General features: G+C 43.7%; 3 protein-coding genes across 6 annotated transcripts; 1 reads left to right on the plus strand and 2 right to left on the minus strand.

Moving 5' to 3' along the window:
- The first annotated feature begins 22,585 nt into the window (after positions 1-22,585).
- LOC138808980 (uncharacterized) lies at positions 22,586-51,564 on the plus strand. 4 transcript variants are annotated; one of them, XM_069995368.1, is made up of 3 exons: positions 22,586-22,680; positions 46,881-46,977; positions 50,135-51,564. In XM_069995368.1, exons 2-3 carry the CDS (start codon positions 46,893-46,895, stop codon positions 50,776-50,778), a joined length of 729 nt encoding a protein of 242 aa, XP_069851469.1. In that variant the 5' UTR covers positions 22,586-22,680; positions 46,881-46,892; the 3' UTR covers positions 50,779-51,564. The 4 variants fall into 4 exon arrangements, 2 of the variants coding, with proteins under 2 accessions (XP_069851469.1, XP_069851475.1); XR_011366653.1 differs by lacking the exon at positions 22,586-22,680 and having other exon boundaries at positions 46,796-46,977; positions 50,115-50,296; positions 50,981-51,564; XM_069995374.1 differs by lacking the exon at positions 22,586-22,680 and having other exon boundaries at positions 46,796-46,977; positions 50,135-50,296; positions 51,057-51,564.
- On the minus strand, positions 35,912-42,030 carry LOC138807759 (acyl-CoA desaturase 1-like). Its single transcript, XM_069993526.1, has 5 exons — positions 41,946-42,030; positions 41,425-41,555; positions 39,535-39,740; positions 37,607-37,839; positions 35,912-35,997 (listed from the first exon to the last, which is right to left on the minus strand). The coding sequence occupies exons 1-5, from the start codon at positions 42,028-42,030 to the stop codon at positions 35,912-35,914; spliced, it is 741 nt and encodes a 246-aa protein (XP_069849627.1).
- Positions 42,329-58,786, minus strand: LOC138807772 (acyl-CoA desaturase 3-like). The gene is made up of 3 exons (XM_069993531.1): positions 58,676-58,786; positions 45,044-45,320; positions 42,329-42,501 (listed from the first exon to the last, which is right to left on the minus strand). The coding sequence occupies exons 1-3, from the start codon at positions 58,700-58,702 to the stop codon at positions 42,329-42,331; spliced, it is 477 nt and encodes a 158-aa protein (XP_069849632.1). The 5' UTR covers positions 58,703-58,786.
- Between the last annotated feature and the right edge of the window lie 7,136 nt (positions 58,787-65,922).

Raw genomic sequence — 65,922 nt, forward strand, 5'->3', positions numbered from 1 at the left:
TTTTTAGTGTCTGTCTGTAAGGAAAAGGAAGAAAAGCACCTTCATAGAATGGGTATATGGATAAGATGTTTGTTTTACAGTGTATTCATTCTAACCCTATTTAAATCACAGCCAACTTAATTACACACCAACTTTACTAACTTTACTCATAAGCTCTATCTTTCAAGACATACCATCTCAATTTACTTGGACCTTCTGAATTTGTCTTAACTTCTCTCTTTTTCCATTTTGGAAAGAATAAACATTTAGGATAATTCTTACTTTCCAATTGCTTTCTTATCCAAAGGAAACTGTTTTTTGTTTCCTCAATTTCCCTTTCCAAGGCTTTTTTAAAATTAACTCTTCTCTTTCTTTACATTTCCTAATTTTCCTAATTTCCTTATTGGCTCTACCTTAATAGATAATATGTTACAATTGTAGTCAAAAGGCCAATAATTTTAGGAAATATCAGTACCAGAAATATTACCATAAACAGGAGCCCTTTGGTTTGATAGGGAAGACTACTTCTTTCACATCATAATGAGTTTTCATGTATTAAAATATCAGACTGTGATGATCCTCCTCCAAAAAAGAATATAAAATGTGAAATTAGAAACAGAACAAAATGATTGCCTATTAAGAATAGTGCCAAACATGATAGGCAGGATTTCCCTGTAAAAAACAACAAACTCAAGGCTGGTAATTAAAAGGAAAAATTCTAAAGATAAAGGCTTGAAGTGAATTAGTGAGCTAAACACCAGGTTGCTGTAATTCAGTAAGTTGTAGTAAAACAATCAGGATCTGCCATAGGGACTCTCCAGGCCAGGGGCGACTCAGAAGGCACAGTGACCTGAATAACCAGAATCAAGCCTGAAAGACACAGAGAAGAATAGGCTGACACCGGCCCTGAGCCTCCAATGACAAATTAATGAACAGAAAGGAAGTCCTTGCTCTGACTCTGCTTTTAGGCCAGTGTGGGAGATAAGAGGGATTTGCCCCATGTCTGCCTTTGTGGTAGTGCTAGTCCTATTGGCTAAGACAGCTGCTTGCTGTCCTCCAGAGTCCTGAACCAGTGCCTTCCTTTCTCCCTCAGGTACAAGAAACTGATTAACCCATTCCTGCTCCCTCTGGTCATTCTTCTTTATTTTTTCCCTCCTTAGCTGCTTCCCCTCAATCTACCTTGCTACGACCTACAGCCCTCCCCCCTGTCCTACAGTTACCTCATGTGCACTGATATCACCCTTGCTTTGCACTGACATAAGTCTGTACTTGAAGGAGAAAATGTAAACGTAGGTAGAGTAACCCAGAGAAAGTAACCCAAAAGACCATGAGGACAGAAGTCAAGTAGAAGGAAAGATTTATTGGCAGCAAAGCTGACAAGGACAAGTTCTCAAGAGAAAAGGGAAAACATGGTCCCGTCTGGCTCCTTGAGACCTCTTTTATATCGGGGGCCGGAAGTGGGAGGTGCCTCACCTACTGCGCAGTCACTGCCATCGAGGTCGCAGATTAGGTCTGCAAGGTGGGCGTTTCCTTACATTTCCCCCCTTTTTGGTTTAATATGTACAATACTGAGCAGGGAATATAGGCAAAGGTCTTTCCTGCTGCTAAAGGGGACTGTAAGGGGAGAAGGGGTGCCAGGTATTGTACATGAAGTTGACCAAGGTCATGATGGTTATGAAGATGTTACTTGTCCAGAGCAGGGTCCTCTGGTTCCTCAATGACTGGAGGAAGACCAGGTCCAGTCTTTTTTATCCATAGAGATAGGGGTCCAGTTGGCTCAGACGTATATGAGAGTCCATCATGCACATGACGTTTAACATGCCAGATGTGAATCCAATGTGGACAGCCCTGTATCTGCATGGCTGTACAGAGAGAGTTACTGAGTAGGGTCCCTCCCACTTAGCAGAGAGCTTGGTGGAAGAGATGCCCATGGCATGTAATTTTTTGAAATGCACACTAGGTCCCTAGCCTTGATGGAAGGCTTGGAGAGCAGTGTGGAGGGCTTAGGTTCATATTGGTCCACATACTTCCAGAGGAAACTGTGCAGGTACTGAAGGAGAAGACAGCATTGGAGGGGGGGGAGGACAAAGGGGAGTCCAAGGTCTGAAATAGGGGAGGCAAAGGTGGGTGGCCATATATAACTTCAAATGGACTTAATCTTAAGGGGTCTTTTTGGCAAGACCCTTAAGTGGAAAAGAGCTAAAAATAAAAGCTTTAGCCAATCTAGATGTAGTTCAAGGGATAGCTTAGTCAGAGTTTGCTTAAGGGAGTGGTTGGCACATTCCACCTTTCCGGAGGATTAGGAGATATTTAGAGACTTAGCCAGTAGCTGGGTCACGGAGGAGGCAAATTCCAATCCATTGTCTGTCTGGATGGAAGCAGGCAGGCCAAAGTGGGGAATTATTTCCTGTAAGAGATGCTGAGACACAGAGGAGGCTTTCTTGTTGGTGGTGGGAAATGCCTCTATCCATCCCATGAAGGTGTCCACAAGCACCAGCAAGTATCTGTACCTGGCATACGGGTGAAATCAATTTGCCAATCTACTTCTGGGAGGTTACCTCGAGCCTAATGGGTTGGGAAGGAAGCTGGCTGCACATTGGTATTTGGATTTGTCTTTTGGCATACTTCACAGGTTTATGACAGCTGCATGAGGAATTGTGGATCAGCAGGGCTGGAAGGTTAGGGTGGGGTCCTCTACCAGCAACACCTGAAGGGAGAGAATACGGGAGGGAGACAGAGTTTGTAGCCCCTTATAGGTTAGTAAATCAGAGAGGAGATGGTGGGAGAGGATGGTAAGGTTTGCATCAAAGGTTAGTTTTTTCGACTCCATCAGGACAGAAGAGGCGGCTAGAACGTGAAGGCAAGGAGCCCAGCCCCTAGTGGTGGAGTCTAGGCATTTTACAAGTAAGCAACTGGTGCAAATGAAGGTCCAATCGGTTGACCTAAAACTCCCAATGCAGAAAGAAGAAGCATGAAAGTTCTGGCAGCCTGAGAGCCGGGGCCTGTAATAAGGCCCGTTGAAGTCTCCTGAAGGGAGGAATAAGAGAGGAGGAGGATAAAAGGGTGGTGGTCCTTTATCTGCTTCATATAAGGGGCGTGTTAGAAGGGAGTAGTTAGGAATCCAAGACCTGAGATAGCCACCTAGACCCAGGAAGGAGAGAAACTTCAACTTAGTGGAGGGAGTAGGGTAGTTAGTAATCAGGTATTTCCTGGGGACAGTGATGGCCTTGTGTGTGGGAGTGAGCTGAACACCCAGATAAGTCACAGACTGTTGAACAACATGTATCTTATTGGGTGAGACTCAATATCCCTGGGAGGCCAAAACATTAAGAAGTGTTACTGAATGATTGTAGCACAATTGTTTGGTGGGACTGCAGAGAAGAATATCATCCACATATTGGATAAGGGAGAATGGTTCTATATTTAGGTCTCTTAAGTCTCTTGCTAAAGCTTGGCCACGCAGATGGGGACTATCCCAGAACCCTTGAGGCAGCACAGTCCAGGTGAGCTGAGCTGAGGTTTGGGTAACTGGGTCAGTCCACGTAAAGGCAAAAAGGTCCTGGGAGGAGGGAGCTAATGGGATAGTAAAAAAGGCATCTTTTAAATCCAATCACTGGGATTGTGGAAAGCAGTGTATAGAGGTTGGGCACAACAGGGTGTAGGGGGATAACAGCAGCATTTATAAGGCAAAGGTCCTGTACCAGGTAGAATGAACCATTAGTTTTGGCTACTGCTAAGATGGGGGTATTAAAGGGAGAGTTAGCGGGACATAACAGCCCTTTTCTTAGTAAGTCTTATAACTGGTTGCAGTCCCAGAAGACTGCAGCGAGGAGAAGGTACTGGGGTTGTGAAGGGAAGCATTGGGGGTGCCTCAAAGAGATATGTATAGGAGGGTGGTGTTTAGCAATAGAGAGGTTGTGTGTATCCCACACCTTGGGGTCCACCTCAGAGGGTGGAAAATGGAAATCTGAGAGGGTCTCTAGGTGAGGCTACTGAAGCCATAACAAGGAGATTTCAGGGGAGGCTGAATCAATATCACATTGTGCCAATTGGGAAGAACATAGGGTAATAGAGGCTCCAAATTTGGCCAAAAGATCTCTGCCCAGCAGTGGAACTGGACACTGGGGAATAACAAGGAAGGAGTGATAGAAGGTCACTCCTGAAAAAAGACAAAATGACAGGGCAGGGGGTGGGGGGGGGACTGGGGGTTTGTAAGGTTTTCCCTCCATCCTGACTATGGAGGTATCAGCTAGGTAGGACTGGCCATGACTCTGTGAGCACCTGTGTCCATGAGGTCATCCTACCTGCAATCATGATTGTCACCCTTGGCTCTTGCTCGGTGATGGGAGTGGTGGGGCCAGGAGTCCAGGGCTGCCTCAGTCTTCTCCAGCAGCCAGTCCCAGAATGCCAGGAGGGGGCGATGGGGCCTTAGTGGATGGCCACCATCCCTGAGAGGATGATGGACAGTTCACAGCCCAATGCCCTGAAACTGCACTTGGGGCATGGTCAGGTTGGCTTACGTGGTTGTGGGCAGGCTGGGCCCCTATGGCCTGGCTGGCCATATCAGTAGCACAGCTTCTTCAGGGGGCAGGTTTCCATCCAGTGCCCCTTTTGACTATAGACATAGCAGGGCTCAGGTGGACCCCATCAGGAAGGGGTTGGTTGCAAGGCCGGAGGCTGGTAGATTTTGACTAGCATCTGGTACTTGAGATTTTTGGGCCTTTCCTCCCTGCTGTGATACACCTTACAGGCTGCCTCCATAGCCGGTGTTAGGAGCTCCCTGTCTAGTTTTTTTAATTTATCCCAGATATCTGGAGAGGATTGATTAATAAAATGAGTCATTAAACAACGTTTTCCATCCACAGACTCGGGGTCGGGGTCTAGGTTAGTATATTGAAGGAGCGTCTGATTCAGTCTGGCCCAAAAGGCAGACAGGTTTTCATTTTTGTCTTGTATGATGGTGGCCATTTTGTCAGTTGATGGCTTTGCAGCCCACCTGTTTGAGACCCTCCATTATACAGGCAATAAGTTGGTTTCACCCTTGGCGACCACCCGGGGAATTGTAATCCCAGTGAGGCTCCTGGTCAGGCACTGCCAGACCACCTGGTGGGTCTCATCTGCATGGTGGCCAGCCTTTTCCCAAACATCCCCCTGTGCCCCTGTAGAAGGGTATTACTCAAGATTACATATACATCACTGCCAGGTTACCTCATACTATAGGAATACATGCTGCAGCTCCTTGATGTAGGCAGTAGGACTGGCAGAGAAAGATCCCAGGTGCGTCTCCATCTGTGCTAGATCATTTAATGAGAACAGCATGTACACTGTGACTATACCACCAGCCCATGCCACCTCACGTAATGGGAGAATGTGGGCTGAGGTAGAACTCTGATCTGTAGCAGGCTCTTGGGCCTGGGTAAGGATGGTACTCAATGTTTCTGTAAGGCGCACAACAACCTCCAGGGCATCTTTCAGCTGAGACAGCTGGTTCACAGTGGCCAGGCACACTTTTGTCCTGTAGGGCAGGAGGGGGGCCAACAGAATGGGGCCTTGGCCTTGGATGGTGCAGGAGGGGAGGGTGTGGGAACGGGTGACCAGTGGGCTGGGAGCTGCTGCATCAATGGCAGGGGAGGGGACTTACACCTCTGGAAGAAGTCCCACCCCCTTCAGCAGGAGGAGCTGTTGCCCCAGGTGTTTGAAATGGCAGCAACTCATCCACTGGATCTAGAATAGAGTCTGGGTTATAGGCCTGTGGCCTTGGGGCCAGGAGTTGGGCAGGAGAATGTAAGGAATCAGGAAGAGATTTAGTTTGGAGGAAGGAGAGAAAGAAAGAGAAAGCATCTACATAACTAGCCTCCTTTCATTTGCCCAATTGCCTGCAGAAGTTAGATAGATTTTGTATAATATCAGGATCCAGTGTCCCATGAATGGGCCACATGGACTGATTTTCCAGTGGATATTCAGGCCAGATCTCAATACAGAAATGTATGAGCTCCAGTGAATCAGATTCAAGGTTAAGCATTTCTAGATTATTTAGGAGAAAACCCAAGGGAGAGTCCTGAGGGATGTCAGGAATATTAGATTGTGTCCTGCCCATGGCAAGTAATCTGGAACCAAAAGCTTCTGTGAAGCATCTTACACAGTGCAATTTAGCTCAAATAGTGGGAAACAACCAGTGGGAAATGTTGTCATGTTTCTCCACAGGATCCCTCGGCCATGGAGGCCCTCAGAAATGTGGCTTAGACACTTGGCCAAGTTTTTTTTTGCGGGGGTGGGGGGCCCTGAAGCTCCCTGAGAGTGGTACAGGCTCTGTGGCCTGAACAGTAAAATCTAAGCCTCTAGACACTTCACTTACTTTGATCAGCCGCTGGAGGACATGTAGGAGGCATTCGGTCAGTACGCAGGCTGGGTCCCAGGGACCCCCCTCTAGGTTCCCTCTCAAAGGCTAGCCATTGTAGGCTTGGTCTATTTGTTCAGGCTTTCTTTGCATTCTTTCAGAAATTCGCCATCTTGAATTCGCCATCTTGGCCACGTGGTGGGTTAAGGGTTTGGCCCCATCTGACCCTTAACCTTCCACTAAGTTTACTACTCCATCTATTCTAAGGTGCCTTGCTAACAAGTTGCTCTTTTCACAGGCCCTGGTAGCTGAGGCCCAACCATCTGATGTGCTTTGTTAGCAAAGATGTCTAAATGTTGTCAAAATTTTAGGTTTTGAGTTTTGCCTTTTTTGTTTTGTGTTGTGTATTCTACTACTGACTACATGGTTCTAAAATACTGGGCATATCTATGCTAAAATTTTCATCACATCTAATGAGTTTTGTCATTTCAGAATATTTGTTGGCAATTCTTGATAAGAACCAGGTAAGCTCTACTTATTCTACTTGATCTCCTTGTTGCTTTAATTGGAAATAATAAAGGGCTTTTGTGGCAAAGATTTCAGTTCAAAGCCAGCTCGGGCTGAAAAATCCCTAAGACTCCAGCTAAACTCTGCAAGTGGTACTATAACTCAAAGTGGTTCAGTGCTAGCCTTGAGCAGAAGTGCTCAGGGACAGTGCCCAGGCCTTGAGTTCAAATCTTGAATACCAACTGGGACAAGCCATCCCAGCAACGAGCACCTAGACTCAGCCAGTCTGGGGAACAAGGGAACATGGAAAGGAGTAAGAGGAGATGATGTTGCATCAGCTACTTTGTGCCTGCCCTTTCAAAATTAACCTGAGCCGGGAGGTCAGTAGAAGTAAGAAGCCTGCCCATCCAATGTCTATACCTGTCTACCTATTAACTGAACAGGAATTTATATTCTTTTTTTTTTTTTTTTTTTTTTTGGACGTGGGTCTTGAACTCTGGGCCTGGGCACTGTCCCTCAGCTCTTCAGCTCAAGGCTAGTGCTCTACCACTTGAGCCACAGCGCCACTTCCGGTTTTTTTCTTATGTGGTGCTGAGGAATTGAACCCAGGGCCTCTGGCATGCAAGGCAAGCGCTCTACCACTGAGCCACCTTCCCAGCCCTGGAATTTATATTCTTGACTTTGTCACCTGACATCTCTACCTAGTCGCCAGATGTCAGAAGTAGCTAGGGACATTTCTACCAACATTTTCAGCCCCAAGTCCTTCCTCTTGCCATTTATTTGCTCTCTAGTATTTTTTTTTTCCAGCCCCTCAATGCTCATGAGACTTCTCCTGACTTCATCTAAGGACTCACGCCACCAAGGGATGGCTGCTGCTCACTGCCTTCTCTGGGAGGAGACCAAATTCCAGCCTTTTATCCCTATTGTCGAAGCCCCTTGTCAGCAGGAAGTAGCCAGAGAGAATCCTAGCCCTATTTCATGATTATTAAAAGGCTGGAATGTAAGGTCCGCTCCTGGATGGCCAGCAGACTCCACCCTCCTCGCAGCAAAGTCTCCACCCAGTACCTGCATTACCTAGGCAACTGGGACACCTGGAAGAGGTCACATCTGAATTTGATGTGGCCACACCTTTCCCCGCCCATACCCTACATAAGGCCTAGCCCAGGCCCAGACGCTCCCTTTTTGTCTCTCTCTGTTCGTTTCTAGCTCTTGCTGCTCTTTTCTTGCTCTCTGTGTTCTATTCTAGCTCTCTCTCTGTTCGTTTCTAGCTCTCTGCCACCCTTGCCTGGTCTCAGCAGGTCTACTGAATAAACCTACCCCTTATCTGAATACCACGTGCGTGCTGGTGCAGTTCTTACTCGGTTACCTCTTTTTAAAAACCTAACAGAAACCAGCTCGGTGGACTTTTGGGTCTGCCTAGACTAGTGGGTTAGGTCCCAAGGTCTCTGGCAGGGCTCTCCCAGTTGTCGGGAGGAGCAAAACCACCAGGGAGCCTAAAATAAAGAAGAAAATGTAAACCTAGGTAGAAAATAACCCAAAAGACCATGCATACAGAAATCAGGTAGAAGGAAAGATTACCAGCAAAGCTGACAAGGCCAAGTTCTCATGTGGAAAGGGAGAAAATGGCCCCATCTGACTCCTTGGAGGCCCCTTTTATATTGGGGGCCAGAGTGGGAGGTGCCTCACCTACTGCTCAGGTGCTACCATCGAGGACGAAGATTAGGTCTGCGAGGTGGGTGTTTCCTTACAGTACTGACCACAGCATGGTTGCAAGATCCAGAGACAGATGGCCATGGCCTAAGAGTGTTTCCCAATCAGGAGTCCATGTCTCCCATCCAGTCCATCTGTGCCCACATGTCCCCCTGGGGATGGACACTGTCTCTGAGCTTTTTCCCTCTCAAGACTAGCAGTCTACGACTTCAGCCATAGCTCCACTTCCAGCTTTTTAGTAGTTAAATGGAGGTAAGAGTCTCATGGACTTTCCTGCCTAGGCTCACTTTGAACCATGAGCCTCAGATCTCAGCCTTCTGAGTAACTAGAATTGCAGACAGATCCTCCAATGCTTGGCCATTACATCAAATTTTAAATGAAGTATTAAAAGGTAAAAATATCAACATACGAATTCTCTTGTCATTCTGCTTCTGCTAGGGTAAGAAACTATGTTGTTTCTGCTTGGTGTCAAGGGTGGAAATAAAGTAATTTCCAATACATTTGCAGGCACTCTGGCCAACCACAGTAGTTAATAGCCTCAGAACTGGAGTTAGCCCAAAAGTTGTCAATTTGGCTTGTTGATTCATCGACTTGCTTCCTTTGTGGGTTAGCCAAACTAGCTGATAGACCTAAAACTCTTTTGATTTGTGAAATGGGAGTGATAACAGAACAAATATTGTAGAGCTATTTGAAGTAGTCCAATAAGATAACACAATATTATACATTTGAAAAAGTTTTCAATGGCTTAGTGGCTCATGCTTTTTTTGGGGTGGGGTTAATTGTGAGACTTAAAATATGGGCCTGGGCACTGTTTCAGAGCTCTTCAGTTCAAGGCTAATGCTGTACCACTTTGAGCCAAAGAGCCACTTTCACTCTTCTGGTGGTTAATTGGAGATAAGAGTCTCACAGACATTACTGCCTGGGCTGTCTTTGAACCATGATTCTCACATTTTACCCTCCTGAGTTGCTAGGATTTCAGGTGTGAGCCACCAGCACCAGGCATGGCTCATGTTTACAATCCCAGATACTTGGGATCCACAGATAGGAGGCCAGCCAAGTTAAAAAGTTGAGACTTTATGTCAATGAAAAAGATGTGCCTGATTGTGTGTGTGTGTGTGTGTGTGTGTGTGTGTGTGTGTGTGTGTGTGTGTGTTTGTAATTCCATATAGGAATACTTCCTCCAGTATTAAAATCCTATACTACTTGTTACACAATGGAGCTACACTGACACATCATTATCACCCAATGTCAATAGTACACAATAGGGTTTCCTCTTGGTTTTTTCCATATTCTATAGATTTCGACAAACATAAATTAACATACTTCTGTCATAATGGTATCATACACAGTACTTTCAATTCTTAAAATCTAGCTGGTTACTGGTGGCTCACACTTGTAATCCTAGCTACTCAGGAAACTGAGTTTTGATTATTGTGGTTCAAAGGCAACCTGGTTAGGAAAGACAATAAATTACCAAAAACAAAAAAAAACACTGGAAGTGGAATTGTGACTTAAATGTTAGAGCACTACCCTTAAACAAAAAGTTCAGGAACAGGACCCAGGCCCTGAGTTTGTACCCCAGGACTAGCCTCCCTCTCCCCATACCTCACACCCACAGAAAAGTCTTAAAATCTTCTGATCATCACCAGTTTATCATTTTCTCTGTTCAAACCTGCCAACCACTGACAATATTTACTATCTCCATTTCCACCACTGGAGTTTTGAAAGGAGAAATAATAGCTCACGAGGTTCAACATCTCATGGTTAAGGATTTTGCCTCGGATAGGCAACAGTAAACTATCACTGACATACATTCTGACTTGTTTCTTACTCATGCTTTATTCTAGGGACTTGGTAGGCCTAGAAACCAGGGCTATTTGGGACTCATTTGGCTAAAATAGAGCTACCATTTGTTTTAGGCAGATGATGTACAGGAATCGTCCAACTTCCCATAATAATATTGACTACAAAGCCCTTGAGGCCTATGATCTCCTTTGTTCCTGACAGTAGTACTGTAAGAGATAGATATTATTTATATCTTAGGACAATGTCACTATTATGATTACACAGGAATAATTATGTCCTCTACTTCCTTCTTCCCCTTCCCCTCCCTTTCCCCCTGCCATCATGATCTTTATGAAAGCCTTCTGGCCCCAGTACTCTTGGAGGACTTGTTAAAGAACTTGCTCTCCCCTCTTGGTCCCATCATTTTATGTAGCTAAAGATGGAATATGAAGGATTGACCCCCACCCTATTGTCCCAGGCCCATACAGACACCAGGCAAATTCCCAGGGATGTGTGGGGTTGTTTGAAGTGCAGGCAGGGCAATCCACCTAAACCCAGCTGTAAACATCCCATTGTGGGTCCAACTGAAAGGCCCCCACCTGCCTTGACCTAGTGGCATTTTCATTAATCTCTGCCGCCTTGCTCAGACCTCTTATAAAAACCCAGCTCCTGTCCCAATTCTCTGGCACAACCTTCAAACCTCCAGGAAGGTCTGTGTCCCTCACTGTTTCTCAATAAACAGTCCTCGCCTGTTGATGATCAAGTCCGGCCTATTCCTTTTCCATTCTCCTCCATTTTCCTAACACTGGTTGTGGCCTTTTGTTGCTGGAGGAAACATTGAAGGTCATTGTATAGAAACAATGGCTGTTTGTTTTAGGAGATATTATTGTTATCTCAAAGGTGCACCTGGGACTGGGCCTGTGTAAGAGATGCTGTGAGCCATGACCAGGCTGGATCTGGTCACCATGGAGTCAGGTGGGACAGTAGGGACCCTCAGCCTTTGATGACTCCTCTTGCCCATAAATGAAAAGCAATTGGGTAATCTTTGTCTATCTCTGGCTGTAAACAAAAAATGCCTACCCCTATTCACTCTGGTTTCTTTTAATGGATTTCAGGGTTTGGTCACAGTTTGGCAGGATCTTATATCATCAGAAGAGAATGAATGAGCTTGGAGATTAGGAATAAATTGTCTTTTCTGACAGATCTAGATCTTATAAGGGAAGGAACAGAATGTGTATTAGAGGTCCAGGTGACTGAGCCCCTATGTGTCTGTAAAGATGAATGAAGGTGACTGGTCACATAAAACCATGATGTTAATGAAGGCACAGTGGTAGAACAGAAAGCACATGATGCCTGGAAGAAGGCCACCAGTTATGTGTGAGGCATTTTTGGTGAAGATACTTAAGTCCCCTGAAGATACTTGAAATTTGTTAGATCAGTAGAAAAACAGAAGATACTTAGTGGCTCTCAGTAAGTACCTATTGCCATTCTACATGAAAATACAAATAAGAGAAGTTCTGAAAAATCATCATGCTCTGGCCTGGCTGGTGTAAGTGGACAGAGAAGAGAAGGTAGCTTATTTTATATAGCACCAATCTGAGTACTGGCTCTGCCTCTCACCAGCTGAATGGACCTGAGCAGATCATAGAAACTGAACTTGACTCATGGAGAACTTTGCTCTGGGCAAGGTCAAATCAGCAGACATGTCTGACAGGGTGAATGGAGATAGTTTCAGGAAAAAGCCTTGAAAATTATGGAATGTGGTACACTGATAATAATGTTTCTGTGTTACAGATCATGGTGGGAACAGGTTTAAAATTTTTGTAATTAATTTACTTTACTGTTATTATATAGGTGATCTACAGGAGGACTGCAATTACTTGAGTCAGGTAATGATTGCATTTCTTTTCATATAGTGTCTTCTTTATTTTTTGCTAGTCCTGGGGCTTGAACTCAGGGTCTGGGCACTGTCCCTGAGTTTCTTTTCCTCAAGGCTAGCACTCTACCACTGCAGCCATAGCACCACTTCTGGATTTTTTGGTTTATGTGCTACTGAGGAACCAAACTCAGGGCTTCATGCATGCTAGGCAGCAGTCTGCTACTAAGCCACAATCCCAGACCTCATACAGTGTCTTCTGTTCCCTCCATTTCTCCCAGTCCCTCCCTTCTATCTCTACCTACAACTTGTATAGTTCGTTGTCATCAATGTCCAGTGAGCACTACTGTTACACTTTTTTACCCTTTTACCCTTGAGTTCTATGCCCTCCCTCAACCTTCCCAAAGATACACATGAATACACCATACATAAGATAAAGAAGACAGAACCATCAAAAACTAAAAACTAAAAAAGAAAGAAAAAAAGTTTTGTTTTCATATCTTGGCATTTGTTTCAGTACATATATTATTTTACATGAGGCACTTAGGCTTATGAAGCCCCTGACCCATAAGTCTACACCAGGGTCTACCTCCTAAACCTCGTAGATTATAAAAGGTCACTGTTAGCAAAATTAATCCCTTCCCATAGCTTAGTCTACTCCTTCCCTTCTCCTCAGCTTAGCATGCTCTCTTCCTAGGCAGCACTAGGCCCATGTAGTAAAGGCAGTAAATAATCAACCTCCAACCCCCATTACCTTGGAATGGCACTCCTCTGGGGCAGCTTCCACCATATAAGGCAACAGCCCCTTAGAGTGAGCTTCAGGTCTGGGCAGTTGCAGGACCCTTATCTACTATTTGGATAGCAGCCATAAATCCTAGTCCCACATGATGAAGCCCCTGGTCCTCATGTCCACACCAGGGTCTCCACCTCCGAGCCCCTTCTAGCCCCTCCTAAACCTCCTAGGTTATATAGATCACCCCAGACAATAGCCGGTGCTGCTTCTCATTCCTCCCTTGTGAGAAGGAGTATTGCTAGCCCCCTTTCCCCAGCAATAAACCTTTCTTTTGAAGTAGGCCTTGAGAGGACACTTGAGCTGGTACAGCTTCTTTCCAGGCATTGCCTTTGTTTTAGGGATTATAGAAGAAAAAACTTTTAAACAAGGTTAACTAGACCTTGGCTCCAACCAGCCCAGTTCCTGGAATGGAAAGAATGCCTCTAGGCCCCCCTCCCCTTAACAACCTAACCAACCTTGTTGTTCAGTTAAGGATTGACTGATAAAACAGATAGGTTGTAATCTGGCTCAAACTGTAAACTTCACCCTTTTCACTTGCTTATGTAAACACTAACTTCCTCTTTTATGCATGCTTACCATAAGCTCCGCCTTACCTGCTGAATTTGTGAGTCATTTAAACCAAAAGTGATAGGCTCATTTAAACAGCCATTATGTGACAAACTGCCACCTGTGTGTGGTCTGGTACCACTGTGCAATCTTTTGTGTGTGTGACAATCTCATTGGTCACCTGCATGACCAGGCTTGACCTCATGAATTTTGCCTTTAAAAACCAAAGTATGTGGGCCTCTCCGGGTCACAGTATCAGCTCCCGAGCCTGTGCTGTGGCCCTGACTGGTCAGTGTAGGAACCTTCTCCATAAAGTTGCTTCTTTGTTAAAAACTTCATTGTGGTGGGCTCTTGCCTGCCTGAGTAGGGGTCTTCCTACTACATTTAATGGGGGCTCATCCGGGATAGAGGTCTTAGTCCCTCCAACCTGAGGGGGAATTGTAGTCCCTGGCCTCGAGGACAGTGTGTGGGCACTCAGATGTTGGAGAGAAGTTCTGAGAAAAGCCTCGAGGTAAGCACGGTTGATCTCGGTAAAGAAGGCACCAGAGTGAGACCAAAAGTAGGGTGAGGCTGGACACAGCAGAGTCTCCTATAGCTGAGGAGGTCCAGGGGTGCCTGGACCCCTCAATTCCACCAGTCCTAGCAGTCCTAGTTGGATGGGGGCTTGCTTGTGGAGAAAATAGGTTGAGAGAAAAAGTAACTTTTGGTTTTGGGATCCCTCCTCATTCTGTGTATAATCCTGTCTCAGTGTCTCATTATGCTTTTGCTTTTGCTTACCATGTTCGTAATTATATTTACTTTACAGGAAAAATATGGGACAAAGTGAGTCCACTCCTGGGACACCTCTAGACCTTGCCCTACTTCATTTTAAAGATTTCAAAACAAAACAAAACAAAACCTGCTGGTTCTGCTTTTGTAACTTGCTTCTTTGTCAGTTATGAAACTGTCACTGACCACCTGCAAGTGGCCCCAGGTGGTCTGAGCATGGGGGTGAACCTGCCAGTCTGAGGGAACGGCCGCTAAGGACTTCTTTCACTTGCCCCAAGATGATTGGGAATTCGCCTCTGCTTTGGAAGGCCCCTCGGTCAACATTTGCAGAAATCTAAAAGAAAAATCCTCCGGCGGTGAGTAGATGGGGTTTGAGTCACCTGCTAAGTGAATGGTGGTGAGATGTTGCCCCATTTACTGAGACCTGATTTTGTCTTTGTGGCCACATGTCTGTCTTGTTTACTTTGGTGTGTTTTCTGTTCTATGTTTTCTGAGGTAGGGAAGTTCTGGGTGAGAGTGGCAGGTTCACTCAGCAGACTCTAGATTTAGCTTGCTGAGTGGGAGCAGCACAGAGTTATGGTAAGGATGAGCTGGGGGCCCATTATTCCCCAACTCAGCCTTTGGTCCTTGTCTTGTCCTGTTTTATAATTGGTAACCATTTTAAATGTGGATCCTTGGTTTTTGTATTTATTTGTGTTTTTGTTATTTATTTGAACATCTCTGGGGGAATAAAAGTTCCAGCCTCCAGCTAGGCTCAGTCACAGACCTGCTATGTCCCCCTCCCTTAAGGTCTGCAAGGTTGCAGGACTGCCACTATAACACTTTCCTTCACTCCGAATGTAGTGGGGAGGAGCAGTGAGACCACTCAGTTCCCAGTGAAAATGTAAAAGATTTTATTGAGTGATAAGGACTGAGGTGCCAGGACTGTACCTGGAGTTGGGATCCCAGGAAACGGCCCTGAGGGCCAGCCCACATCGGCTTTTAGCATTTTGGGCTAGGGCAGGGAAAAGAGGAGGCTGGGTAGATACTGATTGTTTGACTACTATTACTGAATTCCAGTAATTCAGTGTTTAACTCACTCATTTACTTCAAGCCTTTATCTTTGGAATTTTTCCTTTAAATGACTAGCCTGGAGTTTTATTGTTTTCTACAGGGAAATCCTGCCTTTCAAGTTTGCCCCTATTCTTAATAATCAATCATTTTGTTTGGTTTCTGAATTCAGATTTTATATTCTTTTTTGTGGGGGTCATCACACACTTGGGCTGTTTGGTTACAGAGGAGGGAAGTGTGAAAAGGAAACACCACCATGGAGAGAAGCCTAATTATTATATAATCCAAGGAGCAGTTGCAACAACTAGAACAACTCAAGGTCACACTTGTTTCTTGATGACACCTAATAACATACTCTTTGAATCTCCTGCATATCTTCAAGAGCCTTTTTCCCTGTAAAGTTATCTCTTTGGAGATGCCTATAGACACAGCTTTTCAGTCGCTTTCTCTCCTGCCAAGAAGTGAAAAAGCAATCCAGCTAGGTCCTCCTCTATTCAAGTAGAGGTCTTCAGAGCTAAATATTCTGAAATACCCTTTTCAAGATCCAAGTATAGTATATATATATTTTCTATCTGTATTCTGATTGACCCAACTCTACCTTTGGAAACCTTTGTTGGACTGGCTGTTTAGAAGTGTCATAGCTGTCTTATTTCTATAAGAGGATCACTTGATATGCTGAAGATGGTAGTACAGGCTGATGATAGAAGTTGAATGACCAACTCATACATTGTTGCTTCTTCATGTGGCTGTGCACATGAATTCTAGCTATGCCCTATCTGAAGACTTCTTGAATTATGCTATAAGAAATCTGCTTGCTATGAACAAAGAATAAAATCCTTCCTAGCAGAAACTATTTTTCATATTTAAGGATTAGACTATTTTTTATATTAAGTACATGCTCCTTTTATATTCTTACTTCAAGCTATATTTAGACATTAAGATTTGCTGTTGTATTTGACCCATTGCCTGCTCAGCCAGGAAAGAATGAAAACAAATTGTGCAGAGGGGCTCCATTTCTTTGTTACATAGACTACCAGGTCTGATCTCAGAAAGGACACTCTTTTGGTTTATTTCCTTCTAAAGATTATCCTGACTTCAGAATTATAACTGCATACTGACTGTCTTCCCTGGGACTTTACCTGCTTTGCAAGCTCTTTGCCACAAGAAGTTACTTTTTGCTCTCATTTGACAAAACTCGGGCTAATGATAATGAACCAAGTTCATTATCTCAGAAGTTGTCATATTTCAAGCATGCGCCACCTTCTGGACCAGTACAGCTCTAAGAGAGAGATTTAGACTTTAAAAAGGCAGCCAAGCATACTTATTCTCAACCAAGCTAGCTCACAGCTGCTTGGCTGGGAGGCAGGTAGAGAGAAAGGAGAGAGAGGAAATAAGGACCAAGCAACAAGAAGGCAAATGAACTTAAAAGAAGAAACAAATATTTGTATAGCATCATAAAGGAGAACTGTTGCTTTTCAAAATGAGTAGTTTACAAGAAAACTAGAATGGCTTAAGGTCATTGCCTTTAGCATTGCTCAGTAGTTTATTAATAAAGCATTAATCAGTAGTTAATAATCAGAGCATCAATCAAATAAATAAGCCAAGTATCTTACAACGAGAGAGAGGAAGCAATCAGAAGTCTTCCAAAAAGGAAAAGCCCAAGACCAGATGGATTCACAACAGAATTCTATAAGACCTTTAAAGAAGAACTAATACCCATACTCCTCAAGCTCTTCAGAGAAGTAGAAAAGGAGGGAGCTATCCCAAACTCATTCTACGATGCCAATATCACACTCATCCCCAAACCAGGCAAAGACCCAACAAAAAAAAGAGAACTACAGACCAATCTCCTTGATGAACACAGATGCAAAGATCCTTAATAAAATTCTAGCTAACAGAATCCAGAAACACACACAAAAAAATCATACACTACGACAAGGTAGACTTCATCCCAGAGATGCAGGGATGGTTTAACATACATAAATCAATAAATGTAATCCAACACATCAACAGATCCAAGGTCAAGAACCACATGATTATCTCCACTGATGCAGAAAAGGCATTCATGTTAAAAGCTATAGAGAAACTAGGAATAGAAGGAACATTCCTTAAAACAATAAAAGCCATATATGACAGACCAATAGTCAATATTATACATAATGGGGAAAAACTACAACCAATTCTCCTAAAATCAGGAACAAGGCAAGGATGCCCACTGTCTCCACTCCTCTTCAATATAGTCCTGGAACCATTAGCCAGGGCAATAAGGCAAGAAAAAGACATTAAAGGGATTCCAAAAACTCCATCCCAAAACTCTTAAAAATTATAAATCACTTCGGCAAAGTAGCAGGATACAATATCAACCCACAAAAGTCAGTCGCATTCCTGTACACCAACAATGTACAAGCAGAGAGGGAAATAAAGGAAGCAGCCCAATTCACAATACCCCCACCAGCCCTCCCCCCAATGAAATATTTGGGAATTAACCTAACCAAAGATGTAAAGAACTATTCAATGAAAACTATAAAAACTTAAAGAAAAAAATTACAGAAGATACCAGGAAATGGAAAGACCTTCCATGCTCTTGGATAGGCAGACTTAATATAGTGAAAGTGGCAATACTGCAAAAATTAATATACAAATTCAATGCAATTCCTATTAAAACCCCAATGATGTACATTTCTGAAACATAGAAAATAGTCCAAAAATTCATATGGAACAACAAAAGACCTAGAATAGCCAAAACAATTCTAGGCAAAAAAGACAACATGGGAGGGCTCTCGATGCCCTTCAAACTCTACTATAGATCCATAATAACAAAGACAGCATGGTACTGGCACAAAAACAGACCCATAGACCAATAAAATAGAATAGAAGATCCAGAAATAAAACCACATGCCTACAGTCAGCTGATATTTGGCAAAGGAGCCAAAGATTTCAACTACTGGTGCTGAGAAAACTGGGAGGCCACATGCATAAGACTAAAAGTGGACCCCAGCCTATCACCATGCACCAACATCAACTCAAAATGGGTTAAAGACCTTAACATCAAACCTGAATCTCTGAAACTACTGCACGGCAGAGTAGGAGAGACACTTGAACTTATAGGCACAAGCAGGAACTTCCTGAACAGAGTCCCAGGGTCACAACAAATTGGAGAGAGACTCAACAAATAGGACTATCTTAAAATAAACACTTTCTGCACAGCTAAAGCTATAGCAACCAAGCTAGAAAGACAACCAACTAACTGGTTAAAAAATATCAGACAAGGGGTTAATATCCAGTATATATAGAAACTAATCCCTCCCAAACCCAACAAACCAATTACTAAATGGACAAGGTAACTAAAGAGAGACCTCTAAGAAGAAGAGATAAAAATGGCAAAGAAACACATGGGGAAATGTTCACCATCCCTGGTTGTAAAGGAAATGCAAATAAAGACAACCCTGAGATACCGCCTTACACTAGTCAGAATGGCCCACATCCTAAAGTCAGCCAACAACAAATGCTGGAAGGGATGCAGAGAAAAAGGAAACCTATTACACTGCTGGTGGGAATGTACACTTATACAACCACTTTGGAAAGCAGTCTGGAGGGTCCTCAGAAAACTAAATATTGACCTCCCTTATGACCCAGTCATACCACTTTTAGGCATCTATCCTGAACAACAGGAACCAGTATACAAGGACACATGCACCTCCATGTTTATGGCAGCATTGTTCACAATAGCCAGGATATGGAAACAACCCAGATGTCCCACCACAGATGAATGGATCCAAACAATGTGGTATCTATACACAGTGGAATATTATGCAGCCATTAGAAAAGACAAAATAATGGCATTTGCAGGGAAATGGATGGAGCTAGAAGAAATCATGTTGAGTGAGGTAAACTAAGAGCAAAGAGACAAACGGCACATGGTCTCCTTGATAAGTGGATGTTAAATCCAAAACGTAAGGTGATACAACAAAATTGACAAGACTTAAGAAACAAAGAACTTCCACTCATCTGGCTGAATCACTACTAAATAACCCTATGCTGCTGATCACATATATAGCATATATGTGCAGACCAGAGGGATACTAGGAAGACGACACAGAACTAGAGGGAATCAGGGAAAAACGTACAACAGCAGGACCCATCAGCTGCACTGGACATTGATCAAAATGAACTAAGCAACTCAATGGCAGCAATGGGAGGGAGGGAACTGAAAGATTAAAAATTAGAGTTACATTTTACAAATTGCTAACTGCTGGTTTTGCTTCTGTAAACTTGCTTGCGCTAGTACTGACCCTTCCCCTCCCTGGAAATAAATAAAAAGTTTCGGAGTCTAGATGTCAGCCCTGGGACAAGCTCTGTAGTGGTAAATAAAGAGCAAACAAGTAAATTCCCCAAGTGGCCAAAATGGGACCCAAGATAAGAACCACCTGCAAGTCCAGCAAACTAGGCCAAATGTTAATCAATCACAAGCCTGTAACTATGTAAACTCCCCTCCAGGGTGACCGCTCCCCCTAGACTTGCCCTGAGCCAACTGTTTTACAAAGAGTGTTATAAAATTCCCTACGTGGTAAAAATGATTGCTGGAGTGTATAGTGACTTTTAAATGGGTCAATCCTGGGGACACCTGGTGTTATATGCTAATCTTGTGGTTTTTGCTTTTAAGAATGCCTGTAACCACTGTTTGGGGCTCTCTGACTGACGGGGGCAGAGAGTCCATTTGTGCAAACGTCAAATAAACTCCTCTTGCTTATTGCATCTCCAGGCCTGGAGTCTGAGTTTTCTGGGGCGCCCTCCCATTGACGAAAGTATCCCAGGAGTCTGAGGTCTTTCAGGAACAAGTGGGAAAGAGGGAACAGCTGATGCTATGCAAAACAAAAGAAATGTACATATCACCAATATGGAAAAATAACTGTATTGCAAAGCTCATAGAACTCATAAATGTTATAGACCACGATAGACAATTTGCCCCATGAAAGTTAGAATGTGTTTGTAACTTTAACTAAGCATCTCTATCCCACAATACTGTGAAATTTGGGAAATTATGTAATCACTTAATCACAATAAAGAATTTGAAAAAAATAATCAGAGCATCTCATCAGATGGCTTTTGGAAAAGAAGCCTGGAACAACCACCTCAGCCACTCTTATAGCTTCCATCTCCAGTTCTCTTAATCCTGGCCAAGATGGAGGCCTTGGGTACTTTCTTCAGGTCATAAGCCAACCCAATGGCAGCCATGCAGTCAATGAAGAATGTGGTGAAGTTGAAGCTCCAGCGGTGCTCACTGGCAGAGTAATCATAGGGGAAGGTATGGTGGTAGTTATGGAAGCCTTCACCTGGAAGAGAAGCAAGGAGAGCAGTTAGGGAACTCAGCAGATGCTGATTGGTCATCTTTGAGCATTTCTTACCTAGTAGGTCCTCTGTACCTTGGAGAATTTTGCTATTATTGAGTGAATGGCAAACCCAGTGTCTTCTACTCTAAAGTGAACAGATGCTCTCTGAGGCATCCTTAGCAGTGAACTAAGATAGTCTACAAAAATTCCCAGGACTGGGAGTAGTTTTGGGGAAAAACTTTTCTCTTAAAGGATCAAGAAAGAAGCAAGTTCTTCTGAGAAAATACAAGAAATATACCCTGTACAATGTTAGAAATTTGGTAGTACTGGCCTGAGATCTCACAGGCTGTGTGCATATGTGCATGTAATTTGATGGGAAAGGGAGGGACCTAGGGAGCATAGTGACTGTGCTTCTTACAGTGGTGAGTAAGCAACACACCAACCCCACTGAGATCATGCTCTCTGTAAGGGCATGGGGAATAGGGGCATGGGAACAGCAGGCAGAAGTCAGAGAAAAGGAGGTCCGGAAAAAGATTAGAAATTCCTCACCCATTGCTGGTTCACAGTGTGCTGTTCTTGCTTCTATTTTTCTGACCTTTGAGACTGGAATTGTTAGTATTATCCCCACCATTGGTCCTCAGCTCCACCCAGAGCTGAGTTCCTCCTATTCCTAGAGTTCCCGCCATACAGCTGGCCTCTCTCTCTCTGGGCACAGATCCACCTGAGCTCATTCCACCTGAAGTCATACCTACCTCACGTCCTACCCCCAGACTCCCCTGCTACCTGGATAAGGACAAGTGCCATGTGCTCCCTCTTGGGGGAAATATGGCTCCTCTAACAAACCTTGTAATAATCTTTCTCCTGTGCCTGCCAGCCTCTGCGTGGTCCCCTGGGATGGATGTGATGGGTCCTTTCAGGGATAAGAGGTGTTGATATATCAGAACCCCATGAAAACACTTAGAGATTTCCTTTATCCTCAGAGGTTCTGGAAACTCTTGGGATGAACATTTTGTAAGAAACATCTTAAGTGATGATTTTGTTCCATGCTGGTGGCTCATGCCAGTAATCCTAGCTACTCAAGAGGAAGAGACTCAACGATCAAGGTTCAAAGCCTGTGTTTATTAGACTCTAATCTCCAAGAACAATCTAAAATCCAAAAGTAGAACTGTGTTTCAAAGTGGTAGAGTGAAAGATTAAAAAATTAGAGTTACATTTTACAATTGCTAACTGCTGGTTTTGCTTTTGTAAAGTTGCTCGCCCTAGCACTAACCCCTCTCCCTACTGGAAATTAGTAATGGAGTAAAAAGTCTCTTGGAGCCCAGATGCCGGCCCCTGGGACAAGGTTTGTGGTCATAGATAAAGAACAAACAGGTATGTTTTTCTGGTTCCTGTTTGAAAATTCCCTAAGTGGCCAAATGGAACCCAGGATAGGGACCCAAGATAGGGACCCAAGATAAAGAACAAAGAGTATGTTCCTCTGCATCCCTGTGTGTAAAAATTCTCGGTATAGGGGGGCTCAAGATAAGGACCATCAGGTGAGCCCAGCAAACTAGGCCAAATGTTAATCAATCACAAACCTGTAATTATGTAAACTCCCTGACCCTTATCTCCCAGAGTGACTATCTCTGTTTGAGCATCCGTGCCAATTGTTTCATTACAAAGAGTGTTATAAACTTCCCCGTGTAGTAAAAAATGATTGCTAGAGAGTATGGTGACCTCTAATTACCAGACCCTGGTGTAATATGCTAATCTTGTGGTTTTTGCCTTTAAAAATGCCTGTAACCTCGGTTTGGGGCTCCCTCCCTTGCCGGGGCAGAGAGGCTGTTTGCGCAAACGTCAAATAAACTCCTCTTGCTTATTGCATCTCCCGGCCTGGAGTCTGAGTTTTCTGGGGCGCCCTCCCGTTGACGAAAGTATCCCAGAAGTCTGGGGTCTTTCATTTGGTGCATTGGCCGGGAAACAGGCGCCCTCAGACCCCAAATTCCAGGACCGGTAGGAGGTAAGATAGAGCTCTTGCGTCTCGCGTCTTCTATGTTTGTTATCTCTGTTCTGTATTCTGCACTCTGGGATCCAAAGAAAAGTGCCTGTACAGGTCTGTCTCGGGCCAACGGGCTCTTGAGGTTTTCTCGGGTCGACGGGCTCTTGAGGTTTTGTCGGGCCGACGGGTTCTTGAGGTTTTCTCGGGCCGACGGGCTCTTGAGGTTTGGGGGGGAAGAGGGAACGTGGAGTCTCTCTCCTTCCCATGTAGAAGGAGGGGACGCGGAGTCTCTCTCCTTCCCGTGTAGAAGGAGGGAACATGGAATCTCTCTCCTTCCCGGGGAGTTTAGCCGTGGTCGGCCACTCCCATCTGAAGTTGCTTTTTCTGTTTGCAGTCCTTCGACTGCCGCGCAGCGCCTGTCTGGTTTCCTGTTTCTGTTTAGTGTTAATTGTCTCTGTTGTCTGTTTTGTTGTCCTTAAAGGGATGGGACAACAACTAACCACGCCCTTAAGTCTGACTTTAGATCACTGGAAAAAATTACAGCTCGAGCCCAGATTGTCAGGTTTTAGGAACTTGCTTGTTTGTCAATTATGAAACTGCCACTGACCACCTGCAAGTGGCCCCAGTTAGATCTCAGCCTCGGGCCTTGGCTCAGGGGGTCTGAGCGTGGGGGAGAACCTGTCAGTCTGAGGGGACGGCCGCTAGGGACTTTTGTCCCTTGCCCCAAGATGACTGGGAATTCTCCTCCGCCTTGGAAAGCCCCTGGGTCAACGTCTGCAGGAATCTAAGAGAAAAATCCTCTGGAGGTGAGTAGGGGGGGTTGAGTCCCCTGGTAAGTGAATGGTGGTGAGATGTCACCCCATTCACTGAGTCTTGATTTTGTCTTTGTGGCCACTTGTTTGTCTTGTTAACTTTAGTGTGTGTGTTTGTTTTATGTTTTCTGGGGTAGGGAAGTTCTGGGTGAGTGTGGCAGGCTCACTCAGCAGACTCTGGATTCAGCTTGCTGAGTGGGAGCAGCACAGAGTTCCGGTAGGGATAAACTGGGGCCCATTAGTCCCCAACTCAGCCTTCAGTTCTTGTCTAGTTCTGTTTTAGAATTGGTACCAGTTTTAAATGTGGATCCTTGGTTTTTGTGTTTATCTGTGTTTTTGTTATTTATTTAAACATCTCTGGGGGAATAAAAGTTCCAGCCCCCCACTGGGCTTGGTCACAGCCCTGCTAAGCCCCCCACCTTTTGTGTTACAGCAGCCAAGAGGCAGGGCATGGACAAGCCTCAGGCTGCAACTTCTCCCAGTGGAGGCTGTTGGAGGAGAGGCGAGGGTGTAGAAAGTTGTGAGCCTGGTCTGGACTTTCAGCTACTCCAGACAGCTTAACAATTTGTAAAGTGCTCTTGTCAAAATTGGGTAAAAATCAGGCCAGTTTAGTTTTAGGTGGCCCCCTCCCCCAGCCCTCCTCCAACAGACGGGATTCAAAAGACTAATTAGTGAATTGCCTTGCTAGATAAGCAAGCTCTGGGAAAATGAAGCCCAACAAAGGTACCTAGTTTAAAAGAAATACTGTCTTCAATTTTTGTTTAAAAACTTTAAAAGGTGTACATACAACTGATTTTGATTTTTGCGCGCTTTAAGATCTGTGTGAGTGTTTTGTGTGTGTTTGTGAACATGTTCAAAGATAAAAATTGTCAGCATGCTGTAACAATTGGGTGAGTTTAAATTTAAAAATTCAAAAGGTTATGAGGTTTGGACATTACCAAAGATTTTTTAAAAATCTTCATATTGTTTTAAATGGCTTTGTAAAGATTCTTTAACTTGCAAATTAGAAAATCTGGTATTTTAAAAGACTAATGTTTTAAAATGCATAAGGCTGTTTATATTGTAATCAAGTTATCTGGCTTAACAAAAATGCATTGGCAGTTTGGGATCTAATTCCCTTGGCTAAAATTTGGGGATAAATTAGGAATTTAAATGTAAAAGTTAGTTTAACACTGTCAAAGATGTTACCTGTTCTGTTTGTCTAAAACTGTGTATTTCATTCAAGAACCAAGAGAAGAGACGGGGGAAAAACTTAGAAGCCAACAGAAGACCTATCTTTAGGGGTAAGGGGTGAACAAGCAGAAGTTCAGTTCAGCTGGTCATGCATGGTGGGACAGGCCCTGGGAGGAGTCCACGCATGGTAAAAGAGGGCAAGCTAGCACAAATGCAGTTCATCTAACCCTAAAGAGTCGGATTGGGTGTGTGCCCATTCCATAGAAGGGGCCAAGTGGCCCATCTTTGTTCTCTCTTTTCCCTACAGATAGACACTGAAAACATGATGGTTAAAATGAGTGATGTGATGATCTGATTAGTATTGCTAAAACTTCCCCTTGGATGTGTTAACATTAAAATTAGGAAGGCCTTAAAAAAGAGGGTTAAAAAGTTATTTGTATAATGTGACTTGCTATTAATGTTTTACAATTAGGATGTTTTTAAAAGTCATAAAGATGCTAAGTCTAGTTTTTTGGTTCAGTTATGATGATTGTTATTTTCGCATTAAGGAAAAATTGTCATTTGAGTTTAAAATTTTTAATGTGTGTCTGTTTTAAAACAAGCAGCCAAGAGACAATGAGTGACACTTGGCCTCAATATTTTAAGAGGTTTTTTTTTTAAATGCAAATAAAAACTAAAGTATATTAAGAAGAAGATTAGTGGGAGACTTTAAAAAAATTAGAAAATGGATTTTGGATATAAAGTTTAAATGCAAAATTGATCTTGACATTGGCCTCAATGTAAACAGAGGAAAAATTAGTATTACCAAAATAATTGCTATTCCAGTTTGCTCTTATAGGTTGTTTTTTGAGTTTCCAGCAAAGTCCAGAGCAAAGCACAGAGGATTCTTACAAGTTGTCAGATGTAACTTTGACTCTTAATAAGTTCAGGTAAGAGCATGCTTAAAAGCTACTTCTATGTTGACACCTTGTTGCTTTTAATTGGAGTAAAATGGCCTTTTATAAGACTCACTGATCTGCAAACTGGTTCAAAGCCAGTCCGGGCAAAAAAAAAAAAAAAAAAAAAAAAAAAGGTCCCTGTGAGACTGTCACCTCTATTCAGCCAGCAGAGTACTAGCCCTGGACTAAAGAGTCAGGGGACAGTACTCAAGCCCTAAGCTCGAGACTCACAGTGGCAGAGTGCTAGCCCTGGACTGAAGAGTCAGGGGACAGCATTCAAGCCCGAGTCTGGGACTCAAAGTGGCAGAGTGCTAGCCTTAAGCTGTAGAGCTGAGGGACAGTGCTCAGGCCCCGAGTTCAAGTCCAGCAACCAGCTGAAGGGAAGTGCCAATGAGGCATTTATCCAATGTGGAGATGACACCCCTGGGACAAAAGCAATGGAGGAGCATCCAGAGGCAGTAAGCCACTGCTTGGATGGCAGAAATGTCAGATCCTAGAGTCATTTGTGCGTGGCCCTTCAAAACTGGTCAGAGCCGGGAGGTCATGGGAAGAATTTGTAAGCATGCCTAATGTCCATGACTATTTACCTTGTAAGGGACAGGAACTTGCCAGTCCTCTGTGATAGTAAAAAGCTAATGTTATAAAATGTGGGGTATAGTTTAAATCTCAACCTCTTTATGTGCCAGAAGCTCTAATTGGCAGCTCTAATTGAGCTGACACTAGTTACATGAAGTTCATCTGCTCAGGAAAAAAATTTGTAAACCTGAGAGTGTGTTTCTATTGATATCTGTCTTAGGCATTGTTGGGATCATTAGAGATCACATTCCTAAGCCATCTAGGAAGATGCTTTTGCAAACCAGAGTACTAAACAAGCTAAACTGCTGTAGCCGGAGAAAAGGTCTGTGCAGTTGTCAAAAGTTAAATATTGTTCTTAATGACATCTAACCCTGATGGCCTCTTTGTAAAATAGGCTAAAGTTATAGGTTCCTGGCTAGGTAAAATCAACGCCCCTGAAGTCAGCTTGAAGAAGTTACAGAACATGGACCTTCGCCCTTCTACCCTCCTTTTTTTTTTTTTTTTTTTTTTTAAGATCAAGGGTCCAGAGTCAGTTTTGGAAAAATGAGGCAAAATAGATCAGATAATTTTTTTTAAAAAGGCATAAAAAATAGTGTTAACTGTTGTAGGTGTGCAAGGTGTGGAGACTGCATCTGTCAGAGATGGTTACAAGACTAAGCCTTCTGAGCCTTCTGTGTCTGTTTACAAAAATATCTGGTTAGTGTAAGGTCCGCTCCTGGATGGCGAGCAGACTCCACCTTCCTCGCAGCAAAGTCTCCACCCAGTACCTGCGTTACCTAGGCAACTGGGACACCTGGAAGAGGTCACATCTGCATCCACTGAGGTCACATCTGAATTTGATGTGGCCACACCTTTCCCCACCCATACCCTACATAAGGGCTAGCCCAGGCCCAGACTCTCCCTTTTTTTCTCTCTCTGTTCGTTTCTAGCTCTTGCTGCTCTTTTCTTGCTCTCTTGCTCTCTCTCTTTCCCAGCCACGTGGAGTGCCAACCTTGCCTGGTCCCAGCAGGTCTACCCCTTACCTGAATACCACGTGAGTGCTACTGTTCTTACCCCTCTCTCTGCTCTTTTCTCTCTCTTTCCTCTCTTCCCAGCTCTCATTCCCAGGCCTTTCCCAGCCACGTGGAGTGCCAACCTTGCCTGGTCCCAGCAGGTCTACTGAATAAACCCCTTACCTAAATACCACGTGCGTGGTGCTGTTCTTACTCGGCCCACCTCTTTTTAAAAAACCTAACATAAATGGTGCCGTGACTCGGATAAAGGCTTAAAGTCAGGATAGCTGGGATTTCTCTGTTTTTTTCCTTTTTTTTCTTTTTTTTTTTGTTCTTCCCTTTTTGCTCTGAGGAATACCCGCAGTTCTGACGGCCTTTTGCGAACCAGTCTGTCTGCGGCGGAATCAACTCATCGATACCATTGCTGCCTTCACATCCACGTCCACACTTCTCTACTCTGGTGAGTGAAACTACTCTACGGCTCTCTGTCACTCAGTCTCTGTCCAGATGTGGCGCCACACCAGAGAGCTCCTACGGCCTTTAGCTGAAAGGCGGTCACCTCTGAAGCCGAGGACGCTTGGCTTTGGGGGCTTGGCCATTTCTCTCTAGAGGGCTCTGGGGGAAGTCGGGATGCCGCTTCTGCCTGGTCAGCTCTCCTTCACTCACCAGACTGACTCTCCTACTCATTTAATGGGGTGCTACGAATCACGCCTGAGCCATGAAACCCCTTTGAAATGTCTCCCGCGCTCCCTGGAAAGCCAGAGAGCCTCATTTTTATGCCATTCTCAGAAGCACAGTTTTTGCTATTGCAATGGTAAATGGTCAGAAGTTTAATTTCAGGCTTTTTGCTCTCTCTCTGCCATTCATGGGCAACTTTCTACCCTTTTTTTCTACAACTTTTTGGCTTGTGCCTTGAAGAGTGTGACGCAGGCTGGGTCCCAGGGACCCCCCTCTAGGTTCCCTCTCAAAGGCTAGCCAATGTAGGGTTAATCTATTCAGGCTTTCTTTGCATTCTTTCAGAAATTCGCCATCTTGAATCCGCCATCTTGGCCACGTGGTGGGTTAAGGGATTAGCCCCATCTGACCCTTAACCTTCCACTAAGTTTACTACTCCATCTATTCTAAGGTGCCTTGCTAACAAGTTGCTGTTTTCACAGGCCCTAGTAACTGAGGCCCAACCATCTGATGTGCTTTGTTAGCAAAGATGTCTAAATGTTGTCAAAATTTTAGGTTTTGAGTTTTGCCTTTTTTGTTTTGTGTTGTGTATTCTACTACTGACTACATGGTTCTAAAATACTGGGCATATCTATGCTAAAATTTTCATCACATCTAATGAGTTTTGTCATTTCAGAATATTTGTTGGCAATTCTTGGTAAGAACCAGGTAAGCTCTACTTATTCTACTTGATCTCCTTGTTGCTTTAATTGGAAATAATAAAGGGCTTTTGTGGCAAAGATTTCAGTTCAAAGCCAGCTCGGGCTAAAAAATCCCTAAGACTCCGTCTCCCAGCTAAACTCTGGAAGTGGTACTATAACTCAGTGTGGTAGAGTGCTAGCCTTGAGCAGAAGTGCTCAGGGACAGTGCCCAGGCCTTGAGTTCAAACCTCCTTAAATACTAGTGGTACTATAACTCAAAGTGTTTCAGTGCTGGCCTTGAGCAGAAGTGCTCAGGGACAGTGCCCAGGCCTTGAGTTCAAATCTTGAATACCAACTGGGACAAGCCTTCCCAGCAACGAGCACCTAGACTCAGCCAGTCTAGGGAACAAGGGAACGTGGAAAGGAGTAAGAGGAGATGATGTCACATCAGCTACTTTGTGCCTGCCCTTTCAAAATTAACCTGAGCCGGGAGGTCAGTAGAAGTAAGAAGCCTACCCAGCCAATGTCTATACCTGTCTACCTATTAACTGAACAGGAATTTATATTCTTGCCTTTGTCACCTGAATTCTCTACTTAGTTGCCAGATGTCAGAAGTAACTAGGGAAATTTCTACCAACATTTTCAGCCCCAAGTCCTTCCTCTTGCCATTTATTTGCTCTCTAGTATTTTTTTTCCAGCCCCTCAATGCTCATGAGACTTCTCCAGATTTCATCTAAGGACTCACACAACCAAGGGACAGCTGCTGTTCACTGCCTTCTCTGGGAGGAGACCAAATTCCAGCCTTTTACCCCTATTGTCGACGCCCCTTGTCAGCAGCAAGTAGCCAGAGAGAATTCTCTCCCTATTTCATGATTATTAAAAGGCTGGAATGTAAGGTCCGCTCCTGGATGGCGAGCAGACTCCACCTTCCTCGCAGCAAAGTCTCCACCCAGTACCTGCGTTACCTAGGCAACTGGGACACCTGGAAGAGGTCACATCTGCATCCACTGAGGTCACATCTGAATTTGATGTGGCCACACCTTTCCCCACCCATACCCTACATAAGGGCTAGCCCAGGCCCAGACTCTCCCTTTTTTTCTCTCTCTGTTCGTTTCTAGCTCTTGCTGCTCTTTTCTTGCTCTCTTGCTCTCTCTCTTTCCCAGCCACGTGGAGTGCCAACCTTGCCTGGTCCCAGCAGGTCTACCCCTTACCTGAATACCACGTGAGTGCTACTGTTCTTACCCCTCTCTCTGCTCTTTTCTCTCTCTTTCCTCTCTTCCCAGCTCTCATTCCCAGGCCTTTCCCAGCCACGTGGAGTGCCAACCTTGCCTGGTCCCAGCAGGTCTACTAAATAAACCTACCCCTTACCTGAATACTACGTGCGTGCTGGTGCGGTTCTTACTCACCTACCTCTTTTTAAAAACCTAACAGTTAGTAAAATGTTGTGATTTGGGTAAATTGTCCTGGGCTATTGTTTGAAGATCTTAAAAAGACCAGGATCAAAGCCTGCCTAGCCTATGCAATGTATCTTTAACCAGTCTGTGTAGGAATTTACAGCCCAGCATGAGGTGTGACAGTCCCTTGGAGCCACTGAGAGACCCTGCTGCTACTGCTGCTGCTGCTGCTGCATACCCTAATGGATATAGTTCAAAGATGGCCTGACAGCCACCTGGAGAAACTCCTGTCTGATTCCATCACCTGAGTCTGCTTCCTGGTTGACTGCTGCTAAATCTAAGATCTTGTGGGACATTCTTTTGGGTGATATCTAGAAACCCTCTCTTCCCACAGTGGATACTGTGGACAAGAATATCACTGGCTTGCTTGCCTTAGGCACTTCAGTGCATAGTGACTGGAAATCCTCTCTATGGTCACAGCCTAGTTTGGCTCTAGTATGGTAATAACCTGAGTGTGTTATCAATGGAAGTAATAAACTGAAAAGGAGGGAGGGGTAGTAAAGAAAGCCTTGGAAAAGGAATTGGGGAAAAATTGGTATCCCCTTTGGATAAGAAAGGATTTGAAGAGTAAGGATTGTCTTTAAGACAAACCTCAGAAAGTTTAAGTATGTAGCAAATGGTATGAGTATGTCTTGCACCTCTACCCCCAGGTTATATACCATGACTCCCGATCCTTCGAAGAATTGGCAGAAGGCCTGGCCCCCCGCAGATACAAAAGAGAACCCATCAGTGTAACATTAGCTGTCCTCTTGGGATTCGGGACCGCCGCAGGTATTGCGGGAGTAGGAGTAGGAGGGGCTGCATATGTGGAAGGTCAACAAAGCCTAAGACAACTAGAAGCTGCCGTGAACCAGAAAAAGCTATACAAAAATCAGTCACAGCATTAATGGACTCCCTCACCTCCCTATCAGAGGTAGCGCTTCAAAACCGTAGAGGTTTAGACTTAGTCTTTATCAAGGATGGTGGGTTGTGCGCAGCCCTAAAAGAAAAATGCTGTTTTTATGCTGATCATACTGGGATAGCGCACGACTCCATGGCCAAACTCCAAGAGCGTTTAGAAACGCACAATTGGGACAAGACTGAGCAAGGTAGCTGGTTTGAGAGTTGGTGGTCTAAATCACCCTGGCTCGATACTGATATGTTGCTGTCAGCGGTAGCAGGACCTGTCATTATCTTACTATTGCTTCTCACCTTTGGTCCTTGCATTTTTAACAAGCTATTGCAGTTTATTCGTGAAAGGCTGTCCATCATACAGGCCATGGTATTAGCCCAACAGTATCAAGTATTACAGACAAGTGACACGCCTACAAATGAGATAAGAACCTCCTAGATTTTAAGATTAAAATCAGCCCAAAGACAAGAGGAGGGAATGAAAGATTAAAAAATTAGAGTTACATTTTACAATTGCTAACTGCTGGTTTTGCTTTTGTAAACTTGCTCGCCCTAGCACTAACCCCTCTCCCTTCTGGAAATTAGTAATGGAGTAAAAAGTCTCTTGGAGCCCAGATGCCGGCCCCTGGGACAAGGTTTGTGGTCATAGATAAAGAACAAACAGGTATGTTTTTCTGGTTCCTGTTTGAAAATTCCCTAAGTGGCCAAATGGAACCCAGGATAGGGACCCAAGATAGGGACCCAAGATAAAGAACAAAGAGTATGTTCCTCTGCATCCCTGTGTGTAAAAATTCGGTATAGGGGGGCTCAAGATAAGGACCATCAGGTGAGCCCAGCAAACTAGGCCAAATGTTAATCACAAACCTGTAATTATGTAAACTCTCTGACCCTTATCTCCCAAAGTGACTATCTCCCGTTTGAGCATCCGTGCCAATTGTTTTATTACAAAGAGTGTTATAAACTTCCCTGTGTAGTAAAAAATGATTGCTAGAGAGTATGGTGACCTCTAATTACCAGACCCTGGTGTAATATGCTAATCTTGTGGTTTTTGCCTTTAAAAATGCCTGTAACCTCGGTTTGGGGCTCCCTCCCTTGCCGGGGCAGAGAGGCTGTTTGCGCAAACGTCAAATAAACTCCTCTTGCTTATTGCATCTCCCGGCCTTGGAGTCTGAGTTTTCTGGGGCGCCCTCCCATTGATGAAAGTATCCCAGAAGTCTGGGGTCTTTCAAGAGCAGTGGCCTTCAGCAAAGGAGCTCAGAGAAAGTGCCCCGGCCTTGAGTTCAAGCCCAATAACTGACCCACCCCCTCCCCCCCCCCCCAAAGAAAGAAAGAACTATAGTTTTACTTGGCTCGGTGAAAAGTCCTCCAAGTTTGTGTCTGTGCCATTGCTCTGAACTATGTTCTGCTGCTGCCCCTTTGTAATTACCGTGGGCTCCAGGAGGAAAAAAAGAATCACTGATAATTATCCTAAATGGAAGGAAAACTACCCCTCAAACAGGCAGTGCCTTCTTCTTATCTTCTGAAAGAAAAGAGACTGCTTTGTTCCTGTTCTGTTCCAGCAGTAAAGTGAAAACAACTTCTCTGGAACTCCTCCAAGAACAAAGACTGTCTATATCCCTCAAAATGTCTGAAGATGTACTGACGTGCTGTCTTCCTAGGGCTGTCATGTAATACATCTCTTTTTCTGCCTTCACCTTGTGTCTTTATTTGGCACATGGCAACAACTGCTGGACCTTGGGCGTAGGGTCTAAAAACCCAGGTTCAATTTTATTTTGAAAGGACAATAAACATACTAGACTGAGGACAATTTCTGTAGTGAGTACATATTTGGTAAATCCTGAATTTGCTACCTCTTGACAGTGAAATAAGGAGGCTGAGTCTAAGTAACTTCATGCAGCCATCCTGGTGCCTCTTGCTTGGGGAGGGAATTCTCCATCCAGTGCTGAAAAGCCCAGAGGTGAGAGAGGCCATTCATTGAATGCAGATGTCTAGCTCAAGGTGAGCTAGGAGGGCTGTTTCAGAGAAATGCAGATGTCATAGCTTTAGGAAAGCTTTGCATATAGAGAATGCTCTGATTCTGCATTAATTAACTTCCTAAATGGCTTTAATCTCCAGTCTCTGAGTAGCCTCTGAGCATACCCCATATGGAAGGTTATTCCCTAGATGGAAAAGTTCTGAGTTCTTCTGAGTATGTCTATTTAAGGTCTGGCATCTTGTTTTCATGATGGAGGAAGGTGACATTCTCCCCCCCCCCCCCCCCCAGGTAATAGGCATGCCTGGATCCCTGGAGTCAGGGATGGGCACTTGGCTGATAGGTTACTGAACCTGTGGGTCCTGTGCCTGAGATGGGAAATTTCTTGTGACTCTGCCCCTTGCCCTAACCCTATTTAGACTCCGACCTGCATAGGTATCAGTATGCCATGTTATGTGTCTCCATGTTCCTGTACTGTTGCTTGTCTCCTCTCTTTTCTTTGGTCATCATGGTGTCCCAGTTCAGCTTTCTATCAGAGCTGAATTGGTTTGTTGGCCCATTTCCTAACAGTGTTAAGTGTATTTATGGGCTGCAGGTTTTTGTTACAACTGGCTGTCTGTAGACTGTAAGCATTATGCCCACCTTTGGGCCTCAGCTCCACCCAGACCTGAGCTCCTCCCTGCCCTGGAGTCCCCACCTTATAGCTGGCCCCTCCCTCCAGCTGGCTCCACCCAGGTCCACCTGAACTTCCATCTATCTCACTTCCTAACCCGAGACCCTGCTGCTACCCATAGCAGAGGTGCCATGTGCTCTCTCTCCGAGAGAAATATGGCTCCTCTATTAAACCTTGTAATAATCTTTCTCCTGTGCCTGTCTGCCTCGGCATGCCATGGATGTGATGGATCCTTTCATTGATCCATTCACAGACTAATTTGTAAGAAAGATACCAAGATTTGATCATTCAAAATGTGGCTTCTCTGATAATTTACCTTATAACAGCAGGGTGCTTCTTTCAGAATCAATCTGAACAATAATGGCATTGAACTCTCAGGTTAGTGTTGGCATTCTCCCCACCTCAGGTCCTAAGTCACTCCCACTACCTTTCCCAGGGCAGCTTGTAGCCCCCAGCTCCACCAGACCTGAGCTCCTCCCTGCCCTAGAATTCCAGGATACTGGCCACTTTTTCTCTCCACTCAGACCTACCTGCACATGCAGAGTACCTCCTGCCACTATCCCCAGTTATGAGCTACCACCTCGATGGGGCAGACCCCATATTGCTCTCCATCTCATGGGCAAGTTGACCACACTAATAAACATCTTTATAATCCTTCTCCACCTGTATGTGCTGCCTCTGAGTGGTCCCCTAGGAAAGCTGGGATGGATTCTTTCAGTTAGGGTAAAGAACAACTAATCATAGGTCTTTTGCTGGGTGCTGGTGGCCCATACCTGTAATCCTAGATACTCAAGAGGCTTAGATCTGAGGATTAAAGTTCAAAGCTTTCCTGGGCAGAAAAATAAGATGTATCTCCAATTAACCACCAGAAAAAAGGAGGTGGTGCTGTGGCTCAAGGTGGTAGAGCACTAGCTTTGAGCAAAAAGAGCTCAGGGATAGCTCCCAGGCCCTGAATTCTAGCCCCATGACCTACAAAAAAAGAAAGATAAACAAATAAGTAAATTAATAAATGTCTTTTGAGGATAAATATATCTCTATATACTCTAAGCATTGTGGTTTATGATTGTGAAGTAACAAAAAGACCAAGTCTAAGTAAGTTACCCTGTTCACACAGCCATCCTATTGCCTAACCAGGTGATGGGGTAGTCCACCCAGCTTCAGAGGCTTCCAGGTGAAGCAAGCCATCCTTTGAATTGCAGATGCCTAGCTCAGTAGGTAGAGCAAAGAGAGCTCTCAGCTTTAGAGGATATGCAGAGATCATGTTAGTTAGCCCCAGGAAAGCTGGTCCTTGTGATTTGTTGATGTTGGGGCCTTGTCTGCCCCCAAGGTTTTTGTCTTTACAAGCTTGGTGTAAGTTCTGTGCAGGGAAAGTGGGGGGGGGTAGCCATACTGGTCTTTGAGACAACAGTCTATCATGTCGACTCTGGCTTTCTAATAAAGACTCCCAATTCCATCTCTCCAAAGGTGGCTTCTCTGTATCCTACCTGTAAGGTCCCTCCTGGATGGCCAGCAGACTCCACCCTCCTTGCAGCAAAGTCTCCACCCAGTACCTGCGTTACCTAGGCAACTGGGACACCTGGAAGAGGTCACATCTGCATCCGCTGAGGTCACATCTGAATTTGTTGTGGCCAAACCTTTCCCCGCCCATACCCTACATAAGGCCTAGCCCAGGCCCAGACGCTCTCTTGCTGCTCTTTTCTTGCTCTCTCTGTTCTATTCTAGCTCTCTCTCTGTTCTTTTCTTGCTCTCTCTCTTTCCCAGCCACGTGGAGTGCCAACCTTGCCTGGTCCCAGCAGGTCTACCCCTTACCTGAATACCACGTGAGTGCTACTGTTCTTACCCCTCTCTCTGCTCTTCTCTGGCTCTTTTCTCTCTCTCTTTCCTCTCTTCCCAGCTCTCTCTCATTCCCAGGCCTTTCCCAGCCACGTGGAGTGCCAACCTTGCCTGGTCCCAGCAGGTCTACTGAATAAACCTACCCCTTACCTGAATACCACGTGCGTGCTGCTGCTGTTCTTACTCGGTTACCTCTTTTTAAAAACCTAACACTACCAACTCCATTTACTGTACAACAATTGTAATCTCAGCACTGGAGAGAATTGTGAGTCTAGGATAGTCTACAATACGTAAGGAGATGCTTAAAATACAGTAAATAAATACATATATTTATATGTACATACATAACAACCACAAAAGTGCCCCCATGTAGAGTGAGAATGATGTAAATAGCAAGCTAGTGATGAAGTGCTGCCAAATAAGCCTCCAGCTAGGACTCTGAAGATATCATTATTCTGTACATAGGTAGTCCATAGTATGAACTAAGAAGCAGGCTGGAAGTTGGGAAATAAGGCGAAGGCTAAGTGTACTGACAGAGGACTGCTAACTTTTACACTGGTGTTCACAGCCAAGCTCTGAGTGGTCATTCATTAGTACTATAGGTGTCAAATTGAAAAGGAGGAGGATCATGGGTGGCAACCTGGACAGGAAGAGGCAGGTCAATGTAGGCTTAAAGGAAGGTCAGTGTGGTCAGAGTGAAGAAAATGTGAGAGATCAACAATTCAAGACGAAAAAGAATTAGAATGGCAGGAAACAGAGCTATAGTGAAGTAAGTAAGCCAGGTCTGGCCAGCACCATATTGGCCACATGGTTGATTATAGGATCTGGCATCTTGTCTTCATGCTGGGGGAAGAAAACCCCCTGCCCATCACCAGCCTCTCAGGTAATGGGCGTGCCTGGACCCCTGGAGGCAGGGGAGGGCACTTGACTGATAGGTTATTGAATCTGTCAGTCCAGTGCCTGGGGACTGGGAATTTCCTGTGGATCTGCCCCCTGGACCAGCTTAGCCACCAGGAGGCCATGCCACCTGTGTCTCTGTGATGGTCTCCGGTCTCCTGTCTTGTCTCCAGTCATCATGGCACCCCAGTTCAGCTCTCCATTGAAGCTGAATCGGCTTGTTGGTATTGTTTTTGTTATTTTTCTCCTCTTTAGCATGTTTCCTAGCTGTGTTATGTGCATTTGCGTGCTGCAAGCCTTTGTAAAACAGGCAGCCTGTAGCCTGTTAAGTGCATAATAAAGACTCCAATATTATATATTTTAAAATGTGGCTTCTGGGATGATTCACTGTACAACAGTAGGAAAGACAGGGTGGAATAAAATGCAGGAAAGAGCAGGTTCACAGAAGAGAGTAGCAATAGAGAACAAGTGTTCTCTAAAATGTGGCCATTTTAAAAGGCCAGTCGTAAGGCAGTTGAAATTGGGGTGCTGTCATTATAATTATTTATCATGCTGGCCACATCTCAGTACAAATTATTTTGTTAAGAAAAATGTAGTAACTAGCTGGGTGCTGGTGGCTCATGCCTGTAATCCTAGCTAGTCTGAAGCTGAGAGCTGAGGATTGTGGTTCAATGACAGCCCAGTCAGAAAAGTCCATGAGATTCTCACCTCCAATAATCTACTGAGATAAGGCTGAAAATGACACTGTGATTCAAGTGGTAGAATTCTAGCTCTAAGCAGAAGAACTCAGGGACAGTGCTTCGGCCCTAAGATTAAGCCCCAAGACCATCAAAAAAGAAAAGAAAAGAAATGTAAGAAGCGTGAGGCCTAGGTGGTTTATTTCAAGCATGAGTTAAAGTTAGAACGTGCACAATGGTGGAAGGGGCTGAGAGACACATATGAAATCATAGCAAGGAGATTACACATATTTTCACAGCAGCATTCTTGAAGTGTATCAATCTGGTTTATATTACAGAATCAGTCAATATAAAATACTCATCTATTGGCCTCTCTTTTGACCCGATTTTTCTAATTATGTATCACCTCCCCAAAACCAGACTGTAGCCCAGACCAGAGGTGACTGGAGAAAGGAAAGCTTGGAATGATTCAATAGACATGCCATTTGGAAATGGATTTGGAAACCTGCAACTAGTGGAAGTGTTATTTTCCCCTTTTTTGAACAGAACTTGCTGCATGACATGTAAATATATCCTCATTTAGGAACCACTAGTTTTGTGGTGAAAAATTTGGGGCACAAAATGTCCTAAAAACAAACTTAGCTGATATTGCCAGCTCTTAACCAAATACTGAGTGTGGTCATGTTTGTATACTGCTGACTTACCCAGAGTTGCCAGCGAGAGCAGGACAGTTTCACAGGCGTCAATGTTCTTGTCATAAGGGCGATATCCATAGAGGTGAGCAACGCTGTTCAACAGCAAGATCATATTGAGCAAAATGATGTATCGCAGGAAAGCAGCAACATACAAGCTGTGTTGAAAAGTTTCACCCCAACAATACCAGGGGACTAATGTAGGCAAGATGAAGCACATTAACAGGAAACAGGGCTTGTAGTACCTACATGAGAGACCACACAGTGTGAGAGTAGGGACAGAGGATTTTCACACAAGCCTGGATTACTCAGTCTTTCAGGGTTGGGCCAACCATTCCCTCCTAACTGTAAATACAGAGGTAAACAAACCAAAGGGAATGGGTGGAACACCTTTTGAGAAGACATAGTTGTCCTCTTGTTATATAGATGTGTGCTATATGGATGTGTTCAATAAATATTCTAAGGTCATCCCATTAGGAATGCAAAGGACAAGGATAAGAATATAATATCCTGATTCTAAATGCCTTGTTTCCTTTTGTGTGTGCTGATCCTAGGGATTTGAACTCAGGATGGAGACACTTTCCCTGAACTTTTGTGCCCAAAGTTAGTACTCTTCCACAGAAGACATAGCTCCACTTACCGCTTCTAGGTGGGCCAGTGGAGTTAAGAGTCTTAACAAAATTCCTGCCCAGGATGCCTTTGAACCAGTATCCTCTGATCTCAGCCTCCTGAGAAGCTAAGATTACAGACCTGAGCCACTGGTACCCAGATTGTATCCTTTCTTTCCATGAGACCTCACATTATATTGATCAAACAGGCAGGGTCCCCTCACAGCCACATCCACCAAATTCTGGACACCTTTCTCTTGCTCATCAGTGTCATTGGCAGAAAGCATGGCAAATGTCATGCTTTCATTTTCTCCTACCACCCCTTCGTTCTTTGCTCTGCTTTTTCCTCAGGAGGTACACTCAGTGTCTGTGACCACAGCAAGTCTCTCCTTCAGGAGGCCCTGTTTTCTTCAGTCCCATGCAGACAAAAGCCATTGACATCGCAAGAGAATCAGTTGCCTGTGTGCCTCAGTCACATCTTCTGTTTTGATGTCACTGACAGTCCACATCAAGTTCTTTCCTTATCCTGTCACTGCTTCCCTGGCTTGAATCCTCCCTACCATCTATCTTATGTTTCCATTTCTCATTTCTCTGCCTGAATGGTACTTTAACATGTCCTCAGAGTAGCCTCTTTAAAGCATATCTGACTATGATACATGCTGCTGGAAAAACTTTTATGATTCTCTTTTGATTACAGAACTAATCCAAAGTTACATCAAGACTCTACCAGAGTTATAGCTACCTTTCAGTCCCTTTCCCTGTTGTACAATAAATATCAAGCAGAAATACTGTTTCAGGTACCTGCTTAATGTGTTAGCTCATGCTAACACATCTGTTTGGACTCTCTACTCATCCATATTCATAACGGTCACTCTATATAAGTTGGCTTAGTCATACTTTGTTCCTGTACCTTGACCTCATTTTCCTCACTGACCAATTTGTTTTCCTTTGTGCCTGTCCCAGTACATAGAATATTCTGTTTTGTGAAATAGTTATTTGAGTTCTTGCCCTGTCCTTCTACTCTACTGGGTAAAAAAAATCAAAAGAAAGACATCAGTCACATTCACTTTTCTGTTTCTAAATATGCTATTTAAGTGAAATTTGTGGTATTTAATTGGTTTCATTAAAATAGCTCAGAGAGAAAGGAACAGAAGAATAAAACATGGCTCTGGGCTTTTAGACCATAAAAATGGTCAGAATGACAATTTTGAAATTTTGAATACAGAAACTTAGATAATTATTCAAGTATTATATTACATATCCTAAGAGAGAGGAATACCCCCAAATTCCACATTTCCAAGGCATACCCCAGTTCTGTCTTCCCTTCCTCACCTCCTCTGGAACATCACCAGTTTCTCAGCTTTGAGGTCAGACAGGTCAAGCAAATCACTCTTCTCTTGGACAGCTGGGTGTTTACGCACAAGCACCCAACCCACATGAGAGAAGAAAAAGCCACGACGAGAATTGTGAGGATCAGCATGAGTCTTTGTGAACTTGTGGTGTACACGATGATCTCGGGCCCATTCATACACATCATTCTGGATGGGAGAAAAGGGAAAACTAGGCCTAAGGAGAGATGCCCTCTAGGAAGGATTGGAGTGCCCAGATGTCTGCAAGGGTCCAGCTCAGCATCACAGTTCCCAGGACCTTAGCTCCAAAGAAGGCATATAGGCCTGTCTTCTTCTCAGTAGTTGCTCCTGACATGAGTGTGGAAAAATCAGCTTCCAGTTCCCAAACACTAGAATAGCACTGATAATTCCTGAAGTTTATCTGGTAGCACACAAGGCATTTCATTAGTTCTATTTCATTAGTTCTGCAGTTCTATATCAGGCTAGGATGAAGAGAAGGGTACTCTTGGGTGTGAAGTCCCTGAGCACAGAGTACAAGCCAGATGGCATGGACCCTAAGGTAATGCTCTTTGGATAAAGCTTTGAGACGCTTCTTCCTGATGCTTTCCCACATGATAGGTACCCAACACAATAACTATATAGTCATGACCATGAGCACATTTACAAACGCCCTCTTTGTTTGTTAGAGACCCTATCCATCCTTCCAGGATTTGTCAATCTGTCTCTTCCTTCCCTTTGCCTCATGAGGACATTGAGAGCATCAAGCAGAAGTTGAGCAGGCAGGGATGATTAGGCATATGTTGTGGGCCCTTCAAATCTTGCCAGGACAGTGGAGACTGATTTGGGTTCATTTCTTTCCCCTCTCTAAATTATGCTTCATATGACAACTATAGCTAGGAGAGTTCCCCTTCTCTAATTACCTAATCTTTCTGTTAAAGGGGTGTTGCCTAAACCAATCTCAGTACTTGATTTAGCCAGCATGGCATCTCTAGTTAACACTATAAGGCTAGCCTGCTTGACCTCTCAGTAACTTAGTTTCCTCATCTGTAAAGTAGGCATAACAGTGCCATCTACCTCCTAAGACTTCTGTAGTGAGTTAATGAGTTAATCTGTATCATTAATCTGTTAATCTGTACTTTACCATAATGCTGGGCAAATAGACATTGCTTCACAAGTATTCACTCATGTGTGTGTGTGTGTGTGTGTGTGTGTGTGTGTGTGTGTGTGTGTGTGTGCTTGCATAAGTGCATACATGCACTGGTCATGGAGAATAAACTTTTGGCCTGGGGGCGCTGTCCTTTAGCTTTTGTTTCGCTCAAGGCTGTTTTGCTCTACTACAAGGGCCACAGTTCCACTTCTGGGGTTTTGGTAGATAATCGGAGATAAGAGTCTCACAGGATTACCTGCCCAAGCTGGCTTCAAACTGATCCTTAGATGTCTGCCTATTGATTAACTAGGATTACAGGTGTAAGCCACCAGTGTCTGGCTGTGTTCACCCTAGTTATCAGCAATTAGACTGTGTGCTACAGCACCTTTAATCCCATTATCTTGAGTCCTAAAATAGTCAACTTTATATTTAGTGTCCACCAATTGCCCCAGAAACCTAGGTCAGGGCCTGGCTCTTATACTATGGTCCTCTATTCTGAAGGACCACAATGGCCATGCAGTTTCATAAAACATAGACCTTGGATAAAAATGACCATATACCTGGTGAGACTTTCCTTCCTCAGTGACTCCAGTTGAAGTCACTGATGAGACTGGAAAAATCCATGTCTGACCTGCTGGGACTCCTTTCCAGGTGCCAGTCCCCTTCACTCCATCCTGGATCGTTGATAGGATGGAGACACAGAGCTGAGCCCTGCCAGCTGCTCACCTGGAATGCCATGGAGTTGGCAATGATGAGGAAGAGCCTCAGAGGCAGCCGTGCTTTGTAGGTCCGGTGGCTCCACAGGCGATGAGCCCCTGCTGTGATGCCCAGGCCACTGAATACATAGCACAGCAAAACTGCCAGGATAAAGTAGTAGGAGAGTCACCACCTGATGGGGGTACAGCCAGGGGAGGCATGTCAAAGCATTCCTGTGATGCCAGAGCCAGCTTCTTTATTTTTTTTCTTTGCTTATGTGGTGCTGAGGAATTGAACCCAGGGCCTCAGGCATGCAAAGCAAGTACTCTACCACTGAGCCACCTTCCCAGCCCCAGAGGCAGCTTCTGTAGAGTTTAGGAGAAGATCTGCTTTACCTTGAACCCTAGCGATGCCTTAGTCTTGGGCTTCTAAGTTTTACCACTTGAAAATCTGTGCTCATCACTTACCCTCTCCTTCCAAGAGTGGAGATAAGGAGTTCCAAGAGTTAAGAAAGCATAAGGACATGCAAAAGGAATAGGGCTCTCACTAACGTGTCATTATCAAACCATAGGCATATGGTTCTATCTCATTTGGCCTTCTGCTGATCTTTCTGAAGTGTTCAGAGCAGAATATCATTTCCAAAGGTGTACTGAATATAGTAGTCAAAGACTTGCATTTCCTTTTGCCAGCCAGTACAACAGCATTTCAGTATTATAGCAGGCAATATGGCTCCACGAGGGATCCTCCATACATAATGCATAATGGCTCAAGCTTTATCAAAATTGTTCACATGCTTATATTTACTATACAGCTTGAACAGGGTAAATACTATGAGTACTGCATGTCACAGTTGAGGAAACAGACGAAGTGAGAGCTATGTTATTTAGAGCTATGTTATTTAGGGTCACAGGACTAGTAAAAATGAAGCCATGTGTCAAAGTAGGTTATTGGTCTTTGACAATGGGGAATCCAAGAATAGAACTCTGAAAGACTTTAGGGATGCCTTCTCTACCATGCTGATGGCTTGCAGCTCAGGAGGTGCCACACGTGATCTCTGGTGGGTAAGGAGTTCCTTGGTATACATATCATTCCCTTTGTTCAGTGGCACTGGGAGGACAGGATGAAGCCTTGGTTAAAATTTTATAACTTATGCTGGGATAACAAATTGAAACGATAGATTATCTGTGGTTATAGAACTTCCTGGAAGGCATCACACACTTTATAAGTTGTCTTCTCTACTAAAACAAGAAGAGATGTCTAAACAGCTTTCTCTCCTCTCCCCCTGTCTCCTTAATCTTATCCTGTCCTTCATGATGCCCAAGAGTGCCACACGATTATTATTATCCTAACAAAAATTCTGGCCACAATTCTTTAGGTCTGGGATTGAGACACCAGGTGATATGTGGCCAGGCCATATGGTGATTTAGATCATATTCCCAAATACAATACTAAGCAGCTAAGTAGGAAAAGTATGGTGAAGTCAGGCCTCTATAATCATCAGGAAGGAAGAACCTGAATACAGGAAAAGTAGAAACCCTCAGCCCAGAACCAAGAAATCATGTACATTTGTTTCATGCTGCAGACATAATGGTTCTGAAAGAACAGGTAATGCTCATTAGCAGCAGAATTGAAACCAGAACCCAGACACTAGGTGCCTGTTTTATTATTCATTCATCATGTACCCAATCTCTGTCACCAAGGAAAGACCATCAGTGTCCACACTGATGGTTAAGCAACAACTTGTAGATTTTCCCTGAGAAGTGGCCTAGAGAGGTTTTCTTTTCAGACCATCAATGATGTGAGAAATATTTTTGAGCCCTTCCTCAAGGTCTCTTCTGAGCAGCTCCAAAAATAAAGGGACAAAACATCTCAAAATCTGAAATTTTTCTATTTCCTTTGGGAAAAAAACAAGAAAAGCACCAAAATCTACAGGAGGGAGGAGAGACTGCCCAAGCTAAGACCTCTATCCTTCTTTCTTTTTTAATCATAGAGGAAATTTGAAATCCACATTTCACAATCCACATTTCATAGAAACTCTTGTCAACCTAGTCAAAGAGCCCTGATCAAGAGTTGAACAAGTCAGCATTTTAGCACTGTGTACCAATTTCTGTCCAATGTCACAGCAGATCCACAAAAGCAAGACACTAAAATGATAGATATCATAGCCTTAATGCCAGTGTGGCATTATGATCCCTGTACATTTTCTAGGGTGGCTAATCACAGACTGGTCAAACTAGGAACTGAATGAGGCCTACAGGGAGTATTCTGGCTGCAAGGGGCTTGCAGCTGAGGGAACTGTTTGTGAAGAATCTGTAGAGGGGAAGGATCTCCTAGTGTTAAGGGGAACAAGACTAACTCCACTTTTAATATATCAGGAGTTCCTCACTCCCCCCCCAACACACACCCCCACCCCCGCCCCTGAGAATCAAAATACTGGTTTCTCACAAGGGTCAGGAAATATGCTGTTTATTGAGACCCCAGGAAATGTGGGAAGCCTTGCTGATTGTTGTGATAAGATCTGCAGCCCTGTTTGGTTAACAATAGTAAAACAGCCCAACCACCTTTGCCCTTCCAGGAAGGAGCAGCCTTATCCCTGCCCCTTATCTGCCTGCTTTGTGTGGGGAACCCAATTCATGCACCAATTCCAACCAGGATGATAGGTTAGTTCAAACAGATACTATAAGACAGACTGTAACTCCATTGGCCACTGACATAAATATGCGATCATTATGTGTGTTTTACAAGCCAGGCTTGACCGCATGGATTTAGTCTTTAAAAACCCTAGCTTGTAGGCCATTCAGGGTCACAGTTTCAGTTCCCGAGTTTGTGCTGCGTCCCTGGCTGGTCACCTATCCACTTCCCCAATAAAGTCATCTTTTTACCTGAGGCTGTCTCTGAGTGGTGGACTCTTTTCCCCATAACAAATCTTCTGAGAAGAAGGGATGGACAAGAAAACCCATTCTTCCTCTGGATCCATTATGCTACAGCTCATAGTACATAGTAGAGCTCATAGCATACCAGGAAAAGAACATAAGTGTCCTTCTACAATGCTTGAACAATACACACACTAATTTTTCCTGGACCATATTTAAAGTTTGCTTCCGTGGCCATGATGAAATCGTGTAACCAAAGAAACATCTTCTAAATGTGTGTTGTTATCTTCTACCTGGTACTCAGCAAAACTATTTTCATGAGTTTCGAAGATCTTAGTTAAAATTCTCCTGGGAACTGGAAGGATTTCCCAAGACAAAACTAGGAATCAGATCCCACAATACCTAAAAGACTCAGGTGGTGGTGGCACCTCCTTGCTGACCAGTCCTATGTTACTACCATCCAAGACAGCTACCTACTAATCCCCTCACACCGGACTGTTCCTCCTCCTGTCTTCTGGAGAGATGACACTAGTCTCCACTCCCAGACTAGTCAGCCTCCCTGGAAACAAAGACAAATGGCTGGAAACCCAGACTGAGAGGGGATGATGTCCTCTGTGGATCCCAATTGCATCAGACTCTATTCCAGCTCAGCCAGCCTCCCAGGAACCAGAGAAATCACTGGGAAACCAGAGAGGAAACATTGCCCTTTGTGGGACCACACCTCATTAAAAAGCAGGGAAAAAACCTGAGCACTGCTAAGGATGGGAGCTGCTTACCCCAGAGCCAGGTGTAGGCCTTGCAGCCAGGAACCAGGGTGAGCCCATAGAGGGCTCCCAGGTGCAGCAGAGCCATGGGGATGATGGTTCTCCACACATACTCAAGCTTTGGTGGGGGGCCCACCTCATCCTGGTAGGTGGGGTCATAGATGTCCTCTTTCATTTCGGGGCGGATGTCTTCTACTAAGTGGAGGGCCATCTCCTTCAGCTTCTCTCTTCCATTCTGCAGGTCCATAGAAAGAGGTGCTAAGATAGTGGTTGTAGAGAAATCAGAGATCTACAAGGAGAGAGCATAGTGGTGAAGAGAGAGCAGATACCTGGTAGGTGACTGGGAGTGTCACTGGAAAGAGGTGAGGTTAAGTGAAGCTCCCCTTTAAATATAGGAACTCTTCACATAGGGTTCTTGACTTCAATCACAGAATAAGAATTTCTGGACAAGGCACAATGGTAAGAAAACTTGGCAGAGCTTTATTAAGTAAACAAGCAGGGAAACACAAAAAAGCAGAAAAAAAGAAAGGCAGGGACACACTCTAGCAGAGTGTGGATACTCTCATAGGGACACAAAGACACAGACACACACAAGGAGACACCCAGAGAGACACACAGCTTCTTGATCTGTTGGGTACTAATAGGGTAAAGACAGGGGGTCTGGCTTTAAGTTATGCAAAGCCAGGTGCTTTGTTTTTGTTTTAACTACACCTGGTGTTATTCTCTGAGTTTCCAGATGAGAATGGATCCTGCCAAAAAACAGATCCTTATCCTTGAAAGGAGGAAACATCCTGCTATCTGCATTTTGGGGCATCCTGTCAGTCAGTTGTGAATTCTTGGGTGAGAAATGCATACCTTAGGAAAGAATGCATTCAGTTGCCTCTCTTTGAAGCAAAGATAGCATATCTAAGTTTCTAGATACCATATTTCTGAGTTGCCTACACCAGGCCTCAGTTTCCATAAGTTATCCTGCTTCATTTCCCCCAAAATGACTTTTGTTCCCTTAATCTTAAGGGAAATACATTAAGGAATATTTTCTATATTTGCTGTTAGCTAACCATACCTCATTTTCCCTCATCTATCCAGCTTCATTAGCACTACGTTCTGTGCAGCAGCTGTGGTTAGGTTACAATAGAGGCACAGACCTTGTTAGGAGACAAGATTAAAAGAGGAAGTCTCTCAAAATTGTACAGGTAGATGGTGGTAAAACCACAAGGTGAAGGAGTAGAACTCAAGTGTCTGACTCACTGCATTTTCTTTAAACTTTGTGAAAGAAAAGTTGATGAATCAACTGCTCAAGTTATAATTCACATTTTCACCCACAGATGGCAGCACATCAAATATGCTGAAGCCCTTAACTCTTTTCTTGCCCACAAGTCACCCTGAATCAGGAAACTTAGAATGTAGGGATCCCTGTGAAGAGCTAAAGTAACTCCACTTTGAGATTAACCCCAACATCTTGGGATAGGCTGCCCTCAGAGTAAACCCAAGAGAGAGAAAAAAACAATTGTCAGCTGCCATCAACCCTGCCCACCCTTAAGAAACAGAACAATTGCCCAAGTGTTCCAGGAATGCAACATAACGGTTTTGCAACCATCGAGCCATCAAACATGCACCAATAATTCAGAAAAAGGGCAGTGCAGTTAGGGTGGACTCAAACCAATCATGTAACTGCTTGTGTGGAGATTCCTTAAACTTGTTTGTTCGATACTATAAAAACTGTGCTGATTTTGTGCTCCGGGCCTCTTAGTGTCACCAGTTACTGAGTGCGCTAAGGACCAAGCTCCAGCTTGCAAAGAAATTACTCTTTTGCTGTTTGCCTTGATCGTGGTCTCTGGTGGTCTTTCAGGGTCCTGAGTCCATGCAACATTTCTGGGGGCTCGTCCAGGATCCCCCTCATAAGACCCTCCAGACGCCCCACCACAGAGTCGCAAAAAACCCAGCTGGTAAGTCAAAGCATTGCCATTCTCTATATTTAGTTGCCTGCAGGTTCTGTGCCTGTAATTCTGGTTTCCCACCGGGTCTGTGTCCTAGTTGACAAGTAGTCTTGGTGGACATACTATAAGACTGCCAACCGGGTCTGTGAGGAGATATCCCCAGACCCCTCTGGGTAATTGATGTTTAGTGCACACATTTTTTTGGAAATTTTCTAACTGTATTGGGAAGTTTTCCGTCTTTTGGGAAACTCTCCATCTGTCGCCTGGCACTTTCTGGTTGGCAACATACAACGCTGCAGCGTGACTTTGTAAGTTGTGTCTTTGTATGGAGTGCTCTGTTTGTCATTTGGGGTTTATCTTAGCCTTAGGCCTTGACCCAGGGGGGGGGTCTGAGTACGAGGGAGAATATGCCAGTCTGAGAGGATGGCCCCTAGGGACTTATTTCCCTTGCCCCAAAATGACTGGGACTTCCCTTCTGCCTTGGAAAGCCTCTGGACCAACAAATATTGGTGAGATGTCATCCCATTCACTGAGACCTGATTGTTCTCTGTTTTATGTTTCCTGAGGTAGGGAAGTACTGGATGAGAGTGGCAGGCTCACTCAGCAGACTCTGGATTTAGCTTGCTGAGTGAGAATGGCACAGAGTTCTGGTAGGGATAAAATCAGCCTTTGATTGTTGTCTAATTCTGTTTTAGAATTGGTACCAATTTTAAATGTGGATTTTTGGTTTTTGTGTTTTTGTTATTTATTTGAACATCTCTGAGGGAATAAAAGTTCCAGCCTCCAGCTGGGCTCAGTCACAGAGAAGGCTGTGTGCCTGGTTTTGACTTTTTCAGCTAGTCCTGACAATGTAAAGTGCTCTTGTCTAAAATTGGATAAAAATCAAGCCAGTTTAGTTTCAGGTGATCCCCCTTCCCCCCCAACCTACCTCCAACAGAAGGGATTCAAAAGACCAATTGGTGAAGTGCCTTGCTAAAAGCAAGCCCTGGGAAAATGAAGCTCAACAAAGGTATTTAGTTTAAAAGAAAAATTGTCTTAAATTTTTGTTTGAAAACTTTAGAAAATGTATGTACAACAGTTTTGAATTTTGCACACTTTATGATCTGTGTGTGTGTTTTGTATTTATTTGTGAACATGTTCAAGATAAAAATTGTCAGCATGTTGTAACAATTGGGTGAGTTTAAGTTTAAAATTCAAAAGGTTATGAGGTTTGGACATTACCAAAAATTTTTTTAAAGAATTTTTACATTGTTTTAAATAGCTTTTTAAGGATTCTTTAACTTGAAATTAGAAAATCTGATATTTTAGAGTGCATAAAGCTGTTTACACTGTAATCAAGATATCTGGCTTAACAAAAAGGAGAAACTTAGAAGCCAACAGATGACCTATCTTTAGGAGTAAAGGGTGAAGAGGCAGAAGTGCAGTTCAGCTGGTCATGCATGGTGGGACAGGCTCTGGGAGGAGTCCACGCATGGTAAAAGAGGGCAAGCTGGCACAAACGCAGTTCATCTAACCCTAAAGAGTTGGATTGGGTGTGTGCCCATTCCACAGGAGGGGCCATGTGGCCCATCTTTATTCCATCTCTTTTCCCACAGATAGACACTGGAAACATGATGGTAAAAATGAGTGATGTGATGATCTGATTAGCATTACTAAAACTGCCCCTTGCATGTTTTATAATTAAAATTAAGAAGGCCTTAAAAAGAGGGTCAGAAAAAGTTTATCTGTATAGTGATTTGCTCTCAATGATATTTTGCAATTGGATGTTTTCTTTTTAAGGCATAAACGTGTTAAATTTAGCTTCTTGGTACAGTGATGTTGATTGTAATTCTTGAATTAAGGAAAAATTATCATTTGAGTTTAAAAGTTTTAATGTGTATCTGTTTTAAAAAAAGCAGCCAAGAGGAATGAGTAACACCTAGCCTCAAGAGTTCAAGGGATTTTTCAAAGTGCAACTAAAAATTAAAGTATAGAGTATTTAAAACAGATTAATAGGAGGCTTACAACTTAGGAATGGTTTTCTGTATATAAAGTTTAAAAATGAAATTGTTCTAAACATTTACCTCAAAGTGCAGAAAGGAAAAATTAAGATTACCAAAATAACTGATTAATTCCTATTTCAGTTTGTTATTATAGGTTTTTGGTTTTTGGTTTTGGTTTTTGTTTTTTTTTGTAACAGTTCCCAATAGGCCCACAAAAAGGAGTGAGGATTCTTGTAAGTTTGTCAGATGTAACCTTGGCTCTTAATTAGTTTCAGTAAGAGAATGTTTAAAAGCTACTTCTTTGTGAGGATGGCTGCTCCAATTCGTATTGTGTAAAGGGTTGTTGAAGCAAGCACGACAACCCTGGAGTAACTGGGAGACATCCCAGATCCTCTTGTGAGGGCGGGGGTCCTTGGAACCCTGCGGTGTGTATTGTGGGGGCGTCCTTAGAACCCCGCTGTGAGAATTGTGGGGTGTGGGTCGGTTCCATGTTGGGCCAGAACTGACCAAGAGGACCTCCTAACCGAGGCCCAACTTGCCCACTGTGGGTCTGCTCCTTCTGCTGTGGGGCATGGGTCGGTGTGGAACTCCGCCGTGACAGGAGTCAGCAGACCAACTCGGGAGATGTCCACTTCGTAACTGTCAGGCCTGCGTGTGTTTTGTTTGTACTGTTTATTGCTTTTTTTGGACTGTATGACTGACAGGACTGGAAACCACAGGCAACACTCCATCTAGCCCCCTAGACTTACAAAAAGAAACTAAGAAAGAGGAAAATAAATTGTACCCCCCTGTTTTTCAGGGAGGTAACTTGGAAGAAGAAATGTTTCCTCCTCCATACTCCCCTTCCAGGTTCCTTCTGCAGAACCTGAGAATGATCAAGAGGAGGAGGGAGCTATAGAGCCAGCAGCCAAACCCTTGGCACCTGCCCTTAAAGTTTCTGAGGGGCCAGTCACTCAATGACGCTGTGGGATCAGCCCCCCTTCTAATGCAGCTGTCTTTCCCTTACGCGCCATAGGTTCTGTGGATGGGGATGGTCAACAGCAACTCCAATATTGGCCATTTTCTACCAGTGATCTATACAATTGTTGCACCCAAAATGCCCCCTTTTCTGAGAAACCCCAGGATTTAATTTGTTTGCTTGAAACTATTCTCTTTACTCATCAGCCTACTTGGGATGATTGCAGTCAGCTTTTACAGGTCCTTTTCACCACCAAAGAGAGAGACCATATCTAAGAGGCAGCCCGGAAACATCCCTGGCCGCATAGAAGTGCCCATCACGGATCCTGCCCTGATCGCTGCCTATTTTCCTGAGATCCGACCAACATGGGACTACAATATGGTTGAAGGTAGGGAGCGACTCCTCATCTACCACCAGGCTCTGTTGGCAGATCTCAAAGCGGTGGCTGGCCGACCTACTAATATGGCCAAAGTTTATGATGTTAGACAGGGAGGAAGTGAAAGTCTGGCAGCATATCTTGAGCGGCTCATGGAAGCTTTTAGTCAATATACCCTGTATGATCTTGAGACCCAAGAGTCAGCTCAGATGATTAGGTTTGCCTATATAAATCAAGCTGCACCAGACATAAAGCAAACGTTGCAGGCTCTAGACAGACTTGGTGAAAAGTCTATTAGGGATCTAGTAGCTGTGGTGGAAAAGGTTTACAATAAGAAAGAGACAGAGGAGCAAAGACAGGAAAGGAAGGACAGAGAATGTGAAATTGAGCATGAAAAGAGAGACCGGGCCAAGGAAAAGAGGCCAGACTTGTTGGACTCGCCACTATCACATGCTGAGTATACCTGGTTCACAAATGGCAGCAGTTTCATTTGAGATGGAAAAAGGTACGCGGGCACAGCAGTCACCTTGGGACAAAATTGCTTGCTGATTTGAGTGATACTGAATTTCTATGTAAACTTGGCTATCTACAGCTTGTCCACAAAAGTGTGTGGCCCCAGCTTAGAGCATTATATGATTCTTCTTCTATTCCTACCCCCTATTCGTTTAAACAAGGGGACTGGGTGTTTGTTCAAAGGCACAACTTGAGATCTCTGGAACCACAGTGTAAGGGACCTTACATGGTGTTACTGGCTACACCCACTGCCCTTAAGGTGGATGGCATTGCTGCTTGGATCCACTGCTCCCACGCAAGACCGCTGACCCCTTTGCCCTGGACGACCATGGAGAAACATGGGAAGTCTCCACGCACCCTACCCAACCACTCCGTGTACGCTTCAAGAAAAGAAAAATGAACTGATTGTTATTGGTATTGTTGTTTAATAGTATAGCTAAGGTCAGAGAGGGACTAGAAAAGAACTCGATCAAGATAGAGAGCTGTTGGAGTTTAGTTTTGGGCCGGAGCCACAAGATTGTGTCTCAGGACCATAAGTCAAGGGGTGGAAATGAAGAGTTATTTTTGAGGCCGTGACCACTTGTTGCTTGTTTACCAGCAATCTAGCAGAGCAACACATGGTGGTAATCCAAACACCTGGTTGGTTGTGTGCCTTTATAAGCCCTGCTAATGTTTAGCTCCGGGCTCTCCTGGGCTCCACTGTGTCGGAGTGTAGGACGAGGCCTGAGCTGTAGCCCGTCTAAATAAAACCTTAAAACAGCTGTAAAGCCTGACTCTCAGTGGTCTTCATGGTGGGGGTCCTGTGACCTGGGCACAACAAACAGTCACATCCTGGTAAAACAGGATGATTAAGGATCAGCTACTTCAATATTCTCAAAACATTAAGCACTGGCAAGTTAAGGAAATATGTCCATCCTAAAATGGTATCAAAAGGCATATGATTTTGTCTATAAATCTTACCAGTAAGAAACCCTAACAAATCCTAAGCACCAACATGTCTTTTCATTACTTCTGTGAGGCTAATACCTTCCTCGAAAATCAGAAATTAAGGGCTGGGAAGTTGGCTTAGTGGGAGAGTGCTGTGGCTTAAGTGGTAGAGCTCTAGCCTTGAGCTAAAGAGCTAAGGGACAACACCCATGCCCAGAGTTCAGCCCCCACGACTGACAAAAAAAAAAAGTCAGTGATTAAGATCTTATTTTTTCTTTTTTCTGGTCACATGTGGGCCTTGAACTTGGGCCTGAGGGCTGACCTGAGCTCTTTTTGCTCAAGGCTAGCAGCACTCTACCAGTTGGAGCCACAGTGCCACTTCTGAATTTTGAGTGGTTAATTATAGATAAAAGTCTCAGACTTTGCAACTCCAGTTGGCTTTGAACCATGATCCTCAGATCTCAGCCTCCTAAATATGGAGGAGTATAGATGTGAGCCCCCATCCCCAAGCTTAGTATATATGTCTTAATAGGACATAGCCATTACAGCCTTTAAAAAGTTGACATAATTGGGCTAGTCTGCTTCTGATCATAAATTGACTTAATGCTATAATCTTAAGTGGTAAGATCTGTTCTCAGCAAGACCTTAAGAAGTTGTTCCCTGAGTACAACTCTATTTATCCACTTTCAATGAATGTCCTTCATCTAACCTAAAAATGGTGGCCAACAGGCAGCCCATTCCAGACTTACAAAAGCAAATCAACATAGGAGTTCATGGACACTGAACCAAAATTCCTACTGTGTCCCAGTTAGGAGAACTGTGCTCCAGTTAGGAGAACTACATTTCAAAGGCTTCTTCTTCTTTTTTTTTTTTTTTTTTTTTTGTCATAGGGCCTGAACTCTGGGCCTGGGCACTGTCCCTCAGCTCTTAGCTCAAGGCAAGCACTCTGCCACTAAGCCACCTTCCCAGTTCCAAAGGCTTCTATTAAAAGTTCAGGAATGGAACCATGCAGTGGTGGCTCAAGCCTGTAATCCTAGCTACTTAGAAGGCTGAGATCTGAGGATTTGGGTTCAAAGCCATCCCTGGCAGAAAGACTGTGACACTCTTATCTCTAATAAACCACTTAGAAAACTGAAAGTGGAGCTGTGGTTCAAGTGGAAGAGTGCTAACCTTGAGCTAAAAAGCTGAGGGATAGGAACAGCGCCCAGGCACAGAGTTCAAACCGAAAGACCCATACACAAAAAAGTTCAGGAATGTAAGATTAATTGATGGTACTGCATCAACATAGTGAACAAACACCAGACAGGAAAGTGCAAGTTGTTTACTGACATGTGCTATCAAAGTAAGTTCAGGATGTCATACCATAACTCCTAGAAATATTTTTTCTGTTCAAGAACTGACTGGATTGACAAGACTTAAACACTTCCAAACCCAAACCATGTTTTTTTGTTGAGTAGAGTACACTAAGCAAGGGCTCTACCCCAACCCTCTTTTTGAGACAAGGTCTGTGCTTCTCAGGCTGACAAATTTCTGGAAGCCCAAGGATTTCTTGTCTCAGGCACACCAGTTGCTCCAAAGTACAATGTGCAATTTACATAAAACATGACAGGCATTAAAAATGTTCACTGTTTTCTAATTTCTACAGTGTCTAAAAGCAGTAACTTACTTCACTTGGAATGAATGTTAATAAACACGTTAGCTCTCTTATTTACCTAAAATGTGTTGGATGTGAAACAGATATTTAGGTAGTCCTGCATCAATTATTTGCTTCCCAGTTAAAAAAATATTATTAACATAGTATTCACCTATTTAAAAACCTGCACATTACTTGGAAGTACTTGAAATGGCACCTAAGATTGTCCATTTCTTTTCATCAAAATGTTACATATACATGAAGTGCAAAGACAGCCATTGCAGAATAGTAAAGGACAAAATCTATTAAGAATGTTTGTCATAGTAGCATTGTCAAACTTTTATGCAGAAAAAAATGGGATGTTTTATTGAATTAAATACTAGATGTTTCGCTGTAGTTTTCTGATAATGACAGTGTGAATTAACTTTCAGATATTGTCTTATTTCTACCTGGCACATAATTTGTATCCAACACAAGCCTGAACTGAAGACATGGCTGGAATAGTGGAGCTCCTGAAGTGGTAGGACACATTCCTAGCAAGGACCTGAAAACAAACCCAGTTATTAGCCTCATCTCCTCCCCCCTTACGACTCCCCTGACACCTCAAAAAGTCATAGTTATTGTCCCAACAGAAGCATAGAATATTTAATGTGTTTCTATATACTTGTATTTGTTGCAAGTCTACTAAAGCTTAGTTTGCTCCTTTGGCTACTCTGGTTTCCATTTACCAGTGGTTAGACTCTGCTGTACCCAAATAAGCTTACTTCACAATTCAGATTCATGTTTTCAATGAGAAATGACTTCCCACTTGAATTCCTTTAAAAAATAAAAAGTATGACAAAGTATATGTTGTAAATCCTATAAATTGATAAACAACTTCAGAAAAACAGTGAAGTGATTTCATTTGGGAAATGCTGAGGGATGCAGAAAAGGCTGTTGGTCACACTGAGATGTCCTGTTCTTTTCAGTGAACCTCAAGAGTTGTAAGTTCTGTTGAACTCTGTTCATTTTTGCACTTACCCCATGACATATTTGTAAGGTCCATTCCTGGATGGTGAACACACCTCGCCCAGTACCTGTGTTACCTGGAAGAGGTCACATCTGCATCCGCTGAGGTCACATCTTAATCTGATGTGGCCACACCTTTCTCCCACCTGGTCCCACCTCTTACCTGGTCCCACTTCCTAGACACACATTACCCCCTCCCCATCCACCCACCCCCACCCCCCCTCCTGCCCAGGCCCTACCCTATATAAGGCCTAACTCAGGGCCAGACACTCTCTCTTTTGCCAGCCGCATGGAGTGCCAACCTTGCCTGGTCCCAGCAGGTCTACTAAATAAATCTACCCCTTACCTAAATACCACGTGGGTGGTGCTGGTTACCTCTTTTTAAAAACCTAACAATATTAGTTTTGCTTTTTTCTTTGAGTCCAAAGTTAGTGTGACATGAAAATACATTATGATATAGCTCAAAGGTAGAGCATTTGCCTAGCAGGCCCTGGGTTAGATCCACAGCACCTTGTATACACCTATGAACTCCTGGCTTCATGTCAAGGGTTAGTTTGTGGTATATGAGATCATGTGACCTTTTAGGTGTTCAAGTGGCTAACAAGTCCTCATCAAGAGCAGAAATTGTGACAGAAACAGGACTGGGTCCTCTAGGAAGACCTCAGGTATCTGACTAGGCCAGACAGAAAGTAGCATCAGTGGCAATTACACTACTCTACTTCCTCATGCACAGGAAATGTGTTCCAAGACCCCAGAAGATGCCTGAAGCTACAGCTAGTATCAAACCTTATATACAAACAGTGTGCCACTGTAATAGTCAATCTGATAACAAAGATAACTGCCACATTGCATCCAGGATAGCATGAATATTCTAAGCAAAAGAAAGATTCTTCTAAATAGGATGAAGTAGTGAAAGAGGGTACCATTTACTGAAAGACAAACTTCCTTTTCTTCTTTCTTTACCTCTATTGTGCATCTTTATTTTCCTCTTGAGTCACTCTTTTACATAGTGATTTTGGATCAACGAACCACATATTGCTGGATCACTATCTACATGGCAAGGAACCAAAACTACCCCCAAGCATCAACAAGCCTTACAGGACAGACCACCTCATAATGAAATCACCCCAACTGAGAGCAATTACCTATGGTGGTGAGGCTGCACACCAAATCTGAGATAACCAGCTTATGGCATCAAGATTGCTCTTCTCCAGTGATGACAGTGACACTAGCTTCTCCAGAACCCTGGGCAGAATCAAAATTAAGATAAAGATGCATCCCACCACTAATCTAATTATGATTATCCTCTCTGTTAGCTGTGTACAACACAAACATCGCCTTTGTCTTCCTCTCCTATAAAATCTGTGAAGTACTGTCAGTATATTTGTACCACTGAAACCCTTTATCTGTTCTTCCCAGTGTTGATACATTGATTAAAAATCCTTTCTTTGCCCTTGCCTTTCTCTGCCTTTTTCTAGTACTGACTCTGACTGGTATTTTGGGTAGGTGTCATGGTATATATACTCTGTTGGAACCCTGGGAGCCTGGGCTTTTGCCCTAAACTTATGCAATAATACTGAGGCAAAAGGACCTTGATCAATCAACTGTATGGTAACAAAAAGCTTCTGAAACAGAAGAGCTGCCTTTCAACAGGACCTCATGTGACCACTCAAACAGAAAATCAAGAACTTGCCCAAACTAATTTTAACCAACATAAATAAGGATGGTCACTATCTGTCCTTATTGGTAGTATTATCATAATATTTATTATTGTCATTATTATCATTTCTATCCCGTATCTGAGGCAATAACACACCTGAAAACTCTATATAATGATAACAAACACACTCTGTGGAACAGAAAATGGAAATAGGCTGTATTTTGGAGACTATGTACTCCCATTCTGGGAATTCCCTACTTCTCCTCAGCCCACCTTATTCCTCCCCTCTATTAAGCTTGACAAGAAGATCTGCTGTTCAAAACCCGAAAGGGTGCAACTTAGGTTGAGAACACCTACATTTACCTCTTTTTGTTTTGTTTTAGTTGTTGTTGTTAGTGCTGGGCCTTGAACTCAGGGCCTGGGTGCTATCCCTTAGTTTTTTTTTTTTTGTTCAAGGTAAGTGTTCTATCCATAGAGCCACAGCTCCACTTCCTGCTTTTTGGTAGTTTGTTGGAGATAAGCATCTCATAGCAAGAGCAAGAAAGAGCTAATTAAAATATGCTATAGAGCCATGTAAACATTAGATGAATTGGATAGACTAGAAGACCTGGAAAGAAGCTCACATATCGACAGTCAAAAGCATAGCTTTGAGAAAAGAAAAATTCTTCAAGAAACCATTTTGAAAGACCTGAATATCCCCATGTGTAAGACTGAAGATACATTCCAATCTCTCTCTCTCTCTCTCTTTTTTTTTTTTTTTTTGGTTTAATTTGTTTTCTCTGTCATTCATGCAGCTTGAACTCAGGTCCTGGGATCTGTGCCTGAGCTTTTTCACTCAAAGCTAGCACTCTACCACTTTGAGCCATAGTACCACTTCTGGTTTTCTTGTGGTTAATTGGAGATCAGACTTTTCCTGGCCAGGTTGGCTTTGAACTGTGATTCTCCAATCTCAGCCTCCTGAGATAGGATTACAGGTTTGGGCCACCTGTGGCTGTCCTGTGTTGATTTTTATAGAAAGTGAGAAATAGCCCGGTGCTGGTTCATTAGAAGTAAACATAAGGACATACTTCAAGATATTGGTCTACACAAAGATTCCTGAATTGTATTCTAACAAAAGCAAGAATTGACAAATAAGTTTGCCTCAAGTTAAAAAGCTTCTATCCATGAGGGAAGGGGTAACAAATTTGCTTCTATCCACCCGGGAAGGTAAATAAATTTGATGAAAAATGTACTTATTACCTTACTTTTGTAATTGTAACTCCTCTGTCCATCACCTTGGCAATAAAAAAGAATTCTGATAACCAGACACAAAAGAAAAAAATGTACTCACAACCTGATTTATGTAACTGTAACCCCTCTGTATATCACCTTTATAATAAAATAATAAATGAATAAATAAAATAAAATATTCTATACAGCAGAGGAAAGAGTTTACAAAGTAATTAAACATACCACAGAATAAGAAATTTTTTTCCATTTATTAATCTTTCAGAGAATTAATAGCTAGTATATATAAGGAGCCCAAAAACCTTAACAACAAAAGACTAAATAATCCAATAAAATTGGTCACATGATCTAAATGAACACTTTTTCAAAAGTACAAATGACCAATAAATATATGAAAAAGTTCTCAATATATTTACCTATTAGGGTGAAGCAAATCAAAACTACATCGAGATTCCTTTTCATCTCAGTAATATTAGCTATGATCCAAAAATAATAAAATTATCAATCAACATATCAACCAAAAAAAATACTAAGGAGAATACAGAGAACAATGAGCTCTATCATGATGTTGATAGGAAAGTATGTTAGTACAGTGTCTATGGGAAATGGTATGGAGACATTCATCCACATAATCTGAAAAAAGTAACTACCATAGGATCCAGCTTATCTCCATTCTGGGTATATATCCAAAAGAAATGAAATCACTGTACAAATACTACCTGTGTACTTACATTTATTGTGGTTCCATTCAATCAGGTTATTCTTAAAAATTGTTTCTTATTCCTACCTTATGAAACTCAGGATTATGCAGTTGCTCAAATGAAGCTTTAATTTCTCTTTTAAGGAATGGAAGAACCCCAATTCAGGGAACAATCAAAGTCAATTCGACCTATAGTTTTGTAGTTATGATATTTGAAAATTGAGCCAAGTGCTGCTGGCTCACACTTGTGATCCTTATTGCTCAGGATACTGAGCTCTGAGGATTCCACTTAGAAGCCAGCCTGTATAGGAAAATCTGTGAGACTCGTCTCTAATTAACCACCAAAAAGTTGGAAGTAGAGCTGTGGCTCAAGTGGCATCAAGCACAAAGGCACGGGGATAGTACCCAGGCCCTGGGTTCAAGACCAGCTTGCAAAAAAAAAATAAAGAAAAGAAAAGAAAAGCGTGAAAAGAAGGATTGTCTGCATACATGGACTTGTTGAAATGAAGCATCCTCTACTCCCAATTTATGTCAATAATAACCAGATATGCACTCATACATTCTGAAATTAGAGTTTCTGTCCCCAAATCCTGGAAAGCAATACAACACTAAAGAGATGACCGAGGCTTCCAAGATGTTCTCACTCTCTTACCCAACAACTACTGTGCTACAAGTCCAAACTGAGCTGCAAACATGGCTACAGAGGCACTTTTGGAAGCTTACCTTCTCTTGCAGCAAGGGCACAGGCATTTTGGTTTCAGATACCGGGAAGACTTTCCCAGGACTGAGGCTGCAGACTGGAGCGTGGTACTGCCAGGACAGAAGATGGCTTCTCCAGAGCCTGCTGGTGTGCCACAACTAGGTGCTGTACTCAGAGCCCTTCACTTGGCACTATAGGCCACATCTTTATGTATGTATCTCTCTAAGCTGAGGAGTGACCAACATCCCACACACCTTTTATCCACTGCCAACAAGGGCTAGGTGAGAACAGCTGGCTGTCAAATCATCTCTCACCAGCAAGGAGAGTGATAGAAGGGAGATAAGAGAATGTGGAGGCAGGCAGGAATTAAGCCTGGGCCTAAGGATGTTACAAACGCCTACCCTACCTCTGTTCTTGCCCTGAGAAAATTCTGTCACCTCTGCCATATAGTTGGCCAAAGAGAATTTATTGTCACCTCTACCAAACATTTCCTCTTGCTCAGTGCAATCTGTTCTCTCTAATACCACCTCTATGTTCTTTCTCCCACACTTTTCTTCTAGGCTTCATTCCCACAGGCTGCTTGCTCTCTCCTTGGCACTCTTTGGCCTCAGAGGATAGTAGGGAAATTCCTTTCTGGACAAGAGAGGAGACCTAGTGGCCCAGTGAGGGCTAGGTCCAAGCCTAGAGATTTGCTGGGAACATGGTGAAGGTTGGGCAGTGGGACAGTTACACAGGAAGAATGGGAAAGCCATGGTCCACCCACCATGGTGCCTCGGTTCCATGGTGTTCCTCCCTGAGAGACAGCGCTGACCATCTTTCACTGACTGGCCCTTGTTGGAAAAGAGGCCAATGCAGTTGTCCATGCCAGTTCTCTAGGTTTCCCACATGTATCTGTCCATACTATGCACAGAATACGCATGACCTCCCTTTCACTCCAACCCTTCCCTCCTATCCTGTATCCAACACAGAGAGAAAGAAAAAGGGAAAGACAAACAGAGACACATAGAGAGAGAGAGAGAAATGTAGAGTGAGAAAGAACTCAGGCCTGTGTATAGGCACAGGTATGTGGCTAGAGGCGAAACCTCAACTATGGCTATCTTGAGGATATGGTAGCAGTCCTGAAGATCAGAGAGTGAGTGTGACTGTGACACCTCATGTAACAGGGCAGAGTGTGACAGGCAGGGTGTATGATAAGTGGTGATAGCCTGGGAAACTGAGCCATGGAGTCAAAGTCTTAGGGATCAAACACAGCCTGAACATTCTGTGGTGGCTTGACTCTGGAAGATGGCTCTATCTAGATTATAGTCTCTCTTTTTCTCTCTCTTTCTCTCTCTGCCTCTCTGTCCTCCCTTACCACCCACCCGCAAGTAGAGTCCTCCAGGTAACCATCTCCAGAGTGGGCATCACCCCCATACCTGAGTTTACACAGACATGGAAGAGAATAGGCTGACACCAGACCTGAGCCTCCAATGATAAATTGATGATCAGAAAGGAATTCCTTGCTCTGACGCAGCTTCCAGGCCAATGTGGGAGATAGGAGGGATGTGTCCAATCTCTGCCTTTGTGGTAGTCTAGTCCTACTGGCTAAGAATACCCAGAGAAGCTGCTAGCTGCCTCACAGAGTCCTGAACCAGTGCCTTTGTCTCTCCCTCAAATACAAGAAGTACATCTAACCCATTCCTGCTTCCTCTGGTCATTCTTTCTTCTTTCTCCCTTTATCTGTTTCCCCTCAACCTACCTTGCTGTGACCTACAGCCTTCCCCCATCATACAGTTACCTCATGTGCACTGCTATCATTCTTGCTTTGCACTGAACATGACTTGTACTGACTACAACCTGGTTGCAAGATCCAGTGACAGCTGGCCATGGCCTAAGAGTGTTTCCCAACCAGGAGTCTGTTTCTCCCATACAGTCCCTCTGTGCCAATGTGCCCCCCGGCGATTGACTGTTGTTAAGCCTCCTCTGTGGCCCCTGGAAGGCCAATACTCCCTCATATTAGGGGAATAGAGAATGTTCTGCTGTCACCCTGGGGAATTCGCAGGTTTCTAAGAGAAATGGGACAAAGCACAATAGCAAATTATGCTAGCCAGTATCTGCTGGGCACAAAGTATAAACATACTACATTATATGAAGTAGGAGTTTAGGGAAGGGAGAAGAGCTCTCAATAGAGGAGGCCTTAGGATTGGTCAGAACAAGACTCTTGAATGACCAATCCTAGTGGGTTAGGGTGGCAGGGCCAGTCAGGAGGCTTTCCAGGTACCCAGAGGATAAGAGTAACAGAATAAAGCTGATGACCAGACTGAGAGTGCCCAGCTCTCCGAACTAGCTTGTGGGCTTTTCTTTCAGGAAATAGCCGTGGCCCCCTGTGGATGGAGGTGCAGTCAGAGTCTTGCTGCCACCCCTTGACTGTTGCAGGGAGGGAAGCAGGAGAGACTGTTCCATCAGAGCCCTGGTGTTAACACTAGATTCTACTACAAGTTCTCTCTGTCTGTCTGTCTGTCTGTCTGTCTGTCTGCCTCTGTCTCTGTCTCTGTCTCTGTCTCTGTCTCTGTCTCTGTCTCTCTCTCTCTCTCTCTCTCTCTCTCTCTCTCTCTCTCTTTCTGATTCCCCTGTTTCTTCATTTTATAATTGAAGCCTAGCCTCATCATCAAATCTTGGAGTTTATATTAAAAAGCTAGTGACTATTTGATGGACTCCAATGGAGGTGAATTGGGATGCCATATTGACCAGAGAAGAGCCAGGGGAAAGGACATGAACACGAAGACCTGTGGCATGGTGCAAAGGCACCTGAGCTGGTCCAGGCCCAATTAGGGCCAGGTCAGGGAGCAGGGTCACAGGAAACTGCCAGTCCCAGGCACTGGATGACAGGTCTCATAACCTCCCAGGCACTGGACTGACAGGTCTCATAACCTGTCAGCAAAGTGCCCATTCTTGCCTCCAGGGATTCAGGCACACCCATCACCTGAGAGATGGGGGCTTTACCTTTTCCCACCATGAAGACAAGATGCCAGACCCTACCATCCATCATGTGGCCGAGATTGCCCAGGTCCCATTTATGGGTTATTACATTTCATGGTACAATTTAAGTACAACAGTTTACCCAGCATTGGCACCTGCCAAGCATAGGCTTGTACTGTGTAGGAGGCACTAGAGGTATGAATAAGTGCCATCATTAAAGACATTGCACTAATTTCCTGCCCATTGTCCTTTTTTTTTTTAATTTAATTTTATTTTATTTGAGAACATACTGTACAGAGGGGCTACAATTACATGGGCAGGATAATGCATACATTTCTTGCCAAGCATTGCAGCCTCCTCCTTTGTTTACCCTTCACCTCCCTTCCCAGCCTCCCCCCTCCCCCCACCCAATTATACCCCCCTCCCCCCCCACACCGACATTGTAAAGTTGGTTTTGACATGACATTTTGTACTTCTCATTGTTGCAACAGGTCCACCTGAATCCTTAAACGACTTGTTTGTCCCCATCTCCTCCACATGTTATACTGACATCAAATATAGTGAAAGCGGGGGTTACACTGTGGGGGAGGGACATACAAAGCAACAAAGAAATAATCTTATAAATGTGTTAGAAACACATGCATGAAAGAAACGAAAACATTAAAATACATATTTAAGGGTTCATTTTCCTAACATCATATTATCTGACCTTTTCCGCTTGACTCATACCTATACTAGATATTGCAAATAAGGGAAACCATGGGACTGCCCATTGTCCTTTAAGTGTCTCTCAACTTCTTGAGAAAGTTTCATCTGTTGCCAGGTAGGAATGGTCACCGTTCTGGTTCTGGCTGTTCTCCGGGTGCCTTGAGTTATCCTCATTCTCTTTGAAAGACCCCAGACTCCTGGGATACTTTCGTCTATGGGAGGGCGCCCCAGAGACCAAGACTCCAAACCAGTAGATGCAACAAGCAAGAGGAGTTTATTCAGCATTTGCTTCTCTCTGCCTTGGCACAGGAGAGAGCCCCAAACCGCCGTTACAGGCATTCTTAAAGGCAAAAACCACAAGATTAGCATATAACACCAGGTGTCCCTGGGATTGGCCCATTTAGAAGTCACTATACACTCCAGCAATCATTTTTACTATTCGGGGAAGTTTATAACACTCTTTGTAAAACAGTTGGCTCAGGGCAAGTCTAGGGGGAGCGTTCACCCCCTAGTTACAGGCTTGTGATTGATTAACATTTGGCCTAGTTTGCTGGACTTGCCAGGTGGTCCTTATCTTGGGTCCCATTCTTGGGTTCCATTCTTGGGTCCCATTTGACCACTTGGGGAATTTACTTGTTTGTTCTTTATTTATGACCACAGACCTTGTCCCAGGCCGGCATCTGGGCTCCAAGACTCTTTACTCAATTCCTTATTTCCAGAAAGGGAGCAGGTTAGTGCTAGCGCAAGCAAGTTTACAGAAGCAAAACCAGCAGTTAGCAATTATAAAATGTAACTCTAATTTTTAATTTTTCATCTTGATGGATTCCTCCAGAGGTTTCTAGGTGTTGGGTGATCTTCTCTTCCTTCTTGCCAGTTCGCAAACTGGCGGCCAGATGTCTGAAGAACCTGTGGACACACAAGCACAAGCACAGCTCCATACTTTTACAGTTCTGGGTTTCCAGTTATTATCTGTGTTATTTTTCCACCATATAGACTGACATGAAGATTGTAATTTTTTCAGATCCTTTGAATGTTTATCTGCTGCTGAAGTATTGGATGGAAAATTCAAATTTTCAAAATTAAGAATATATAATGCCATTGCTAACAGTTCTTTGGGGGTCCAGTAACCTACATCTATCTCCCCTTTTTTTTTTATTTAATTGGGACTGGAGTGTAAGGTTACTGAGTTTAATAAGCCACTTATTGAGGTCAGTTTACAATTTAATAGTAATATAGGCAGGAGCATTGTCTGTTTTAATAGTAAAGGGGACACCCATAGCAGCGAAGCAGGAAAGAAGATGGGTGACTATACTAGAGGTTTCTCCAGATAAAGGCATAGCCCAAATAAAGCCAGAGAAGGCCACTATTCACAAAGTGACATGTATAAAATTTAATGGTCCAAAGGATAGATTGTTTGTCATATATCATTGGGATTTAAACCTCTGGGCTTGGTTCTAGGAGAAAATGAGAGCTGAGTAAGGGCAGCAGAAGTAAGACAGGCTGCAATAATGGATTGAGCCTGTGTGTGAGTTACACAAAACTTTGTCTGCAAAGCACAAGCATTGTCATGTGTTAAATTGTGTCAATCTGTAGCTTGAATGAGTAAAGGAAAAATTAGCCAATCAACAAAATCTCTTCCCTAGGACAAAGGACATGACAATTGAGAATGAAGTCTAATGAGAGCAAATGAAGCAGGCTCACAGGGTGCCAGTGGCTTACCCCTGTAATCCTAGGAGGCTGACTCAGGAGGCTGAGATTTGAGGATGGCAGTTCAAAGCCAGCGTGGGCAGTAGCATACCTGAGACTCTTGATCTCCAATTAACCACCAGAAAATGGGAAATGGTGCTGTGCCTCAAGTGGTAAAGCACTCCCCTTGAGCTGAAGAACTGAGGCACAGAGCCCAAGCCCAGAGTTCAAGCACCAAGACCAACAACAATAATAAAAAAAGAAGTAGGCTTATCCTTGAGCAGTTGGATGACTGCAAGCAGTCTGCTGTGCAGACTGTTAAAAAGGGAGTTCACTATTACTGTAACAATAAGCCTTTCCCTTTTTGTTCCCATCAGTAAAGAGGTGCTTTTAAAATAGGATAGCTTTTAACAATTTTTGGCACAATCCATTGTGTATGTTTTACAAATTAAAAGACCTTACCTTTTTGATAATGACATCCCAGATGTTCCAGATAACTAGAAAGAGCTATTCTCTTACATACTGGAGATTCAGGATTTACTCTTTTTAACTGGAAATTTTGAATATGTTGCTGTAGCAGTTGCAGCTCCTCTTGAGCCTGACTATAATTGCTGTAGCAATTTTTTTTTTTTTTTTTTTTTTTTTTTTGTCGACCGTGGGGCTTGAACTCTGGGCCTGGGCGCTGTCCCTCAGCTCTTCAGCTCAAGGCGAGCGCTCTACCACTTGAGCTACAGCGCCACTTCCGGTTTTCTGGTGGTTTATTGGAGATAGGAGTCTCACGGTCTCTCCTGCCCGGGCTGGCTTTGAACCGCGATCCTCAGATCTCAGCCTCCTGAGTAGCTAGGATTACAGGCGTGAGCCACCAGCGCCCGGCAATATATATATGATTTTTTTGCGTTCTTCATATTCTTTTTTTTCTGGTTGGACGTGGGGCTTAAAGTTTGGGCCTGGGCACTGTCCCTCAGCTCTTCACCTCAAGGCAACTGCTCTACCACTGAGCCACAGTGCCACTTCTGGGTTTTTCTGCTTATGTGGTGTTGAGGAATCAAACCCAGGGCCTCATGCATGCAAGGCAAGCACTCTACCACTGAGCCACCTTCCCCAAATTTCTTATTTACCACAGCCCAAATCAAGCCATTGTTCAGGTTTGCTGGCTCTTTCTGTGTTTCACTGTCATTTACTGAATTCCAATAACACGGTGTTTAACTCACAAATTTACTTCAAGCCTTTATCTTTGGAATTCTTTCTTTTAATGACTAGTCTGGAGGTTTTTTCTCTACAGGGAGATCCTGACTTTCAAGTTTGGCCCTATTCTTAATAATTTTTAATAATCAATCATTTTGTTCTGCTTCTAATTTTACATTTTATGTTCTATTGAGCGGGTCATCACACTCCTCCTGTTTCTCATCTTTCTCATGAAAGCTTTGCAATGTGAGCTACATGTACTGGTCAGCTAGAATGGCCTTTCTGGAAACACAGGGGGCATTCAGCACACTCTCTGTTCTCAACCAGACTGAGGAGACTAACAGTAAATTCTTTGCTATGTGGCTGACCTAGTAGCACAACGTCAGCATTTGTTGTTAGTTAGTTTTCAAAATGAGATCTTGCTATGTAGCTTAGGTTGGCCTCAAACTCACCCTGTAGCCCAGATTAGCCTGGAACTCTTGATCTTGCCTTATTCTCCAAACTCCTAGGATTAAAACATGAATATGACTGTATTACACACACACACACACACACACACACACACACACACACACACACACAGATTGACCAACTCTACCTTCTAAAGGCCTTTTGGATGCTTGGGCCATGGCCATCTCTTCACTACAAGAACAGTCACTGTCATAAAGATGACAGAGTGGAAAGTTAGATGAGCGGATCAAGGACACTCCAAAACTCTTAGTATCTGTACACA

This window comes from Dipodomys merriami, unplaced genomic scaffold (genome assembly GCF_024711535.1).
Source record: "Dipodomys merriami isolate MVZ:Mamm:240054 unplaced genomic scaffold, mDipMer1.0.p SCAF_102, whole genome shotgun sequence".
Lineage (NCBI taxonomy): Eukaryota > Metazoa > Chordata > Mammalia > Rodentia > Heteromyidae > Dipodomys > Dipodomys merriami.

Excerpts from the sequence above, each read along its gene's own strand:
- LOC138807759 (XM_069993526.1), bottom strand. The coding sequence starts at position 42,030 with ATGATATTCTGCTCTGAACACTTCAGAAAGATCAGCAGAAGGCCAAAT. Across the intron at positions 37,840-39,534 it reads CTGGTGATGTTCCAGAGGAG|GTACTACAAGCCCTGTTTCC; the intron begins GTGAGGAAGGGA and ends TCTCTCATGTAG. Across the intron at positions 35,998-37,606 it reads GCTCTCGCTGGCAACTCTGG|CCTACATTGACCTGCCTCTT; the intron begins GTAAGTCAGCAG and ends CCTTCCTTTAAG.
- LOC138808980 (XM_069995368.1), top strand. The coding sequence starts at position 46,893 with ATGCAACATTTCTGGGGGCTCGTCCAGGATCCCCCTCATAAGACCCTC. Across the intron at positions 46,978-50,134 it reads AGTCGCAAAAAACCCAGCTG|TCAGCTTTTACAGGTCCTTT; the intron begins GTAAGTCAAAGC and ends GGATGATTGCAG.
- LOC138807772 (XM_069993531.1), bottom strand. The coding sequence starts at position 58,702 with ATGCCTGTGCCCTTGCTGCAAGAGAAG. Across the intron at positions 45,321-58,675 it reads TGCCCTTGCTGCAAGAGAAG|ATCTCTGATTTCTCTACAAC; the intron begins GTAAGCTTCCAA and ends CTCTCCTTGTAG. Across the intron at positions 42,502-45,043 it reads GGCCTACACCTGGCTCTGGG|TGCCACTGAACAAAGGGAAT; the intron begins GTAAGCAGCTCC and ends CTGTCCTCCCAG.